This window comes from Phyllostomus hastatus, unplaced genomic scaffold (assembly GCF_019186645.2).
Source record: "Phyllostomus hastatus isolate PE091 unplaced genomic scaffold, TTU_PhHast_1.1 phas_contig_843, whole genome shotgun sequence".
Lineage (NCBI taxonomy): Eukaryota > Metazoa > Chordata > Mammalia > Chiroptera > Phyllostomidae > Phyllostomus > Phyllostomus hastatus.
In genome coordinates, this window is record NW_025333971.1 from 10,339 (window position 1) to 80,910 (window position 70,572).

At 47.7% G+C, this 70,572-nt stretch overlaps 3 protein-coding genes and 3 pseudogenes across 3 annotated transcripts; all 6 read right to left on the minus strand.

The window, feature by feature from the left end:
• Positions 1–4,653: 4,653 nt before the first annotated feature.
• On the minus strand, positions 4,654–11,711 carry LOC123826699 (leukocyte immunoglobulin-like receptor subfamily B member 3). The gene is made up of 8 exons (XM_045850707.1): positions 11,512–11,711; positions 11,060–11,365; positions 10,544–10,840; positions 9,991–10,293; positions 8,215–8,337; positions 7,632–7,674; positions 7,228–7,280; positions 4,654–6,198 (listed from the first exon to the last, which is right to left on the minus strand). Exons 1-8 carry the CDS (start codon positions 11,603–11,605, stop codon positions 6,086–6,088), a joined length of 1,332 nt encoding a protein of 443 aa, XP_045706663.1. The 5' UTR covers positions 11,606–11,711; the 3' UTR covers positions 4,654–6,085.
• Positions 11,712–17,933: 6,222 nt separating this feature from the next.
• On the minus strand, positions 17,934–24,789 carry LOC123826698 (annotated as a pseudogene).
• Positions 24,790–29,410: 4,621 nt separating this feature from the next.
• On the minus strand, positions 29,411–34,088 carry LOC123826700 (annotated as a pseudogene).
• Positions 34,089–39,592: 5,504 nt separating this feature from the next.
• LOC123826701 lies at positions 39,593–43,521 on the minus strand (annotated as a pseudogene).
• A 4,786-nt stretch (positions 43,522–48,307) lies between these two features.
• LOC123826702 (leukocyte immunoglobulin-like receptor subfamily A member 5) lies at positions 48,308–50,891 on the minus strand. Its single transcript, XM_045850709.1, is given in 5 exon segments — positions 48,308–48,444; positions 49,566–49,743; positions 49,745–49,872; positions 50,700–50,735; positions 50,858–50,891. Coding segments are annotated over 5 exon segments (513 nt in total).
• Positions 50,892–59,629: 8,738 nt separating this feature from the next.
• Positions 59,630–63,769, minus strand: LOC123826703 (leukocyte immunoglobulin-like receptor subfamily A member 5). The gene is made up of 3 exons (XM_045850710.1): positions 63,650–63,769; positions 60,575–60,625; positions 59,630–60,444 (listed from the first exon to the last, which is right to left on the minus strand). Exons 1-3 carry the CDS (start codon positions 63,729–63,731, stop codon positions 60,314–60,316), a joined length of 264 nt encoding a protein of 87 aa, XP_045706666.1. The 5' UTR covers positions 63,732–63,769; the 3' UTR covers positions 59,630–60,313.
• Between the last annotated feature and the right edge of the window lie 6,803 nt (positions 63,770–70,572).

Below are 70,572 nucleotides of genomic sequence, written 5' to 3' on the forward strand. Positions count from 1 at the left end.
CATAAATCAACCAAAGGTGCCATTTAATGAGCACCTACTGTGTGCGAGGCACATGCTAGGGTCTGTTGTTCATCTCATCTAACTTCACAACACACATGCACCAGGCATGGCTGACTCACCACCTAGACCTGTGTGGTTTAGAGAGGTTAGCCCCGTGCCCTAGGTCACCCAGCCAGGCCAGGGTGGGGCTGGGACTGGGCCCTAGGACGTGGGTTCACTGTGTTGTCCTCCTGTTGCCCTAGGTGATTATAAACTCCAACCTCTGGGCTCCTCATCTGCAGGGGGCCTCTGCTGTCTCACCTGGAGCTGAGGGTTCTTCTTACTACCTGCCCCCTAGCACAGCAGAGACACAGAATAGACAGGCGTGTGCTGTGAACTCTGATGCCCCCTTGGGTAGATCTGGTTGGTTGGGGACTCAGCCTTCCTGAGCTCTGTGAGACCCCTTCTGTCACCTAATGTCACTGCAGGCCTGTGGACAGGAGGGGACCAGGGATGGACAGACATGAACCCGACACTCAGAGAAGAGAAGGGATCCCAGGCTCTACAGCAGCAGAGCTGCAAAATGAATCAGGACCCAGAAGCTCCCTACAGAGGCCCTCACTTACCTGTGAGTGAGGTTTCTGGATCCTTAGAGCCTCCTGGAAGTTTAAAATGTGGGTAAGGGGTGAAGGCTGCTTTCTCCCTACTTGAGCCTAGCCCCTCCCTCAGCCTGGGGCCCAACATGTTCCTCTGCCATGCTCACCCCCCTGTCACCTGCCAGCCTCAGAGCCCTGTGGACACTGTGGTTTCTGGCATCTCTGCCTGATTCCTAGCCCCTGGGACACAAGCCCATCCCCAAGTATCTGAGGGAAACAAGACCCCCTAATGGACCATCAGAACTTCCTGGGGCTGCTCTGTGCTCCTTCTGAGCAGAGTTCCCAGGGACACACCAGCTGTGGGGATGGGCCCTGTGGGTGGGGGGCTGGGGCCTCCAGAGGGTCCTGGGAATGAGGACAGAAGGGGGTGGGGGTCTGGGACAAACCTTGGAGTGGGCAAATCAGTCACATTCTTCTGCTACAGATGCCTACATACCACATTTAAAACCCAGGGGAGGGGGACATGTGGGCAGAACTGGGAGGGTCTCTGTGGGCAGATCTATACTGAGTGACCATCTCCCAGAGACCCCTCACCCTTATCCAACTCCAGATGTCTGGACCTAGAGCTGACTGTGCTCAGAGACAAAGGGATCAGGGGCCCCTCATTCTGTGGTTCTATCCTCAGGTCTTCTGCTTTTGGGAACAACGAGTGGGTTAATGTTCTAATGTTGGTGACAAAGCTCATTCCTGTTTAAATGCTCCATCACCACCCACTTCCTATGTGTTATCAAGTGATAATATTCAATCTCTGAGCTTCAGTTTTACCAAAGGGAAACAAGTTGTTATGAACCTCACTCCTCAGAATGGCTGTGGCGTGATTGTGCCTGGGTCCTGGGAGGGATCAGTCCTCACTGGTTTCTAGATCCAATTGAGATGTGGGGGTTGAAATATGAGCACATCAAAGTGTGTGACTCCACAGTCAAGGTGGACAGTGGAGAAAGAGAGGAAGAGAAACATCAATGTGTCATTGTCTCTTGTGTGCCCCTCACTGGGGACCTGGCCTGCAACCCAGGCAATGTGCCCTGACTGGGAATTGAACTGACGACCCTTTGGTTCCCAGGCCAGTGCTCAATCCACAGAGCCAAACCAGCCAGGGTGACCTGTTAAATTTAGAAAACATGATGGAATGTGGTGGGTATGTAGGGCAGGGGAGAGTCTTGGAGCAGGGGTGAGGAGATGGGGACAACTGTAATTGAACAACAATAAAAAATTAAAAAGAGAATGTAAACAAATAAAAATAAAAGAGGTGATGGAATACTGACAATGCACCATGCAATCTTTCTAGGAGCCAGTATTACCCCACTAACTGTAAGCTCCAATTACTTGTTCAGTTGGTAGTCTAGATAGGAGTATGGACAAGAAACTGCAAAATAAATGAATATCCTGATGCTAAAGGGGTAACCACTATCCCACATGCACCCAGGTGTGGACTTTGAGGGGCCAGGTCCTCCTGGGGCCACACTCTGTTCCCTTTTGCTGTGAGGAGGAATCCGCAGTGGGGAGGGGGTCCTGGCTCCTTTCTCTGTGACCTGTCACCACCAGAGGTAGCGGCTCACTTTTCTTTGAGTAGCCCTTGGAGCTGTGGCACACACCCTCCTGCCATCCTGCAGTGTGAGACTTTGTGGATTCCATGGGGGAAATGGGTCTTGTTGCTGCAGTCCTGTGGGGGCTTCGCAGCACTGTGTCCAAAGCCCCTCTGTCTACACAAACTGTAGAGACATTAGCCTGCAGAGGCCCCCCGACTCCAGGAGCTCACAGGGCTCCCCTCAGTCACAGGGCTCTTCTGAGTGTCAGTCCAGATGGAGGGTTTGGGGGAGGACCCTTGGAAAGGAATCGGACCTGAAGTGTGTGGGGTGCCCTTCTCCTCTTCAGCTTCCTCAGTTGCCACCCCAAGGCCCCTCCCTGACCCATCTCCACCAGCCCAGACCTGCTGCCCCCTCCCCAGCTGCCAAGCAGGGTTATTGGGCTGAAGCAAAAGGTCCGGGGGAGGATCACCTGCCTGTGGAAGGTCCCCTGAGCTTGGACAGAGCCCTGGAAGTGTTTGTAGATATAATGCATACAACAATGACAAGGTAAGTAGGTGAGCTACATGTTTATATGGTTCCTACATGTCCCTGCAAGTGGAAACTTACTAAACCTCACTAGGCTGGGTTGAGTTGGTGATGTGTGAGAATATGGAGAACAGCCACTTAAGGAGCATTGAAAGATGTATAGATAACACACCTACAGAGAAATTAAAATGGAATACTGAAAACATTCTCTAAAGCCAAGGAAAGGGAAGAGAAAGAAAAAGATGAACAAATAATAAAGGGACAAATAGAAAACTAAAACAAATAAAATAAAAAACCTAAATAGTAATCTTATAAGTGATTACATTATCTCTAAAGGGTCTAAACACAATAATTAAAAGACACAGATTGTCAGACTGGTTGATTTGAAAATATCAAACAAGACCTTACTATATGCTGTCTATAAGAAATTCCCTTGAAATACAATGATGTAAAAAGGTTAAAAGTAAAAGAACAGACCTGACTGGTGTAGCTCAGTGGATTGAGTGCCAGCCTGGGAACCCAAGGGTTACCAGTTTGATTCCCAGTCAGGGCACCTGCCTGGGTTGTGGGCCAGATCCCCAGTAGGAGGCACTCAAGAGGCAACCACACATTGATGCTTTCCTCCCTCTCTTCCTCCCTCCCTTCCCCTCTCTCTAAAAATAAAGAAATAAAACCTTTAAAAAATATATTATAAAACAAGTAAAAGAATGAGCAACTTGGCTAAACCTTGAAAACGTTGTGCTAAGGGAAATAATCCAGACACAAAAGGCCACCTGTTGTAAGATTCCATTTATACGAACTGCACAGAATCAGCAGACTCCTAGAGGCAGCACACAGCATAGACACTACCCACAGGTGGTTATGAGGGGGCTCGAGAGTTAGTGTTGATTGGGTACCAGTTTCTGTTTGAGACGATGCAAAGGTTCTGAAAATAAACAGTGTGGACCGTTGCCTAACATGGCGTATTACTTAACATCACTGAGCTGTACACTTGAATAGTGGCCAAAAGGTACATTTTGTATTATGTGTATCTTTCTACATTGACAGAAGAGAAAAATGCTAAAGAAAGATGTTTGTACCATGCAAACACGTATCAAAAGAAAATGTAAGTGGCTGAATTTATTTGCTGTCACAAATCACCACAAACTTTGTGGCTTGAAACAATACAAATTTATTATCTTATAATTCTGGGGGGTGAAAAGTCAAAAGTCAGAGTCTCTGGTGTAAAGTCAAAGAATAAGGAGATATTTACCTAATTTATCTTGGTCCAGAACCAGAAATCAGAAGTGCAATTGATTGCTATGGACTGGACATGTATCCAGTGATACTGGAAAAGTCCTGTTTAATTTGAGTAATACATCTTCATATTACTTTGAATGTTATATGCAAACCACTGTTTAATCTCTGAGTGATGCATTATCAGACCTATCTACTCCATGTTTATAATTTCATTTTATTTAGTTGGTTGGTACCTCCAGGGCTCTGTTAAATAGAAGAGGTCATAAGGACAGTACTGGGATCATTCCCAGGTATAGAGAGCAGGAGTTCAAGGCTTTAACTTTAAGAAAGATGTCTAGTGTTGATTGTTAAACATGCCTTGATAAAATAAGAAATCCCCTTTTATTGCTGATGAATTTGTGTTTTCACTGTGAATTGTTGGTTCGTTTTATCAAAGGCTTTCTCCGCGTCTGTTGAGGTGAGAATTTTTTACTTGTTCCCATAATGGGTTGGATTATATTGATTTTTAAATTAAATTTATTGGGATGACATTGGTTGATAAGATTATACGGATTTCAGGTGTACAATTTTATGACCCATCATCTGTATATTACATTGTGATTATTTTCAAATTATTTCAAGCTTCTCTACCCTCCCCCCAAAACCCAAAAAACAGAAAACCCAAGTTAGTCATGATATATTGTTTTTTATTAAATTATTAAAATATGTATCTATTGCTGAATCTTATTTGTGATACTTTTAGTGGTCTTCATCTAAGTTCACGAGAATATTCTCCCCAGTGCTTTTCCATTTTGTAGTCTTCTCAGGTTTTGGAGTCAATATTTTCCAGGCTGACAGAATGTGTTGGGGTGTGCTTCTTTTTCTGCTCTCAGGAAATGTTTGTGTAACTTTGGGGTGTGTGAATGTGTTTGCATGTTATAAATGCAGAAGCACTGGGAAGAAATCCCCAACAAGCCTGGTGAATTGAAACATTTATATGTTGCAAAATGATGACCACAGTAGCATTAGCTAACACCTCCTTCCTGTTACAGAGTTGCCATTTCTTTTTGTGGTGACAACCGTTTGTGATCTACTGTCTTAGCAACACTCAAAAATATGATACAGTGTTAGTAGCTACAGTCACCATGCTGTACATTACAGCCCTGGAATTTGTCAGTCTTTTAGCTGGAAGTTTGTACCTTTTAACCAATACCTGCCCGTTTCTCCTTCCCTCACTGCTGGTAACTCACACTCTACTCTTTGTTTCTATCATTTTGAGTTTTTTCTATTCCACAGTGTTCAGTTATAAGACAGTTTCTCATTACAAAGCCAATGTATTTAATGTACACATAAGGTGATACAAAATTTCTATTAATCCTTATGTCTAATAAATTGTCCACTGGAAGGGGTCCATTTTAACTACATGTTCTAATACATTGGTATCAAATTGTTTATAGTGTTCTGTTATCTATTTAAAGTCTGTAAGACCTATAATGCTGTCCTGATAGAGGTGACAAGTGTCTTCTCTCTTTGTCCTGTGGCCGTTGTAGTAGACTTTGTAAGTGTGATTGATGTTTTCAGAACGAAGTCTTTTGGTTTTGTTGCCTTTTGTCTATTTCTGTTCATTTTCATTAGTATCCATTCATTATTATGTCTCTCCTTCTACTGCCATTTATAATAATTTGCTATTCTTTCTCTAAATTCTTCTTTATTGAATTTATTGGCATGACTTTGTTAATAAAAATTATGCAGGTTTCAGGTGTACAATTCTATAGTACTTGATAAAATAAATTAGGTCATTTATTTCAGGCTTTTATTTTCTAACATAATTGTTCATGCTTCTTAATTTTCTTCTTTTATATGTTTGGTGTATAATATTTATGTTATCATTATTTTAAACATTCTCTCACTTCCTCTCAATAATCAGTTAACACACTGATTATTGATAAGGCTATTGCTTTGACTACAAAATGTTTGGATGCCATTTATCTTCAACTGCAAAATCAGTTGAAACTGCTGGGGGTCCATGTCAGGTCTCCAGGCTGACTGGGGTCACTAGCTGAGTGTCCTTAGGGGGGCAGCTCCTGTGCCTTCTGGGGTCCCTGCAGGCTCTCTCCCTGGAGTGTGGGGTCTGGGTCCTTCCTTGGCTAGTGGGTGGCCAGAGAAGCATACACACTGGGCTCATCTGGGGGCTCCTCTGACGGGGAGGAAGGGGGTACACTTGTCTCCTCTCTGACGGCCAAGTGAGTCAGCTGGGCGTAGGTCACATCCTGGGGGGCAGCAGAGGCAGCAGCCTGGAGCAGGGGGACAGTGAGAGGGGTGAAAGGTGGTTAAGGTTGGGGAAGCCTGGGGTCTGGAAAGGACGGGACCCACTTGACTGTCAGTCATTTTTTGCTTCTCTGCTCTTCATGGCCAGCAATCCCCATGATAAAGAGGAAGGTGAGGAGGCCATTCCCTGCCTGAGCCTCGATGTTGAGTGAGTCACCTAGGAACATGTCACTCCCTCAGAGTCATCATGGGTCCTGTTCTGCTGCAGAGAGACAGTGAGACAGAACCAGTGTATCCTTCACCCCACAGTTGAAACCCTCCATTCACGTGTCCACATGGTGTCAGAGTGATGGCTTAAACTTCAGATCAGATGAGTTCACTCTCCTGATGGAGTCTGCAGGGACTCCCTCAGCCTTGAAACTCCTGGTGCTTCTACGGATCTGACTATTAACCTACTGCTCTGTCTCTTGCTCATTCAGGTCCAGCCACAGGGCCCATCTGGCTGAAGCAGCAGGTCCTGCCTCAGGACCTTTGCACCTGCTGTTTTCTCTGTTCTCTCCCCTTACCACACACCTCCCCCTGCTCTTGCCTCATTCTCCTTCACAGCACTTGGCTCTCCAGGAGGCCATCTGCCTGTCTGCAGGTGTCTCCCTCACCCACAGGTGAACTGGAGGAGGGTGGGGACAAGCTGCTCAGAGCTGCACCGTGGCGCCGACATAGAGACTATAACCAGTGAGCTCCTGCCACAGCTGCTGTGTGAGTGAGTGACAGGACCCTTGGACCTGCAGGTCATTCAGTCATTCATGCCTCCTCCTGAGACCTGGGGCTGCACAGGGACAGAGAATGAGAAGCCAGCACAGGGGACCACCCAGGAAGGGTCATCAGGACACAAGAAAGCTGGGGGAGTGAGTGACAGCAGGATGACCTGGTGCCCAGAAGGACAGGTCAGTGTAGGTGCTACTGTGATACAAGGGGGGTAGAGAGGGAAGTGACCATTGGAGTGAAATGGGCAACAGGAAGGTCCTTGGTGTGCTGGACAGGAGCAGGGGTCTCACCTGAGAGTCCAGCTCCATGCCCTCCCCAGGATGAGGGTCCTTCATGGCAGCATCTGCTGGGACAGAATGGGGTGTGTCTCCTGGCAGTGTCCCTGGGATCTCAGGGCTGCAAACCCACCTGCTCCCAGATGGGTCACTAACCCAGGGATGAGGTGAGGGTCCAGGTCAGGGTGTGTAGATTTCAGTCCCTCTTACCCCTAACCCCCACACCCTCCCATGGTTCCCCCTCCCCCATGGCCTCCTGAAATCCTTGTGCCCCCTCCCCATGGCAGCTGTCCCTTCCTCTCACAGAGGGGCTCTTCCTGGGCATCTGCAGCTGGGCTGGAGCTGGGGGAGGAGACAAGGGAATTTGAGGCAGTGCAGGGCCTTGGGCAGGGGTCAGGGGTCTTCAAGGCAGGAATTACCTGGTCCGCAGGCCTCTATCCTTGGGCTCTTGGTCTGTGGTTCCTGCAAGAGATTGGATGTCAGGCTCTCCCTGGGCTGGTCAAGAGGGACACTCTCAGCCCTGGTTGGGTACAGACCCCTCCCTGTGTGATTCCAGAGGAAAGAAGGAACCTTAACATATTTGTGCATACATTTCATGTTTAAGGAGACTGAAAATGATGAAAGATCACCTCACATTTGTACATCTGTGCTGATGTTCAGTGTTTCCTTTCTAGAATTTTTTATTCATTTATTTTTAGACAGAGGGGAAGGAAGGGAGAGAGGGAGAGAAACACCAATGAGTGGCTGCCTCCAACACAGCTCACTGATGGGGACCCAACTCACAACCCACGCATGTGCCCTGACCAGGAATGGAACCGGTGACTGGTTTACAGGCCAGTGCTCAATCCACTGAGACGCATCAGCCATGGCCCTTAACAATTTCTGATGTGAGATTCTGGAGAAATCTGTTTCTCAGATGACCTTCCCCATCTATTTGTTTTCCTGCGGCAGGTGGTCTGAGCCCTCTGTCCCGTGGCCCAGGTCACCCCATTTCCTACTCACCCAACATCCTGCCTTTGCTTTGATGCTGGTGTCGGAGGAAGAGGAAGAGGAGGAGGAAGAGCAGCAGGACGAGGGCCACTGAGACCCCAATCAGCACGTTCCAGTACCATTGGAGACCCTGAGCTGGAGTGACATCATGAATGAGCCAAAGGTGCCATTTCATGAGCACCTACTGTGTGCAAGGCATGTGATGTGGTCTGTCCTTCAACCCCTCTAACCTCACAGCCCTCCTGCACCAGGCATGGCTGACACGCCACCCAGTTCACTGTGGCTCAAGGGGTTAGCCACGTGCTCCAAGTCATTCAGCCTGGCTGGGGCAGGACTGGGACTGGACCCCAAGATGTGGGTTCCCTGTGCTGTCCTCCTGCTGTCCCCAGGTGGACACCAGCTCTGAGCTCTCGGCTCCTCATCTGCAGGGGTCTGTCCTGTTTCACCTGTACCTGAGGGTCCTTCCTTAATACCTGTCCTCAGCACAGCAGGGACACAGGAGGAATAGGGGTGTGTGGTGAACCCTGATTCCCACTTTGAATGGTTTGGCTGGGCTGGGGCCCTGTCTTCCTGAGCTCTGTGAGTCCCCTCGTGTCACCTAATGTCACTGCAGACCTGTGAGCAGGAGGGGACCAGGGATGAACAGACATGAACCTGACACTTAGAGAAGAGAATGGATTCTGGGCCCCACAGCAGGAGCGCAGAGCCGGGACCTGAACCAGGTCTCACTCCAGCTCTTGTTCCCTGCTCTGAGCTGAGCACCTGAGCTGAGGGAAAGGACTTATGTTCCTAGACCTTGTCTTGCCTGTCCCTCCCTGTACAGTGTCACCATCCCTGCTACAGAGGGGATGGTTCCCATAACACCCCATCCTGGGGGGCTTCCCTGGGAAACTCCCTCCAAGGAAGTGAGAGTCAGACTGAAAGGCAATCTAAGCTCTGGGCCATGTTTCTCTCCTTTGACACTTGGAGACACTGAGGCACAGAGAGGGGAAGGGTGTGTCTAAGTCAGAATCACCAGAGGAGCCTGAACTTGCACAGGACTCAGCCCCTGCCCCCCCCCCTGGACACACCTACCACCTCCCCACAGAGACCCTCACTTACTGCTCTGTGGGTCTGTCTCTGAGTCAGGGAGGGGCCGACCATCAGAGATTTGTAGAAATTCAGGATGGGGGGTGTGTGGTGGTGACCAACTTCTCTCCACTTGAACCTGGCTCCTCCCCCAGCCTGGGCCCATTGTGCTTGTCTACCATGCCCGCCATTTCGTTCACCTGCCAGCCTCAGAGCCCTGGCACTCCTGTGGTTCTGGCATCTCTGTGTGACTCCCAGGCCCCTGACAAAGTCTCCACCCTAAGTGTTTGGGGGTCACAAGACCCCCTGATGGACCCTTAGAACTTCCCTGGGAAGCTCTGTGCTCCCTCTGAGCAGAGTTCTCAGGGACTCACCAGCTTTGGGGATGGGCCCTGTGGCTGGGGACCTGGGGTCTCCAGAGGGTCCTGGGAATGAGGACGGACTGGTGTGAGGGTGTGGGACTGACTTTGGGTTCAGCAGAGCACCTGGAGTCTTCCTGTGAACCTGCTCTATAGCCTCTCAAGATATGCCTTTGGCCCACCTACCACCTTTGATCCCAGGTGAGAGGGCGGGGTGGACAGGTATAGCAGGGTCCCTAAGAGCCAGAGGTACTGTTGGTAAGAATCCCTAGAGCCATCTCCCTCCATTTTCAGCCCATATCTCTTCTGGACACAGGGCCCTGAGACAGTAGCTCAGAAAGCAGGGTTTGGGGTTCCTTACCTGAGACCAGGAGCTCCAGGGGGTCACTGGGCTGTGACAGCAGGTAGGGGGAGGTGCTGTGCGAGCTGTAGCACCTGTAGGTTCCCCCATGGGCTGAGGTCACAGGACCCAGGGAGAACTGTGCTTGGTGCTGCTGAGCTCGGGACTGTGATCTCAGACGCAGGGGGGGATCGGCTGCCCCCTCCTTGGCCAGAAGGAAAGTGTCTTTCCAGCTCTGTGACTGACACAGCAGGGTCACGTTCTCTCCTGAGGCCACTGTGGGGCCTGGCTGTACAGTGAGGAAGGGTCGATAATGGAGCCATCCTAGAGAGGGGTGTGGGTAAGGGGCTGTCACCACCTAATTCTGACCTGAGAGTCACAGGCTATTTTTCGAGGACCCTTTTCTCTGTCTGTCTCTGTTTTCTGTGAGTCTCCTGCTCGCTTCTCCAAACCCCTGGTCTGTCTCCTTCCCACTCTGGGGACCCCACACTCCTTGTCCTGCCCATCACCACCTGAAACCCCCAGCAGGGTCTAAGCAGACTCTGGGTCCATACTGAACCCACTGGCTCCTCACCTGCCACCAGGATGTCCAGGGGGTCACTGGGGGCCGACCACTCAGAGGAGAGGTTGTGTCCACCGTAGCACCTGTACTGGCCCCCGTGAATACTGCTCACAGTGCCCAGGGGGAAGCTGGCCTGAGAGAGCCCAGCCTGGGGCTGCAGGACAGAGCTTTGGGGGAGGTCCTGTCCCCCCTCCTTGGACAGAACAAATCTGTCATAGCTGATGTCAGAGCGACACTGGAGGGTCAGGTTCTGTCCAGAGGCCACAATGGGGCCCTGCTGGCTCAGGAGGGAGGGCTTCCCTGAGCCACCTGCAGGGACCAGACAGGAGTGACAGGGCTGCTCCTCTCAAGAACCCTCGTCCTGGACTGGCCCCCAGGTCCCACTGTCTCTCTGTGTGTCTCTGGCTCAGGAGCCCCTGTGCTCCCCCCATAGTACCTCCCACATGGGGTTCCCCTCCCTGCACATACCCCAGTAACCTGTCTGGAGACTCAATGCACACAAAAGGCAAAATAAAGCTTTTTTTTTACCTGGAATCACCAACTCCAGGGGGTCACTGGGCCATGACCACACCTGGGGTCTGTTCCTGTTATATCCATAGCATCTGAATGTCCACCTGTGGCTGCAGGTCACTGGGCCTACTGGGAGCAGGACCTGGACCTGCCCACCTAGGTCTACCTGTGAGTCCAGGGTCCAGGAGAGCCTGTCTTCTCCTCCCTTAGTCAGAATGAACCTGTCAAATGCCACCCGTGAGCCACACTGGAGGGTCACATTCCCTCCTGAGGTCACAACAGGGCTGGGCAGGGCTGAGACCCTGGGTTTGCTGTAGTAGGATCCTAGGAGAGATGGAGGCAGCATGTGAAATGTGGCTCACTCCTGCCTCATCTCCCCCAGGGCTGGGCAGTGAGGGGTAGATCCCCTGAGAGTATCCCTCTTCCCGAAGGGCACAGCCTGAGTTTGAGACCCCTGAGTGTCCTGTCACCTGTCACCACCAGCTCCAGGGGGTCACTGCGCTCTGACCAGGCACCTTGGCTGAGATAGTAACACTGATATGTCCCTGCAGTGTGTTCTGTCATGCGTGCAATGAGGAACTTGGTCTTGTTCCTGGGATCTGGTGGGATCTTTCTGTCGCAGAGTACAGGCCTGCCCTCTTTATCCAGACGGAACTCCTGGGCCTGCAGGGTCCCCCTGACAACAGATGGTCACGGGGCTGAATTGAGGTATCATAGGGCCTGGCTCAGCCCATAGGGTGGGTTTGGGGAGGGTCCCTGGAAGAAAATCAGAACCTGAGTCACAAGTCCTTTCCACCCCGTGTTGTGATCACAGCCCAGGACCTTCCTTGATGATCCCCCATCCAGTAAAATTAGAACTTCTGTTTTCCATCCCCAGCTGCCTGATGGGGAAACACCTTGTCCTTTATGTGGAGAGGGTACTGAGACCCCAGGACACACTCACCTGCCTGTACATGGGGTTTTCGAGCCCATGCTCAGCCCTGCAAGAGAGTCTCTGTGAGAAATTTGCCCTGAATCCTGAGCAGAACCCTCCTCCCTAGGAACCTCCTGAGTCCTGAGGTCCTGACAGAGCAGGGCTTCCCCTCCTTTCCCACATCTCACCAAGACACAGCAGGGCCATGAGGGTGGTGGGCATGGTGTCTCCTCTCTGCACCCAGTCCTGTAGAAGGGAGAAATTAGGGTGTCCTGAGGGTGATAGACACGCAGGGCATGGTCACTGGGAAGTTGGCCGTCTCTGTCCTGGAGTTGTCATGTCAGCAGCCCCTTAGGAAGGGGGACAGTGTCTCCCAAGGAGTCCACCTCTCATTCTTATGTTGGAGGAAGAAATAGACCCAGAGCCTCCTGACGGCCCTTGCAGGTGAGGTGATCCAGGGCACGTCCTTCCAGGTCAGAGCCTCCCCGCAAGGGACCCGTTTATCCTCTGCTGGCTTTCAGTGCCTCCTTGTGGGTCCTCCACATGGACAGTGGGCACCCAGGCCCTGGAGACACTTCAGAAAGGCAGGGGTCCCTGTACCTGCAGAGCTCAGATCAGCAGAGACACGGTCTCCTCCTCACTCTGCAGTTCAGGCGAATGTCACTGTGACAATGAGCTCAAAGAACAGAGATAGAGAAATAGGGGAAGGAAACACACCCTTCCCCTGGCCCCAGAGTGAGGCTTTCTTTCTATCCCAGTCACCCTCACTGAGTTCTCATTTTTTCTGAGCAACAGCACCCACTCACCTTCCTGGGGACAAACCTAAGTGATCCCTGCGCACTCAGTGCCCCCTTGTATCCTGGTTCAAGCCTCCTCCTTGTCCTGTGATCCTACCTTCAAACTTCAGGGGACATTGACTTGGCTTAGAGTCCCGACTTTTACTTAAACCAGATATTTACTTAAATACTCATCATCTAATGTCCATGTGTCCTTGAGAGGTAAAGTCCTGTCTCTGCCTCAGTCTCCTCATCTGGATCATGTCACAAAGCCCAGTCCCACAGTGGCTGTGGGTCAGTGGTGCTGGTTCATGGGAGGGAGACTTCTATTTCCAGACAAGAGGAGGGCATGAGTGGGCTGGGACATGAGAGGATCAAGGTGTCCATGGTCAAGAGCAAGATTGTAGCACCCACTTGAGACCTTGTCTGCTCTGATTCCAAGCACAACTACTCACAATAGCTCTACATTGTGTAGGCACAGACATGTCTATGAGAGAGATGAAAGATCCACAAATGGAGGGGGAACCACAGTGGTGAACAGAGACGTTTCAGTAGAGAACATCGGTTTCATGATGGCCCAAGTGACTGGGACCATCCATGAGTGATAGGGAGGAAATTCCCCTCCTGAGTGGACAGAGAAGGACCCCAACTCCTCACAAGAAGGGAGTCAGAAAGCAGTTGAAGGCTGCATGTGTGGTCCCTGCTCCTTGTTTCTGAGTGGGCTCTGGGGTGTCTCTGTCCATTCCCCCAAGTTCATGGTCAACAGTGACCCGTCTGTCTTCTGTGTCCTGAAACACATTGAATCCAGTATGTCAGCCATGGGTGTCTTTCCTGTGTGTGCGTGTGTGTGCGTGTGTGTGTGTGTGTGTGTGTGTGTGTGTGTGTGTGGCTCCCATTGGAGCAGCCCAGGTAGGCAAAATGGTGAGCAGGTGCTGAGCCTGAGAGAGTAAATGGCCTGGGGCAGGGGCAGCTGCCAAGGCCCCTGGTCAGCCTGACTCCCAAGACAGCTGGGAGAATCTTTGGGAAACCAAAGGTGGGAGGGGAGAGACTCCTACAAGACTGGACAGTGGAGAAATCCTAAGGATGACTGACAGTGCTATGGACGCTGTCTACTGACAGTAGTGACTGTGATACCCAACGAAAGAGAGTCAGTGGGAAAGATAAGAGCAATGGAAGAAGATCACGTGTAAATATATCAAAAATAAAGGGAGGATTCAATGATTTGAGCCAGGGATATGAATTGTTTTACAGAAGAATATACAGAGTTAGAAATCTGACAGATGAACAACCCAATAGATGGACACATTAAAACAACCATTCCCATCATGGAAGAGACAGAGCTGAAGGTGCAGTTATGAAAGTGGAGGACGATATTGAGGAAATTTCTAGAATGCAGCATAGGGACACCAGAAGTGTGGACAGAAGCTACCAGGGGCTAGAATGAGGAGGGCCAGTGTCACACTGATTGTGTCAAATGGAAAGAAGTGGGAATGACATTTAGTAACAGCTCCAGAGAAACTATATAAATATTCAAGCAATTTACTGAGACATGGAAAAGACCAGCTGGTGAGAGGGGGCATGTGTAAAAAAAATAAAACCTGTGTCTTTCTTCATTTGTGGTAAATGAAGAAGTTGGAGGTTAAATAACAACACAAAGACATAATCGACACTAAACTGTACACTTTAAAATGGCAAATTTTAGTCCCTATATGGTAGCTCAGTTGGTTAGAGCATCGTCCCAGTATACCAAGGTTGTGGGCTCAATTCCCAGCCAGGGCACACACAAGAAGCAACTGATGAATGCTCAATGAATAGAACAATGAGTCTATGTTTCTCTCTCTCTCTTTCTCTCTCCCTCTCTCTCTCTCTTTCCTATAACTGTTGGGGGGGGAATGGAGAAAACTCTACTTGAACAATAATTTGAAAAGTTAAAACAATCAAATCAAATAAATAAAAAGGAAAAATTTTTATTTTTATTTTTTAACTTTTTAAACATATTTTATTGATTATACTATTATAATTGTCCCATTTACCCCCTTGACTCTCCTCCACCCTGCACACCCCCTCCCACCCACATTCCCCCTCTTTAGTTCATGTCCATGTGTCATAAGTTCTTTAGCTTCTACATTTTCCATATTATTCTTGCCCTCCCCCTGTCTATTTTCTACCCACCATCTATGCTACTATTCTCTGTACCTTCCCCCCTCCTTCCAACTCCCTTGTTGCTAAGCCTCCATGTGGTCTCCATTTCTGTGGTTCTGTTCCTGTTCTAGTTATTTGCTCAGTTTGTTTTTGTTTTTGTTTTAGGTGTGGTTGTTAATAATTGTGAGTTTGCTGTCATTTTACTGTTCATAGTTTTTATCTTCTTTTTCTTAGATAAGTCCCTTGAACATTTCATAAAATAAGGGCTTGGTGATGATGCACTCCTTTAAGTTTACTTTATCTGAGAAGCACTTTATCTGCCCTTCCATTCTAAATGAAAGCTTGGCTGGATAGAGCAATCTTGGATGTAGGTCCTTGCCTTCCATGACTTGGAGTACTTCTTTCCAGCCCCTTCTGGCCTGCAAGGTCTCTTTTGAGAAATCAGCTGACAGTCTGATGGGAATTCCTTTGTAGGTTAGTGTCTCCTTATCTCTTGCTGCTTCTAGGATTCTGTCCTTCAGTTTTACTTTGGCTAATGTAATTATGATGTGCATTTGGTGTGTTCCTCCTTGGGTCCAACTTCTGTGGGACTCTTTGAGCTTCCTGAACTTCCTGAAGTCTATTTTTTTTTGCCACTTTGGGAGAGTTCTCCTTCATTATTTGTTCAAATAACCCTTCCTCTTGTTGCTCTCCCTCTTCTCCTCCTGGTACCCCTGTAATTCTGATGTTGGAATGTTTAAAGATGTCCCAAAGGTTCCTAAGCCTCTCCTTATTTTTTTCCTGATTTCTTATTTCTCCATTCTTTTCTGTTTGATTGCTTCTCTCTTCTTTCTGGTCTACTCCATCGATTTGGGTCCCAGTTTCCTTCCCATCACTATTGGTTCCCTGTGCATTTTCCTTCATTTCACTTAGCGTAGCCTCCATTTTTTCATCTAATTTGTGACCACATTGAACCAATTCTGTGAGCATCCTGATCACCAGTGCTTTGAACTGTGCATCTGATAGGTTGGCTGTCTCTTGGCCGCTTAGTTGTATTTGCTGTGGAGCTTTGATCTGTTGTTTTGTTGGGGCCATTTCTCTGGTCTTGTTGCACCTATTATGTATGAGGGGCAGAGCCTTAGATGTTCACCAGGGTGGGACAACCCAGTCACTGGGTTCTGAAGCTGTATGTGGGAGCCGGATTTGAGAGGGAACAATGGCACTTGCTTTCCTCTCCGTGGGATTTTAGTGCATTCCGCCATTTTCCCCCAAGCTAACTGGGCCTTTCTGGTGCTAATTTTCATGTGGGTGGGCTGGTGTACATTCTAGGGCCCTGTGGGTCTCTCCAATGCACTCTCCTGTGAGCCTGGGAGTCTCTCCCTGCACCTCAGCCCCCATAGGTGTTTTCAATCAGTGTCCCAAGGTTCAATATCCCTGCGCTTGGACCGTGGGTTGCGTGGTGTGTCTCACTGCCCAATTTTGCCCGGTTTATCTGTGTGCAAATGTGAGACTGCCCAGTCAGCCCCACATTTCCGCCGCCTTTCAGGTAGTTCCTCATTTCACAATTGCCACCTCATTGGTTCTGCCAGTTGCCCACACACCCAGGGTCGGCCTGTTGTGGTCTTGCGCCCGGGATGCCTTACTCACCTGGTGCCACTGCTTTTTTGTGCTTTGATCCCTCTCCACTTGGCTGCCAAACTCTGCCCTTCCTACTGGTCTGCATGAATGTGTATATTTTAACTCCTTGGTTGTCCAACTTCCATACAGTTCAATTTTCTGTCAGATCTGGTTGTTATCTTGTTTCTAAATTGTTGCTAACCTTATTTTGGTTGTGGGAGGAGGCACAGTGTGTCTACCTATGCCTCCATCTAGGCCAGGAAAATGAAAAATATTTTAATCAGTTAATTTTTCTATGTCAATTTCAGCTCAAATGGCTAAGTGTCCTGAATTACTTCCTAGAGGAAGTGCACATCACCATAGTGACAAGCTCGCTGGGGCTGAACTTCCTCATAGCAAAGAAGACACCAGAACTCAGTGGGGACATACCTTTCAGGAGCAGATTGTCAGTGAAGATTGTGCACTGAGCCCCGTTAGCTTTAAGGGACAAAGTGAATGTGTCAGCCAGGCCAGTCCCTAAGTGGGAGCCTGTGTCTCCTCCCAACCCCCACCCAGAGAGTTGGTGTCTCCAGAAGAAAGAATAGATTTTTGGGGAGAGAGCCTTAACCACAGGGGACGTTCTCTCTGAGGAGTTCAATCACACACTTTAACTGAAATAAGAAAGTGTTTCCTAGTTCCTTGATAAAGCCAATGAGACTGAAATAAGGCCTTTCCAGAGAAACAAGTTTTTTGATATTTTCATCTTTTCACAGTTGATAAAAGGAATAAAATTTAGTGATGTAATTCATTTAGAAGAATAAAGACACTGAACTGTAGAAAGTGAGATGCCACAGTGAAGGAAAACAACAAAAACAAAACTAAAAAACAAATGCTTAATATCTGTCATATGATTCACAAACTTCCATAACATTTGATGTCAACTGTATTGAGAAATAAAACTTATTTATAAAAGAAAGAAAGGAGGTCACGTGCTACATGGATGTATCTGGAGGACAAGGGAAATAAACAATCACAAACCTGCAAAACAAAACAAAAACCACACACACTTTTATCAACCACATGAGAATTACAGCTAAACTACAGAAAAACCATTATTCAGAACTTCCTGCATTCTAGCTGAACAGAAGTCCCAGCTAGGGCATCATTTTGGATTTATCTCCTGTGGGCTTAATCTCTGTGATGTCAGTTCATTGATTTATTAAAACAGATTGCAGGCTGTGCAGTGAGTGGATGGACACTCCATACAAACATCAAGGCAGGTGTAATTAGAAAAAAAGGAAAATGTACTCCCTGAAAGTACAGGGAGGTATGGACGTGACCATGCCATGTGGGATCAATGCTAATTTAGTTGAAATGGGGAAAGGTAGGAACCAGTCATATGACTCAGCAATGGTCGGGTGGAGAGCAGAAGTGTCCAGACCTTGTCCCCCCTGCATATGACCAACAAGTCCCTCCACCTGCAGTGCACTGCAGACAGGTCACGAGACATGGCCCAGATTATCTTCCAGAACCTTCTGGGCATATGAATTAATTTCCAAGGTTCCTTTATCTCTGTGTTCAGGTCCTGGTGGCAGCCTGGGCCATTCTCTCACTGTCTCGAGCCTGAAATAGCAGCACCCCGAGGACCACCAGGACCAAGCCAGCCACACCCATGCGGATGAGATTGCCCACTGTGAAGTCTTGGGGGTGGGAGTCTAGGAAATGTGAAGAAAGAGGTCACAGAGGTTACAGCAGACACATCCCCCTGGATCTGAGATGCCCACCCAGCACACCTGTCTCCCCCTGAGAGATGGGATCCTCTGCACCAGACCCACAACTGAGGATTCTCCTACTCACCACTCTTGTTATCTGGGCTGTTGTGTGATGGGCTGATGGTGTTGGCTCCTCCTTGAAAACCATAAAGAAGTGGGTAGATGAGGAGTTGATCCCACTCAAGCCAATTGTCCTCAAAGCTCTCAAGTGTCTCATGACTTGAGGCTTCCAGCACCTTCCCGAACTGTTTCTCTGCTATGAGGGTCCTTTCTGCTGCCATGGGCCCTACTGGTCCACTGGGGACTTCTGAGTGCAGACTTTGCTCCTGAGGCCCTTTGGGACATAGTTTGGCTTTGCCCCAAGAATTCAGGTTTGGTGAGAAATGTGGTCTCTCATTACAGAACAGAGACATTCTTCTAATCCCCCGAATCTCTGTGGGAGACTGAACCATCCAAGCTCATTCTTCTGGAGCTGAGAGTGTATATTTATTCAGCAGCTGAGCACTCAGGGTCCATGGGTTGGTCTCATCTATACACACAGACATATATGGGGTACTCAAACAATTCTTGAGGTCTAAGTATAGATAATTTTATGAATAAAACTTCAAAATACATCTGAAGTTAAAAGTAAATGTTTGAGAGCATACTTTAAAAAACCTCTTAATAAGGGGAGGTGGGAGGGGATAATGGGGGCGGGGGAAGGGTTTTCAGAACAACTGTAAACAACACTTGGAGAACTCCAAGGAGGGGTGGAAGCAGGGGATGGAAGTGGGGATGGCGGGTGGTGGGGGGTGAGTGGATGGGAGTAAGTGCAGACAACTGTAATTGAACAACAATACAAGTATTTCTAAAAGAACCTCTTAATAATAAATGGTTATTTTCATAATAAATGGGCAAATTTAACATAATCACGGTTAAATAAGAGCAGAATTTCCTTTCTGAAGGCAGAAGTGTTTATAACTCAAATTTATACATGCACGTATTGCCTGAAAGTTCACAGAAAGGAGCAGGAACAGAAAAGGGCGACCAGAACCATGGAGCAGACAGGGGACCCTCAGTGTGGGCGGGAGCCCAGCTCTTCCTGAACCTGGCACATCCCCTCCTCACTCTCAGGTGAGCACCTGAGTGCTGGAGGCTCCAGGTGAGCCCAGGAGCCAGGCCCCAGGGCTGTGGGAGAAGCTGCTGTCTCTGTAAGAGGGTCCAGTGGCAGCCAGCACACCAGGGGGCTCAGACTCTGAGATGAAGATGCAAGGGATGAGTGGGGGAGGGGATCTGTCCTCTCTGCTCAGTCTAATCACCTTTCTCCTCACTTCTCACACATCTCACTCCTCCCTCCTGCTGTTTCTCTGCTGAGATTCAGAAAAGGGGGCTCAGGGGTGGAAAGGCCTGTCTCTTTCCACCTTTCAGGGGTTGGACCCCCTCTGTGGAACCTCCTTCACTCTTCATTTATTTCTGTCCCCAAATCTCCTAGGGATAGGGCCCTGAGGTGGACTAGCACAGAAATAACAGGGTCAGAGGCTTCTCACCTGAGACTAGGAACTCCAGAGGGTCACTGGGCTCTGACAACCAGTAGGGGAAGGTGGTGACTGAGGTGTAGCATGTGTAGGTCCCCCCATGGGCTGAGGTCACAGGACCCATGGAGAACTCTGCCTGATGCTCTGAGCTTGGGACTGTGATCTGAGATGCAGCAGAGGACTGGCTGCCCCACCTTGGTCAGAAGGAAAGTGTCCCTCTGGCTCTGTGACTGACACAGCAGGGTCACCTTCTCTCCTGAGGCCACTGTGGGGCATGGCTGCACAGTGAGGGAGGGTCTGTCATGGTGCTGTCCTATAGAGAGGGGGGTGGGTGAGGTGCTATTACCACCTGGTTCTGACCTGAGAGTCACCAGGCCCCTTTCTGAGGACCCTCCTCTCTGTCTGCTTTCTCTGTGTCTCCCCCTTTGCCCTTTTCCCCTGCCCCTTTGTCTCTTACCCTCCCTGGGGACCCTACACCCCTTGTCCTGGCCATCAGCACCTGAGACCCCCAGAGGGCCTGAGCAGGCTCTGGGTCCCTGACTGAACCCACTGGCTCCTCTCCTGCCATCAGAATTTCCAGAGGGTCACTAGGGCCTGGCCACTCAGAGGCGAGCTTGTGTCCACCATAGCAACTGTACTAGCCACCATGGAAGCTGTTCACAGTGCTCAGGGGGAAGCTGGCCTGAGAAAGCCCAGTCTAGGGCTGCAGGAAAGTGATCTGGGGGAGGTCCTGTCCCCTTTCCTTGAAGAGAATGAATCTGTCATACAGGAGGTCCGAGACACACTCCAGAGTCAATCTTTGACATCATGAATGAGCCAAAGGTGCCATTTCATGAGCACCTACTGTGTGCAAGGCATGTGCTGTGGTCTGTCCTTCAGCTCCTCTAACCTCACAGCCCTCCTGCACCACCCAGTCCACTGTGGCTCAAGGGGTTAGCCACGTGCTCCAAGTCATTTAGCCTGGCTGAGGCAGGACTGGGACTGGACCCCAGGATGTGGGTTCCCTGTGCTGTCCTCCTGCTGTCCCCAGGTGGACACCAGCTCTGAGCTCTCGGCTCCTCATCTGCAGGGGTCTGTCCTATTTCACCTGTACCTGAGGGTCCTTCCTTAATACCTGTCCTCAGCACAGCAGGGACACAGGAGGGATAGGGGTGTGTGGTGAACCGTGATTCCCTCTTTGAATGGTTTGGCTGGGCTGGGGGCCCTGTCTTCCTGAGCTCTGTGAGTCCCCTCGTGTCACCTAATGTCACTGCAGACCTGTGAGCAGGAGGGGGCCAGGGATGAACAGACATGAACCTGACACTTAGAGAAGAGAATGGATTCTGGGCCCCACAGCAGGAGCAGCAGAGCCTAGACCTGAACCAGGTCTCACTCCAGCTCTTGTTACCTGCTCTGAGCTGAGCACCTGAGCTGAGGGAAAGGACTTATGTTCCTAGACCTTGTCTTGCCTGTCCCTCCCTGTACAGTGTCACCATCCCTGCTACAGAGGGGATGGTTCCCATAACACCCCATCCTGGGGGGGGCTTCCCTGGGAAACTCCCTCCAAGGAAGTGAGAGTCAGACTGAAAGGCAATCTAAGCTCTGGGCCATGTTTCTCTCCTTTGACACTTGGAGACACTGAGGCACAGAGAGGGGAAGGGTGTGTCTAAGTCAGAATCACCAGAGGAGCCTGAACTTGCACAGGACTCAGCCCCTGCCCCCCTGGACACACCTACCACCTCCCCACAGAGACCCTCACTTACTGCTCTGTGGGTCTGTCTCTGAGTCAGGGAGGGGCCGACCATCAGAGATTTGTAGAAATTCAGGATGGGGGTGTGTGGTGGTGACCAACTTCTCTCCACTTGAACCTGGCTCCTCCTCCAGCCTGGGCCCATTGTGCTTGTCTACCATGCCCGCCATTTCGTTCACCTGCCAGCCTCAGAGCCCTGGCACTCCTGTGGTTCTGGCATCTCTGTGTGACTCCCAGGCCCCTGACAAAGTCTCCACCCTAAGTGTTTGGGGGTCACAAGACCCCCTGATGGACCCTTAGAACTTCCCTGGGAAGCTCTGTGCTCCCTCTGAGCAGAGTTCTCAGGGACTCACCAGCTTTGGGGATGGGCCCTGTGGCTGGGGGCCTGGGGTCTCCAGAGGGTCCTGGGAATGAGGACGGACTGGTGTGAGGGTGTGGGACTGACTTTGGGTTCAGCAGAGCACCTGGAGTCTTCCTGTGAACCTGCTCTATAGCCTCTCAAGATATGCCTTTGGCCCACCTACCACCTTTGATCCCAGGTGAGAGGGCGGGGGTGGACAGGTATAGCAGGGTCCCTAAGAGCCAGAGGTACTGTTGGTAAGAATCCCCTAGAGCCATCTCCCTCCATTTTCAGCCCATATCTCTTCTGGACACAGGGCCCTGAGACAGTAGCTCAGAAAGCAGGGTTTGGGGTTCCTTACCTGAGACCAGGAGCTCCAGGGGGGTCACTGGGCTGTGACAGCAGGTAGGGGGAGGTGCTGTGCGAGCTGTAGCACCTGTAGGTTCCCCCATGGGCTGAGGTCACAGGACCCAGGGAGAACTGTGCTTGGTGCTGCTGAGCTCGGGACTGTGATCTCAGACGCAGGGGGGGATCGGCTGCCCCCTCCTTGGCCAGAAGGAAAGTGTCCCTCCAGCTCTGTGACTGACACAGCAGGGTCACGTTCTCTCCTGAGGCCACTGTGGGGCCTGGCTGTACAGTGAGGAAGGGTCGATAATGGAGCCATCCTAGAGAGGGGTGTGGGTAAGGGGGCTGTCACCACCTAATTCTGACCTGAGAGTCACAGGCTATTTTTCGAGGACCCTTTTCTCTGTCTGTCTCTGTTTTCTGTGAGTCTCCTGCTCGCTTCTCCAAACCCCTGGTCTGTCTCCTTCCCACTCTGGGGGACCCCCACACTCCTTGTCCTGCCCATCACCACCTGAAACCCCCAGCAGGGTCTAAGCAGACTCTGGGTCCATACTGAACCCACTGGCTCCTCACCTGCCACCAGGATGTCCAGGGGGTCACTGGGGGCCGACCACTCAGAGGAGAGGTTGTGTCCACCGTAGCACCTGTACTGGCCCCCGTGAATACTGCTCACAGTGCCCAGGGGAAGCTGGCCTGAGAGAGCCCAGCCTGGGGCTGCAGGACAGAGCTTTGGGGAGGTCCTGTCCCCCCTCCTTGGACAGAACAAATCTGTCATAGCTGATGTCAGAGCGACACTGGAGGGTCAGGTTCTGTCCAGAGGCCACAATGGGGCCCTGCTGGCTCAGGAGGGAGGGCTTCCCTGAGCCACCTGCAGGGACCAGACAGGAGTGACAGGGCTGCTCCTCTCAAGAACCCTCGTCCTGGACTGGCCCCCAGGTCCCACTGTCTCTCTGTGTGTCTCTGGCTCAGGAGCCCCTGTGCTCCCCCCATAGTACCTCCCACATGGGGTTCCCCTCCCTGCACATACCCCAGTAACCTGTCTGGAGACTCAATGCACACAAAAAGGCAAAATAAAGCTTTTTTTTTACCTGGAATCACCAACTCCAGGGGGTCACTGGGCCATGACCACACCTGGGGTCTGTTCCTGTTATATCCATAGCATCTGAATGTCCACCTGTGGCTGCAGGTCACTGGGCCTACTGGGAACATGGCCTGGACCTGCCCACCTGGGTCTCCCTGTGAGTTCATGGCCCAGGAGAGCCTGTCTTCTCCTTCCTTAGTCAGAACGAACCTGTCAAATCCCTTCCATGAGCCACACTGGAGGGTCACATTCCCTCCTGAGGTCACAACAGGGCTGGGCAGGGCTGAGACCCTGGGTTTGCTGTAGTAGAATCCTAGGAGAGATGGAGGCAGCATGTGAAATGTGGCTCACTCCTGCCTCATCTCCCCCAGGGCTGGGCAGTGAGGGGTAGATCCCCTGAGAGTATCCCTCTTCCCAAGGGCACAGCCTGAGTTTGAGACCCCTGAGTGTCCTGTCACCTGTCACCACCAGCTCCAGGGGGTCACTGCGCTCTGACCAGGCACCTTGGCTGAGATAGTAACACTGATATGTCCCTGCAGTGTGTTCTGTCATGCGTGCAATGAGGAACTTGGTCTTGTTCCTGGGATCTGGTGGGATCTTTCTGTCGCAGAGTACAGGCCTGCCCTCTTTATCCAGACGGAACTCCTGGGCCTGCAGGGTCCCCTGACACCAGATGGTCACGGGGCTGAATTGAGGTATCACAGGGCCTGGCTCAGCCCATAGGGTGGGTTTGGGGAGAGTCCCTGGAAGAAAATCAGAACCTGTGTCACAAGTCCTTTCCACCCCGTGTTGTGATCACAGCCCAGGACCTTCCTTGATGATCCCCCATCCAGTAAAATTAGAACTTCTGTTTTCCATCCCCAGCTGCCTGATGGGGAAACACCTTGTCCTTTATGTGGAGAGGGTACTGAGACCCCAGGACACACTCACCTGCCTGTACATGGGGTTTTCGAGCCCATGCTCAGCCCTGCAAGAGAGTCTCTGTGAGAAATTTGCCCTGAATCCTGAGCAGAACCCTCCTCCCTAGGAACCTCCTGAGTCCTGAGGTCCTGACAGAGCAGGGCTTCCCCTCCCCCCTCACATCTCACCAAGACACAGCAGGGCCATGAGGGTGGAGGGCATGGTGTCTCCTCTCTGCACCCAGTCCTGTAGAAGGGAGAGATTAGGGTGTCCTGAGGGTGATAGACACGCAGGGCATGGTCACTGGGAAGTTGGCCGTCTCTGTCCTGGAGTTGTCATGTCAGCAGCCCCTTAGGAAGGGGGACAGTGTCTCCCAAGGAGTCCACCTCTCATTCTTATGTTGGAGGAAGAAATAGACCCAGAGCCTCCTGAGACAACCCTTGCAGGTGCCGTGATCGAGGGCACGTCCTTCCAGCTCAGAGCCTCCCACCAAAGGACCCGTTTATCTTCTGCCGGCTTTCAGTACCTCCTTGTGGGTCCTCCACATGGACAATGGGCACCCAGGCCCTGGAGACACTTCAGGAAGACGGGGGTCCCTGTGCCTGCAGAGCTCAGATCAGCAGAGACACGGTCTCTTCCTCGCTGTGCAGTTCAGGCGAATGTCACTGTGACAATGAGCTCAAAGAACAGAGATAGAGAAATAGGGGAAGGAAACACACCCTTCCCCTGGCCCCAGAGTGAGGCTTTCTTTCTATCCCAGTCACCCTCACTGAGTTCTCATTTTTTCTGAGCAACAGCACCCACTCACCTTCCTGGGGACAAACCTGAGTGATCCCTGCGCACTCAGTGCCCCTTGTATCCTGGTTCAAGCCTCCTCCTTGTCCTGTGATCCTACCTTCAAACTTCAGGGGACATTGACTTGGCTTAGAGTCCCGACTTTTACTTAAACCAGATATTTACTTAAATACTCATCATCTAATGTCCATGTGCCCTTGAGAGGTAAAGTCCTGTCTCTGCCTCAGTCTCCTCATCTGGATCATGTCACAAAGCCCAGTCCCACAATGGCTGTGGGTCAGTGGTGCTGGTTCATGGGAGGGAGACTTCTATTTCCAGAGAAGAGGAGGACATGAGTGGGCTGGGACATGAGAGGATCAAGGTGTCCAGGGTCAAGAGCAAGATTGTAGCACCCACTCGAGACCTTGTCTGCTCTGAATTCCAAGCACAACTACTCACAATAGCTCTACATTATGTAGGCACAGACATGTCTATGAGAGAGATGAAAGATCCACAAATGGAGAGGGAACCACAGTGGAGAACAGAGACGTTTCAGTAGAGAACATCAGTTTCATGATAGCCCAAGTGACTGGGACCACCATCCATGAGTGATAGGGAGGAAATTCCCCTCCTGAGTGGACAGAGAAGGACCCCAACTCCTCACAAGAAGGGAGTCAGAAAGCAGTTGAAGGCTGCATGTGTGGTCCCTGCTCCTTGTTTCTGAGTGGGCTCTGGGGTGTCTCTGTCCATTCCCCCAAGTTCATGGTCAACAGTGACCCGTCTGTCTTCTGTGTCCTGAAACACATTGAATCCAGTATGTCAGCCATGGGTGTCTTTCCTGTGTGTGCGTGTGTGTGCGTGTGTGTGTGTGTGTGTGTGTGTGTGTGTGGCTCCCATTGGAGCAGCCCAGGTAGGCAAAATGGTGAGCAGGTGCTGAGCCTGAGAGAGTAAATGGCCTGGGGCAGGGGCAGCTGCCAAGGCCCCTGGTCAGCCTGACTCCCAAGACAGCTGGGAGAATCTTTGGGAAACCAAAGGTGGGAGGGAGAGACTCCTACAAGACTGGACAGTGGAGAAATCCTAAGGATGACTGACAGTGCTATGGACGCTGTCTACTGACAGTAGTGACTGTGATACCCAACGAAAGAGAGTCAGTGGGAAAGATAAGAGCAATGGAAGAAGATCACGTGTAAATATATCAAAAATAAAGGGAGGATTCAATGATTTGAGCCAGGGATATGAATTGTTTTACAGAAGAATATACAGAGTTAGAAATCTGACAGATGAACAACCCAATAGATGGACACATTAAAACAACCATTCCCATCATGGAAGAGACAGAGCTGAAGGTGCAGTTATGAAAGTGGAGGACGATATTGAGGAAATTTCTAGAATGCAGCATAGGGACACCAGAAGTGTGGACAGAAGCTACCAGGGGCTAGAATGAGGAGGGCCAGTGTCACACTGATTGTGTCAAATGGAAAGAAGTGGGAATGACATTTAGTAACAGCTCCAGAGAAACTATATAAATATTCAAGCAATTTACTGAGACATGGAAAAGACCAGCTGGTGAGAGGGGGCATGTGTAAAAAAAATAAAACCTGTGTCTTTCTTCATTTGTGGTAAATGAAGAAGTTGGAGGTTAAATAACAACACAAAGACATAATCGACACTAAACTGTACACTTTAAAATGGCAAATTTTAGTCCCTATATGGTAGCTCAGTTGGTTAGAGCATCGTCCCAGTATACCAAGGTTGTGGGCTCAATTCCCAGCCAGGGCACACACAAGAAGCAACTGATGAATGCTCAATGAATAGAACAATGAGTCTATGTTTCTCTCTCTCTCTTTCTCTCTCCCTCTCTCTCTCTCTTTCCTATAACTGTTGGGGGGGGGAATGGAGAAAACTCTACTTGAACAATAATTTGAAAAGTTAAAACAATCAAATCAAATAAATAAAAAGGAAAAATTTTTATTTTTATTTTTTAACTTTTTAATATATTTTATTGATTATACTATTATAGTTGTCCCATTTACCCCCTTGACTCTCCTCCACCCTGCACACCCCTCCCACCCACATTCCCCCTCTTTAGTTCATGTCCATGTGTCATAAGTTCTTTAGCTTCTACATTTTCCATATTATTCTTGCCCTCCCCCTGTCTATTTTCTACCCACCATCTATGCTACTATTCTCTGTACCTTCCCCCCTCCTTCCAACTCCCTTGTTGCTAAGCCTCCATGTGGTCTCCATTTCTGTGGTTCTGTTCCTGTTCTAGTTATTTGCTCAGTTTGTTTTTGTTTTTGTTTTAGGTGTGGTTGTTAATAATTGTGAGTTTGCTGTCATTTTACTGTTCATAGTTTTTATCTTCTTTTTCTTAGATAAGTCCCTTGAACATTTCATAAAATAAGGGCTTGGTGATGATGCACTCCTTTAAGTTTACTTTATCTGAGAAGCACTTTATCTGCCCTTCCATTCTAAATGAAAGCTTGGCTGGATAGAGCAATCTTGGATGTAGGTCCTTGCCTTCCATGACTTGGAGTACTTCTTTCCAGCCCCTTCTGGCCTGCAAGGTCTCTTTTGAGAAATCAGCTGACAGTCTGATGGGAATTCCTTTGTAGGTTAGTGTCTCCTTATCTCTTGCTGCTTCTAGGATTCTGTCCTTCAGTTTTACTTTGGCTAATGTAATTATGATGTGCATTGGTGTGTTCCTCCTTGGGTCCAACTTCTGTGGGACTCTTTGAGCTTCCTGAACTTCCTGAAGTCTATTTTTTTTTGCCACTTTGGGAGAGTTCTCCTTCATTATTTGTTCAAATAACCCTTCCTCTTGTTGCTCTCCCTCTTCTCCTCCTGGTACCCCTGTAATTCTGATGTTGGAATGTTTAAAGATGTCCCAAAGGTTCCTAAGCCTCTCCTTATTTTTTTCCTGATTTCTTATTTCTCCATTCTTTTCTGTTTGATTGCTTCTCTCTTCTTTCTGGTCTACTCCATCGATTTGGGTCCCAGTTTCCTTCCCATCACTATTGGTTCCCTGTGCATTTTCCTTCATTTCACTTAGCGTAGCCTCCATTTTTTCATCTAATTTGTGACCACATTGAACCAATTCTGTGAGCATCCTGATCACCAGTGCTTTGAACTGTGCATCTGATAGGTTGGCTGTCTCTTGGCCGCTTAGTTGTATTTGCTGTGGAGCTTTGATCTGTTGTTTTGTTGGGGCCATTTCTCTGGTCTTGTTGCACCTATTATGTATGAGGGGCAGAGCCTTAGATGTTCACCAGGGTGGGACAACCCAGTCACTGGGTTCTGAAGCTGTATGTGGGAGCCGGATTTGAGAGGGAACAATGGCACTTGCTTTCCTCTCCGTGGGATTTTAGTGCATTCCGCCATTTTCCCCCAAGCTAACTGGGCCTTTCTGGTGCTAATTTTCATGTGGGTGGGCTGGTGTACATTCTAGGGCCCTGTGGGTCTCTCCAATGCACTCTCCTGTGAGCCTGGGAGTCTCTCCCTGCACCTCAGCCCCCATAGGTGTTTTCAATCAGTGTCCCAAGGTTCAATATCCCTGCGCTTGGACCGTGGGTTGCGTGGTGTGTCTCACTGCCCAATTTTGCCCGGTTTATCTGTGTGCAAATGTGAGACTGCCCAGTCAGCCCCCACATTTCCGCCGCCTTTCAGGCAGTTCCTCATTTCACAATTGCCACCTCATTGGTTCTGCCAGTTGCCCACACACCCAGGGTCGGCCTGTTGTGGTCTTGCGCCCGGGATGCCTTACTCACCTGGTGCCACTGCTTTTTTGTGCTTTGATCCCTCTCCACTTGGCTGCCAAACTCTGCCCTTCCTACTGGTCTGCATGAATGTGTATATTTTAACTCCTTGGTTGTCCAACTTCCATACAGTTCAATTTTCTGTCAGATCTGGTTGTTATCTTGTTTCTAAATTGTTGCTAACCTTATTTTGGTTGTGGGAGGAGGCACAGTGTGTCTACCTATGCCTCCATCTAGGCCAGGAAAATGAAAAATATTTTAATCAGTTAATTTTTCTATGTCAATTTCAGCTCAAATGGCTAAGTGTCCTGAATTACTTCCTAGAGGAAGTGCACATCACCATAGTGACAAGCTCGCTGGGGCTGAACTTCCTCATAGCAAAGAAGACACCAGAACTCAGTGGGGACATACCTTTCAGGAGCAGATTGTCAGTGAAGATTGTGCACTGAGCCCCGTTAGCTTTAAGGGACAAAGTGAATGTGTCAGCCAGGCCAGTCCCTAAGTGGGAGCCTGTGTCTCCTCCCAACCCCACCCAGAGAGTTGGTGTCTCCAGAAGAAAGAATAGATTTTTGGGGAGAGAGCCTTAACCACAGGGGACGTTCTCTCTGAGGAGTTCAATCACACACTTTAACTGAAATAAGAAAGTGTTTCCTAGTTCCTTGATAAAGCCAATGAGACTGAAATAAGGCCTTTCCAGAGAAACAAGTTTTTTTGATATTTTCATCTTTTCACAGTTGATAAAAGGAATAAAATTTAGTGATGTAATTCATTTAGAAGAATAAAGACACTGAACTGTAGAAAGTGAGATGCCACAGTGAAGGAAAACAACAAAAACAAAACTAAAAAACAAATGCTTAATATCTGTCATATGATTCACAAACTTCCATAACATTTGATGTCAACTGTATTGAGAAATAAAACTTATTTATAAAAGAAAGAAAGGAGGTCATGTGCTACATGGATGTATCTGGAGGACAAGGGAAATAAACAATCACAAAACTGCAAAACAAAACAAAAACCACACACACTTTTATCAACCACATGAGAATTACAGCTAAACTACAGAAAAACCATTATTCAGAACTTCCTGCATTCTAGCTGAACAGAAGTCCCAGCTAGGGCATCATTTTGGATTTATCTCCTGTGGGCTTAATCTCTGTGATGTCAGTTCATTGATTTATTAAAACAGATTGCAGGCTGTGCAGTGAGTGGATGGACACTCCATACAAACATCAAGGCAGGTGTAATTAGAAAAAAAGGAAAATGTACTCCCTGAAAGTACAGGGAGGTATGGACGTGACCATGCCATGTGGGATCAATGCTAATTTAGTTGAAATGGGGAAAGGTAGGAACCAGTCATATGACTCAGCAATGGTCGGGTGGAGAGCAGAAGTGTCCAGACCTTGTCCCCCTGCATATGACCAACAAGCCCTCCACCTGCAGTGCACTGCAGACAGGTCACGAGACATGGCCCAGATTATCTTCCAGAACCTTCTGGGCATATGAATTAATTTCCAAGGTTCCTTTATCTCTGTGTTCAGGTCCTGGTGGCAGCCTGGGCCATTCTCTCACTGTCTCGAGCCTGAAATAGCAGCACCCCGAGGACCACCAGGACCAAGCCAGCCACACCCATGCGGATGAGATTGCCCACTGTGAAGTCTTGGGGGGTGGGAGTCTAGGAAATGTGAAGAAAGAGGTCACAGAGGTTACAGCAGACACATCCCCCTGGATCTGAGATGCCCACCCAGCACACCTGTCTCCCCCTGAGAGATGGGATCCTCTGTACCAGACCCACAACTGAGGATTCTCCTACTCACCACTCTTGTTATCTGGGCTGTTGTGTGATGGGCTGATGGTGTTGGTTCCTCCTTGAAAACCATAAAGAAGTGGGTAGATGAGGAGTTGATCCCACTCAAGCCAATTGTCCTCAAAGCTCTCGAGTGTCTCATGACTTGAGGCTTCCAGCACCTTCCCGAACTGTTTCTCTGCTATGAGGGTCCTTTCTGCTGCCATGGGCCCTACCAGTCTCCTGGGGACTTCTGAGTGCAGACTTTGCTCCTGAGGCCCTTTGGGACATAGTTTGGCTTTGCCCCAAGAATTCAGGTTTGGTGAGAAATGTGGTCTCTCATTACAGAACAGAGACATTCTTCTAATCCCCTGAATCTCTGTGGGAGACTAAACCATCCAAGCTCATTCTTCTGGAGCTGAGAGTGTATATTTATTCAGCAGCTGAGGACTCAGGGTCCATGGGTTGGTCTCATCTATACACACAGACATATGTGGGGTACTCAAACAATTCTTGAGGTCTAAGTATAGATAATTTTATGAATAAAACTTCAAAATACATCTGAAGTTAAAAGTAAATGTTTGAGAGCATACTTTAAAAAACCTCTTAATAAGGGGAGGTGGGAGGGGATAATGGGGGGCGGGGGAAGGGTTTTCAGAACAACTGTAAACAACACTTGGAGAACTCCCAAGGAGGGGTGGAAGCAGGGGATGGAAGTGGGGATGGCGGGGGGTGGGGGGTGAGTGGATGGGAGTAAGTGCAGACAACTGTAATTGAACAACAATAACAGTATTTCTAAAAGAACCTCTTAATAATAAATGGTTATTTTCATAATAAATGGGCAAATTTAACATAATCACGGTTAAATAAGAGCAGAATTTCCTTTCTGAAGGCAGAAGTGTTTATAACTCAAATTTATACATGCACATATTGCCTGAAAGTTCACAGAAAGGAGCAGGAACAGAAAAGGGCGACCAGAACCATGGAGCAGACAGGGGACCCTCAGTGTGGGCGGGAGCCCAGCTCTTCCTGAACCTGGCACATCCCCTCCTCACTCTCAGGTGAGCACTGAGTGCTGGAGGCTCCAGGTGAGCCCAGGAGCCAGGCCCCAGGGCTGTGGGGAAGCTGCTGTCTCTGTAAGAGGGTCCAGTGGCAGCCAGCACACCAGGGGCTCAGACTCTGAGATGAAGATGCAAGGGATGAGTGGGGGAGGGGATCTGTCCTCTCTGCTCAGTCTAATCACCTTTCTCCTCACTTCTCACACATCTCACTCCTCCCTCCTGCTGTTTCTCTGCTGAGATTCAGAAAAGGGGGCTCAGGGGTGGAAAGGCCTGTCTCTTTCCACCTTTCAGGGGGTTGGACCCCCTCTGTGGAACCTCCTTCACTCTTCATTTATTTCTGTCCCCAAATCTCCTAGGATAGGGCCCTGAGGTGGACTAGCACAGAAATAACAGGGTCAGAGGCTTCTCACCTGAGACTAGGAGCTCCAGAGGGTCACTGGGCTCTGACAACCAGTAGGGGAAGGTGGTGACTGAGATGTAGCACTTGTAGGCCCCCCCATGGGCTGAGGTCACAGGACCCATGGAGAACTCTGCCTGATGCTCTGAGCTTGGGACTGTGATCTGAGATGCAGCAGAGGACTGGCTGCCCCACCTTGGTCAGAAGGAAAGTGTCTATCTGGCTCTGTGACTGACACAGCAGGGTCACCTTCTCTCCTGAGGCCACTGTGGGGCATGGCTGCACAGTGAGGGAGGGTCTGTCACGGAGCTGTCCTATAGAGAGGGGGGTGGGTGAGGTGCTGTTACCACCTGGTTCTGACCTGAGAGTCACCAGGCCCCTTTCTGAGGACCCTCCTCTCTGTCTGCTTTCTCTGTGTCTCCCCCTTTGCTCTTTTCCCCTGCCTCTGTGTCTCTTACCCTCCCTGGGGACCCTATACCCCTTGTCCTGGCCATCACCACCTGAGACCCCCAGCAGGGCCTGAGCAGACTCTGGGTCCCTGACTGAACCCACTGGCTCCTCACCTGCCACCAGGATGTCCAGGGGGTCACAGGGGCCTGACTACTCAGAGGAGAGCTTGTGTCCACCATAGCAACTGTACTGGCCCCCATGGAAGCTGTTCACAGTGCTCAGGGGGAAGCTAGCCTGAGAGAGCCCAGTTTGGGGCTGCAGGACAGTGATCTGGGGGAGGTCCTGTCCCCTTTCCTTGAAGAGAATGAATCTGTCATAGAGGAGGTCAAAGACACACTGGAGTGTCAGCCTCTGTCCTGAGGCCACAATGGGGCCCTGCTGGATCAGGAGGGAAGGCTTCCCTGAGCCACCTGCAGAGACCAGACAGGAGTGACAGGGTTGCTCATCCCATGAACCCTCCTCCTGGTCTGTTCCCCAGGCCCCACTGTCTCTCTCTGTGTGTCTCTGACCCAGGAGCCCCTGTAGTCCCCTCACCCCACCTCTCACATGGGGCTCCCCTCCCTGTAGTGACCTCAGTAACCTTTCTACAGACTCAATCCACACAAGAGGCAAAATACAGAATTTTTTTTTACCTGAGACCAGGAGCTCCAGAATGAGACTGGGCTGTGACCACACCTGGTATCTGTTCCTGTTATATCCATAGCACCTGAATGTCCACCTGTGGCTGGGGATCATGGGGCCCACAGTGAACAGGGTTTGGAACTGCCCACTAGGGTCTCGCTGTGAGACCAGTGTCCAGAAGATCCTGTCTTCTCCTTCCTTACTCAGAATGAACCTGTCAAATCTTTGCTGTGAGCCTCACTGGAGTGTCATGGTCCCTTCTGAGGTCACAACAGGACTGGGCAGGACTGAGAGGCTGGGTTTGCTGTAGTAGAATCCTGGGAGAGATGGAGACAGCATGTGAAATGGGGCTCATACCTTCCTCATATACCCCAGGGCAGGGCTGTGAGGGGGAGATCCCCTGAGAGCATCCTCTTCCTATGGGTAGAGCCTGAGTCTGGGACTTCTGAGTGTCCTCTCACCTGCCACCACCAGATCCAGGGGGTCACTGGGCTCTGACCAGGTACCTTGGCTGAGATAATAACACTGATATCTCCCTGCACGTGGCTCTGTCATGAAGGTGGTGGAGAACTTGGCCTTGTTCCCGAGATCCAGTGGCTTCTATTTGTCCCAGGGTGCTGGACTTCCCTCTTTATCCAGAAGGAATTCCTGGGCCTGCAGGGTCCCCTGAAACCAGACAGTCACGGGGCTCAACTGAGGGATCATAGGGCCTGGCTCAGCCCAGAGGGTGGGTGTGGGAAGAGTCCCTAAAAGGAAATCAGAACCTGAGTCACAAGTCATTTCCACCCCTAGTGTCTTGATCTCAGTCCCAGGACCTTCCCTCACGTCCCACATCCATTAACCTTGAACTTCTGTTTTCCATCCCCAGTTGCCTTATAGGGAAACACCTTGTCCTTTATGTAGAGAGGGTTGTGGAACAGGCTCATCTGCCTCTACTGGGGTTTTCAGGCCCATGCTCAGCCCTGCAAGAGAGTCCCTGTGAGAAAATTGCCTTGTGTCCTGAGAAGAACCTTTCACCCCTGGAGCCTCCTGAGTCCTGAGGTCCTGACAGAGCAGAGCTTCTCCTCCCCCTCACATCTCACTGAGGCAGAGCAGGGCTGTGAGGGTGGAGGGCATGGTGTCTCCTCTCTGAACCCAGCTGTGCAGAAGGAAGAGACCACAGTATGTTCAGTGTAGACAGACTGACAGGGTGTGGCCAGTGGGAGGTTGTCCATCCCTATCACAGAGTTGTTACGTCAGCAGACCCTGAGGAAGGGGAAGTGTCTTCCCAGGAGTCCGGCTATCATTTTCTCAATGAGGAAAATTGTAGACCTGGAGCCTCCGGAGGCCCCCTTCACAGGTCATATGACCCAGGGCACAGCCTTCCTGGTCAGAGCCTCCACTACAGAGTCCTTTCACCTTCTGCCCACTTTCAGCACCTCCTTGTGGGTCCTCCCAATGGACAGTGGGCATCTGGGCCCCAGAAATGCTTCAGGAAGATAAAGGTTTCTGTGCCTGAAGAGCTCAGCTCAGCAGAGAAATGGTCTCCTCCTCACTGTGCAGTTGAGGTGAGTGTCACTGTGACAATGAGCATAAAAGACAGATACAGAGGAATAGGAGAAGGAAACACATCCTTTCCCTTGGACCCAGAGTGTGGTTTTCTTTCTATCCCAGTCACCTGCTGACTTCTCATTTTTTCTTAGCAACAGCATCCTCCCATCTGCCTGGAGACAAACTTCTGAGTGATCCCTGTCCCCTCAGTGCCCTTTGTTTCCTGGTTCAAGTCTCCTCCTCATGCTGTGGTCTTGCTTTCAAACATCACAGTATATTGATTTGGGTTACAGTCCTGATTTTTCCTTTAAGCAGATATTTACTTAAATACTGGTCATTCAATCTCTCTATATCCTTGAGGGGTAATGTTCAGTCTCTACCTCACTCTCCTCACCTGGATGATGTCATCACAAACCCCAGTCCCCACAGTGGCTGTGGGTCAGTGGTGCTGGTTCGTGGGAGGGAGACTTCCAATTCCAGATCAGATGAAGATGTGAGTGGGCTGGGACATGAGAGGATCAAGGTGTCCAGGGTCAAGGGCAGGATTGTAGCACCTACTCAAGACCTTGTCTGCTCTGAATACCAAGCCCAGCTACTCACAATAGCTCTACATTAAGTAGGCACAGGCACGTGCAGGAAAGAGAGATGAAAGTTCCACAAATGGAGAGGGAACCACAGTGGAGAACAGAGACTGAAACTGAGTGGACTCCCATGACCAGGACCATCCATGAGTCACAGGGAGGAAACTTCTCCCCTTAGTGGAAAGAGAGGAACCCCAGGTCCTCACAGGAAGGGGAGTTAGGGAGGAGGGGAAGGCTGCATGTGTGGTTCCTGCCCCGTGGTTATGTGTGGGCTCTAGGATGTCTCTGCCCACTCCCCCAAGTTCATGGTCAACAGTGACCAGTCTGTCCTATGTGTCCTGAAACAGACTGAGTCCAGTATGTCAGCCATGGGTGTCTGCCCCGTGTGTGAGTGAGTGTGAGGCTCCCTTTGGACCAGCCCTGGTGGGCACAATGCTGAGCAGATACTGAGTGTGAGAGAGTAAATGGCATGGGACAGGATCAGCTGTGCCACAGCCCCTGGTCAGCCTGATGCCCAGGACAGCCCCTGAGAAACTGAGGGAGAACAGGTGTGGGAGGGGAGAGACTTACTGCAAGAGTGGGCAATGGAGAAATCACAATGATGACAGACAGTGCTATGGATGCCCTCTACTGACACTAAGGACTGTCACACACAATGAGAGAGAGAGTCAGTGGGAAATATGAGAGCAATGGAAGATGATCACATGTAAACATCTGAAAAAGAAAGGGAGGATTCAATGATTTGAGCCAGGAATGTGAATTGTTTTACAGAAGGATATAAGGAGTTAGAAATCTGAGAGTTGAACGACCCAATAGATGGACACATTAAAACAACCATTCCCATCATGGAAGAGACAGAGCTGAAGGTCCAATTATGAAAGTGGAGTACAATACTGAGGAAATTTCTAGAATGCAGCATAGGGATGCCAGAAGTATGGACTGAAGGTCCCAGGGACTAGAGCAAGGAGGGCCAGTGTCACACTGTGTCAAATGGAAAGAAGTGGGCATGACATTTAGTAACAGCTCCAGAGAGAAATATATAAATATTCAAATAATTTACTGAGACATGGAAAGACCAGCTGGTGAGAAGGGGCATGTATGCAAAACTAAAATCTGTGTGTTGAGCTTTTGTGGTAAATGAAGAAATTGGATTAAATAACAACACAAAGACATATTCTACACTGAACTGTACACTTTAAAATGGCAAATTTTAGTCCCTAGCTGGTAGCTCAGTTGGTTAGAGCATCGTCCCAGTATGCCAAGGTTGTGGGCTCTATTTTGGGTCAGGGCACACACAAAATGCAACTGATGAATGCTCAATGAGTAGAACAAGTCTAGGTCTCTCTGTCTCTGTCTCAGTCTCTGTCTCTGTCTCTGTGTCTCTGTTTCTCTCTCTCTGTCTTTGTGTGTGTGTGTGCATATGTGTGTGTCTATTGCTCTCTCTTCCTCTCTCTGTCTCATCTATAAGAGTGGTAGCAGAGAAATGGAGAAAACTGTACTTAATCAACAATAATAAATGTAAAAAGAATAAAGAAAGAAAAAAATTAAATTTGGTTAATTTTATTTTATGTGCATTTCAACTCAAATGGCCTGGGGTAGTAAAATTACTTCCTAGAGGAAGTGCACATCACCATAGTGACAAGCTTGCTGGGGCTGGACTTCCTCATAGCAAGGAGGACACAAGGAGACAGTGGGGACACACCACTGTCTTAGATTATGCACCGAGCAGATTGTTAGTGAAGATTGTGCACTGAGCCCCATCAGCTTTAAGGGACAAGGTGAACATGTCAGCCAGGTCAGTCCCTAAGTGGGAGCCTGTGTCTTTTCCCTAACCTACCCAGTGAAGCTGAGTCTCCAAGAGAGAGAACACATTTCTGGGGAGAGAGCCTTAACCACAGGGGATGTTTTTCTCTCCAAGGAGCTGAATCACACACTTTAACTGAAATAAGAAAGTGTTTCCTAGATATCTTATAAAGCAAATGAGACTGAAATAAGACATTTCCAGAGCAGCAAGTTTTTAGATATTGTCCATCTGTTTCACACTCAGTTGAAAAGGAATAGAAATTTAGTGGTGTAACTTTCAGCTAGAAGAACAAAGACAGACAGACTGGAGAAAGTGAGATGCAATAGCGAAAGGGAAAATGGCAGAAAGGAAAAAACTGAAAAAAACAAATGCTATAATCTCTGTCATAGTGATCCACAAACTTCCATAACATTTGATGTCAACTGTATTGAGAAATAAAGCTTATTTATAAAAGAAGGAAAAGAGGTCATGTGCTACATGGCCTTGGCTGGCATAGCACAGTGGATTGAGAGCGGGCTGCGAACCAAAGTGTTGCTGTTCGATTCCCAGTCAGGATATATGCCTGGCTTGCAGGCCATGACCCCCAGCAACCGCACATTGATGTTTCTCTCTCTCTCTTTTCCCCTCCCTTCCCTCTCTAAAAATAAATAAATAAAATCTTAAAAAAAGGTCATGTGCTACATGGATGTATTTGGAGGACAAGTGAAAATAAACCAGTCATGAAAACAACAAAAGCAAAAGCAAAACCCACACACGCTTTTTTCAACTACATGAGAATTACAGCTAAACTACAGGAAAAACATCATTCAGAACTTCCTGTATTCTAGCTGAACAGAAGTCCCACAACTAAGGGTGTAAAGAAGAAGCCACATTGAGTCTGAGACAAGAAATGGTTTGGTCCCACACCCCTGTGAGACAGACAGAAATCAGGAAGGATATCTCAGCTGCAGAGGTCCCTCCTGAGGATGCCCTAGGGGATCCTGCCCCCACACCAGGGCTCCACAGCCCAGAGTTCCAGAACCAAGGAAAAGAAGTCTATAACTTTTCTGACTGTGAAAAACCAGAGGGGACTATGACTGAGTGAGTCAGAGGACTTTTAGAGTCCTAGGCAGTTCTTCCCCCACCCAACTTGCAAGCCCACCCAAGCTGTGTCTAGTGGCTTTTCCATGCCCATGGCCTCTCTTGCCTCACTCTTCAGACTTTCCTGAAATCTCTCAAACCACTAGCACAGAAACCCCTATTCACTGTCCTAGTGAATGGCACACATGTACACATTTTGTCTAAGGCAGGTACTTAAAGGTAGAGCTGTGTATCTCTAACTGGGTAAGTGTAATGTATCCATCCGCTCAACTGGTGACTATAATTTGCCCTCCTACAAGTGATGCATTAGAATTCCATTGGCCCACTGTTCTCTCTCCCAAGAGATAGTAGGATTTTCCCCTTGACATCTCATCTAGATGCATTGAGACTGTGGTCCTGTACTTTAGGGGGAAATCAGTTACAATATTTCTAGCTGAACAGAAGTCCCACAACTGTTTGTACATGGAAGTAGAAATGATCATTACACATAAAAGGGCTGGCAGCATAGGTGCACTCTGGGGCTATCAACTGGTGTGACTGGTGTCCCACTCTGGCTTGTACTGTCTGAGAAAGTCAGTTTGTGAGTCACTTTACGACTCTGCATCAGGACTTCACAGGGGCACCTCAATGCTGGCCATGAAGGAACCATAGATATCAGAACATGGGAAAATGTCAAGAACCATTGTTTTATTGAGAGGAATTCATTGGGTGACATCAGTAATAGAGTCATATAGGTTTCAAGTGTGCAATTCTCTAGTACATCATCTGTACACTGCACTGTGTTTTTAACACTGGGTTTTCCTGGGCAGTGTAACCCAAAGGATTCCTCCACACAAAAACATCTTGATTTCCCACAGGCTGGTGTGGCTGCATTGGTTGGAGCATCGGCCCATAACCAAAACTTTGCAGCTTTGGTCCCTGGTCAGAGCACATACCAAGACTGCAAGGTCAATCCCCTGTCCAGGCACCTATGGGAGGCAAACAATCAATGTACCTTTCTCCCATTAACGTTTCTGTCTCTCCCGTCCTCTCCTTAAATAAAGCAATGTAAATATCTTTGCTTCTGAGGATAGAAAAATAGCCTTGATTCCTAGTGAGGAGGTTCCTGATGATAGTTCACAGGTGCCATCTGAGAAAGGTGAAGGCATATGGGGTCCAGAGAGGGCACTAGGGCATCACTTGGGATTTATCTCTTGTGGGCTGAATGTGTGTGATGCCAGCTCATTGATTTATTAAAACAGATTGCAGGCTGGGCACTGAGTGGATGGGCACACCATATGAACATCAACATGTGTGTCATTAGAAAAAAAGGAAAGTGTATTCCCTGAAAGTGCAGGGAGGTGTGGACATGACCATGCCATGTGGGATCAAGCCTAATTTAACTGAAATGGGAAAGGGTAGGGAGGGGTCACATGATTCAACAGAGGTTGGGAGGAGATGGGTTGAATTTAATGGCAGAAGGGTCCAGACCTTGTCCCCCTGCATATGACCAATGAGTCCTCCACCTGCAGTAAGCTGCACACAGGTCACACGGCATGTCCCAGATTATCTTCCAAAACATTCTGGGCTCATGAGTTCACTTCCAAGCCTCTCCCACTCTGAAAGATGCTCCTTTACTTCTGTGTTCAGGTCCTGGCAGCAGCCTGGGCCATTCTCTCGCTGTCTTGAGCCTGACACAGCAGCACCCCGAGGACCACCAGCACCAAACCAGCCACACCCATGAGGATGAGATTCCCCACTGTGTAGTCTTGGGGATGGGAGTCTAGAAAATATGGACAAAGATGTCAGAGGTCTCAACAGACAAGGCCCCCTGGATCTGGGATGCCTACCCAGTTCACAGGTCTCCCCTTGACAGAGAAGACCCTCTGCACCTGGCCCCACAACTGAGGATTCTCCTACTCACTGCTCGTGTTATCTGAGCTGTTGTGTGGTGGGCTGATGGCGTCAGCTTCTCCTTCAAAACCATAAAGAAGTGGGTGGGTGAGGAGTTGATGCCACTCAAGCCAACTGTCCTTAGAACTGTCCCATTCCTCATGATGTGACTGCTCCCAGCCCCTTCATGAACCCTTTCTCTGCTACAAGGGTCCTGTTTGCTCTCATGGGCCTTGTCAGTTTCCTGGGGACTCCTGAGTGCAGACTTTGCTCTTGAGACTCATTTGGGACATTTGTTGGCTTTGTCCCTGCAGAATTCAGGTTTCAGTGAGAAATGTGGTCTCTCATTACAGAAGATAGCACATTCTTTCGTAATCCCACCCCCTCACTCCCTCTGTGAGAGACTGAACCATCCAAACTCCCTCTTGTGGAGCTGAGAGCTTATATTTATTCAGCAGCTGAGGACTCAGGGTCCATGGGTGGGTCTCATCTATACACACAGATGTACATGGGGTACTCAAACAATTCTTGGGCTCTGAGTATAGATAATTTTATGACTAAAACTTTAAACTGCATCTGAAGTCAAAAGTAAATCTTTTAGAGCATGCCTTAAAAAAAACCCTTAATAAGGGGAGATCGGAGAGGATAATGGAGGTTGGAAGAGTTTCCAGGACAAATGTAAAGGGCACATGGAGAACTCCAAGGAGAGGTGGACACTGGGTATGTAAGTGGGGATGGCTGGGGTGGGGGGGAGTGGAGGAGAGGAAATGCAGACAGCCATAATTGAACAGCAATAAAAAGAATTTCTGAAAAGAACCCTCTTAATAATAAATGGTTATTTTCATAATAAATGGGCAAATTTAACACAATTGCAGTTAAATAGAAGTAGAATTTTCCCTTTTGAAGGCAGAAATGTTTATACCTCAAATTTATACATGAAAGTATTGCCTGAAAGTTCTCAGAAAGGAGCAGGAACAGACAAGGGCCCCCAGAACCACGGAACAGACAGGGGAGACCTCAATGTGGGTGGGAGCCCCCAGCTCCTCCTGAGCCTGGCACAGCCTTTCCTCACTCTCAGGTTAGCACTGAGTGCTGAAGGCTCAGGGGAGTCCAGAGGCCTGTAGAGCTGGACACCCAGGGAGGAAGTTACTCTTTTAGGGAGAGGGCCCAGTTGTGGGGTGGGGCAGGGATTCAGACTCTGAAATGAAGATGCAGAGGGTTAGTGGGGGAGGGGATCTGTCCCCTCTGCTGAGTCTAATCACCTTTCTCCTCACTTCTCACACATCTCACTCCACCCTCCTGCTCTTTCTCTCTGTTGAGATTCAGAACGGTGGGCTCCGGGGTGGGTGGCCCTGTCTGTGTCCACCTCTCAAGGGCTGGACACCCTGTAGGAACCTCCTGCACTCCTCATTTATTTCTCTCCCCGAATATCCAAGGGACAGGGGCCTGAACTGAGTGAGCACAGAAATGACAGGGTCAAAGGCTCCTCATCTGAGACCAGGAGCTCCAGGGGATCACTGGGCTGTAACAACAGGTAGGGGGAGGTGCTGAGTGAGCTGTAGCACCTGTAGGTCCCCCTATGGGCTGAGGTCACAGGACCCATGGAGAACTCTGCCTGGTGCTGCTGAGCTCAGGACTGTGATCTGAGACGCAGGGGTGGATGGGCTGCCCCCTCCTTGGACAAAAGGAAAATGTCCCTCGGGCTCTGTGACTGGCACAGCAGGGTCACCTTCTCTCCTGAGACCACTGTGCGGCCTGGCTGTACACTGAGGAAGGGACGGTCATGGAGCCATCCTATAGAGAGGGGGGTGGGTGAGTGCCTACTACCACCTAGTTCTGACCTGAGTGTTACCAGGTCCCTTTCTGAGGACCCTCCTCTCTGTCTGTCTCTGTTTTCTCTGTATCTCCGCCCGCCTTCCCATCCCCTGTCTCTGTTTCCTTCCCTCCCTGGGGACAGACCCCACACCCCTTCTTCTGACCATCACCACCTGAGACCCCCAGCAGGGCCTGAGAAGACTCTGGGTCCCTGACTAAAACCACTGGCTCCTCACCTGCCACCAAGATGTCCAGGGGGTCACTGGGGGCTGACCACTGGGAGGAGAGGTTGTGTCTACCATAGCACCTATACTGGCCCCCATGGGTACTGTTCACAGTGCCCAGGGGGAAGCTGGCCTGAGAGAGCCCAGCCTGGGGCTGCAGGACAGAGCTCTGGGGGAGGTCCTGTCTCCCCTCCTTGGACAGAGCGAATTTGTCATAGACGAGGTCAGAGAGACACCAGAGGGTCAGGCTTTGTCCAGAGGCCACAACGGGGCCCTGCTGGGTCAGGAGGGAGGGCTTCCCTGAGCCACCTGCAGGGAACAGACAGGAGTGACAGGGCTGCTCCTCCCATGAACCCCACTCCTGGCCTGGCCCCCAGGTCCCCCTGTCTCTCTCTCTCTGTGTCTCTTACCCCAGAGCCCTTGCTGCCCTGACCCCACCTCTCACATGGGGCTTCCCTCCCTGCAGAGACCCGAGTAACATGTCTACAGACTCAATCCATGCAAGAGGCAAAATAATTTTTTTTTTACCTGTGACAAGGAGCTGCAGGGGATCACTGGGCTGTGACCACACCTGGGGTCTGTTCCTGTAATACCCATAGCATCTGAAAGTCTATCTGTCACTGAGGGTCACAGGACCTGCAGGGAACAGGGCCTGGACCTTCCCACCTGGGCCTTGCTGTGAGTCTAGGGTCCAGGAGAGCCCGTCTTCTTCCGTAGTCAGAATGAACCTGTGAAATCCCTCCAGTGAACCACAGTGGAGGGTCACATTCCCTCCGGAGGTCACAACAGGGCTGGGCAGGGCTGAGACCCTGGGTTTGCTATAGTAGAATCCTAGGAGAGATGGAGGCAGCATGTTAAATGTGGCTCACACCTCCCTCATCTCCCCCAGGGCTGGGCTGTGAGGGGGAGACTCCCTGAGAGTATCCCTCTTCCCAAGGGCATAGCCTGAGTTTGAGACCCCTGAGTGTCCTCTCACCTGTCACCACCAGCTCCAGGGGGTCACTGGGCTCTGACCAGACACCTTGCCTGAGATAGTAACACTGATGTCTCCCTGCAGTGTGCTCTGTCATGCGTGTGATGGGGAACTTGTTCTTGTTCTTGGGATCTGGTGGGATCTGTCTGCTCCAGGGTGCCGGCCTGCCCTCTTTACCCAGACGGAACACCTGGGCCTGCAGGGTCCCCTGACACCAGATGGTCACGGGGCTCAATCGAGGGTTCACAGCGCCTGGCTCAGCCCAGAGGGTGGGTTTGGGAAGAGTCCCTGGAAAGAAATCAGAACCTGAGTCACAAATCATTTTCACCCCCAGTGTCCAGATTGCAGCCCCAGGACCTTATCTGATATGTCTCATCTGTTACCCAGAACTTATGTTCTCCACCTGAAGCTACCTGATGGGGAAACACCTTGTCCTTTATGTGGAGAGGGTCCTGGGACCCCAGGGACAGACTCACCGGCCTGTACTGTGGTTTTCAGGCCTATGCTCAGCCCTGCAAGAGAGTCTCTGTGAGAAATTTGCCCTGAATCCTGAGCAGAACCCTCCTCCCCAGGAGTCACCTGAGTCCTGGGGTCCTCACAGAGCAGGGCTTCCCTTCCCTCCCCCTCACATCTCACCAAGGCAGAGCAGGGCCATGAGGCTGGGGGCCATGGTGTCTCCTCTCTGAACCCAGTCATGCAGAAAGAAGAGACCAGGGTGTCCTGAGGGTGATAGACACATAGGGCATAGTCACTGGGTGGTTGGCCACCCCTGTCCTGGAGTTGTCATGTCAGCAGCCCCTCAGGAAGGGGTCTTGTTTTCCTGGAAGTCCACCTCTCATTCTTATGTTGGAGGAAAAAATAAAAGTGGAGCCTCCTGAGATGCCCCTTGCAGGTGAGGTGATCCAGGACACATCCTTCCAGCTCAGAACCTCCCTCATGGGCCCCTTCATCCATTGCCAGCTTTCAGTACCTCCTTGTGGGTCCTCACCATGGACAGTGGGCACCCAGGCCCTGGAGACACTTCTGGAAGACAGGGGTCCCTGTGCCTGCAGAGGTCAGCTCAGCAGAGACAGAGTCTCCTCCTCACTGTGCAGTACAGGTGAGTGTCATTGTGACAATGACCACAAAGGACAGATACAGAGGAACAGGGAAAGGAAACACACCCTTTTCCAAGCCCCAGAGTGAGGCTTTCTTTCTACCACAGACACCCTCACTGAGTTCTCATTTTTCTTAGCAACAGCATCCACCCCACCTTCCTGGGGACAAGCCTCTGAGTGGTCCCTGCCCCCTCAGTGCCCCTTGTTTCCTGGTTCAACCCCCCCTCCTCATGCTGTGGTCCTGCTTTCAAACATCACAGGATATTGATTGGGTTACAGTCCTGATTTTTCCTTAAAGCAGATATTTACTTAAATACTCATCATCCAATGTCCATGTGTCCTTGAGAGGTAAAGTCCTGTCTCTGCCTCAGTCTCCTCATCTGGATCATGTTGTCACAAACCCCAGTCCCCACAGTGTCTGTGGGTCAGTGGTGCTGATTCATGGGAGGGAGACATCCATTTCCAGACCAGATGAAGATGTGAGTGGTCTGGGACATGGGAAGATCAAGGTGTCCAGGGTCAAGGGCAGGATTGTAGCACCCACTGGAGACCTTGTCTACTCTGGATTCCAAGCACAACTACTCACAATGGCTCTACATTGTGTAGGTACACACATGTCTAGGAGAGAGAGATGAAAGATCCACAAATGGAGAGGGAACCACAGTGGAGAACAGAGACTGAAACTGAGTGGACTCCCAGTGACTGGGACCATCCACAGGTCACAGGGAGGAAATTCCCCTCCTGAGTGGACAGAGAGCAACCCCAGGACTTCACAGGAAGGGGGTCAGGGAGCAGGTGAAGGCTGAAAGTGTGGTTCCTGCCCCGTGTTTGTGTGCAGGCTCTGGGATGTCTCTGACCAATCACACAAGTTCATGGTCAGCAGTGAGCAGTCTCCCCTGTGTGTCCTGAAACAGACTGAGTCCAGTATGTAAGTCATGGGTGTCTGCCCTGTGTATGTGTGAGAAGCCCCCGTTGGACCGCCCTGGTGGGCAGAATGCTGAGTAGGTGCTGAGTCTGAGAAAGTTCATGACATGGGGCAAGGGCAGCTGTCACAGTCCCTGGTCAGCCTGATGCCCAGGACAGCCCCTAAGAAACTAAGGGAGACCAGGTGTGTGAGGGGAGAGATTCCTACAAGAGTGGACAGTAGAGAAATCTCAGTGATGAAACACAAAGCTATGGACACCATCCACTGATACTGGGGGCTGTCACAGGCAATGAAAGAGAGTCAGTAAGAAATATGAGAGCAATGGAAGATGATCACATGTAAATATCTGAAAAAGAAAGGGAGGATTTAATTATTTGAGTCAGGAGTGTAAGTTGTTTTACAGAAGAATATAATGAGTTAGAAATCTGACAGATAAAAACCAGATAGATGGACACATTAAAACAATCATTCCCATCATGGATGAGGCAGAGCTGGAGGTCCAATTATGAAAGTGGAGTATGATAGTGAGGACAGGTCTAGAATACATCATAGGGAGACCAGAACTCAGGAATGTGGGTACCAGAGATTAGATGGGCCAATGTCATATTGATTATGTCAGAAGGGAAGAAGTCAACATGCTATTTAGTAACAGCTCCAGAGATGGATATTCAAACATTTTACAGAGATGTGGAAAGACCAGCTAGTGAGAGGGGCATGTATGCAAAACTGACATCTGTGACTTGACCTTCTGTGGTAAATGAAGAAATTGGAGGTTAAATAAAAACACAAAGACGTATTCTACACTGAATTGTACACGTTAAAATTGTTAATTTTAGTCCTAGATGGTAGCTCAGTTGGTTAGAGCATCGTTCCAGTATGCCAAGGTTGTGGGCTCTATTCCTGGTCAGGGCACACACAGGATGCAACTGATGAATGCTCAATGAGTAGAACAACAAGTCTAGGTCTCTCGCTCTCTCAAATCTATAACAGTCGTGGGGGATATGGAGAAAACTGTACTTGAACAACAATTTAAAAAGTTAAAATGAGAAAATCAAATAAATAAAAATGAAAAAAATTTTAATCAGTTAAAATTTTAATCAGTTAAAATTTTTTATGTCAGTTTCAACTCTAATGGCCTGGGATCCTGAATTACTTCCTAGAGAAAGTGCACATCACCATAGTGACAAGCTCGCTGGGACCAGACTCCTCTTAGCAAAGAGTGACACCAGGAGACAGTGGGGACACATCTTCCAGGAGCCAATTGTTAGTGAAGATTGTGCACAGAGCCCCATTAGCTTTAAGGGACAAGGTGACCATGTCAGCCAGGCCAGTCCTTAAGTGGGAGTCTGTGTCTCCTCCCAACCCCACACAGTGAGGCTGAGTCTCCAGGAGAGAGAACAGATTTCTGGGGAGAGAGACTTAACCACAGGGGACGTTTTTCTTTCTGAGGAGTTGAATCACATATTTTAACTGAAATTGTAAAGTGTTTCCTAGTTCCTTGATAAAGAAAGTGAGACTGAAATAAGGCCTTTCTAGAGCAGCAAGTTTTTAGATATTGTCCTATGTTCACACTTGTTGAAAGGAGTGGAAAGTGATGTAATTCAGTTAGAAGAACAAAGACATGAAACTGGAGAAAGTGAGATGCAGCAGCAAAGGAAAAGGGCAAAAACAAAATAGAAAGAAAAATGCTTAATCTCTATCATGTGATCCACAAATTTACATAATATTTGACATGTCAACTGCATGGAAAAATAAAACTCGTTTCTAAAGAAGGAAATGGTGTCACAAACTACATGGGTGTATCTGAAAGAAAAGAGAAATAAACAAGTCACAAAAGAACAAAACAAAACAAAAACCACAGACACTTTTATCAACCACATCACCCCACCCCACCCCATCCAACTTGCAATCTCGCCCAAGCTGGTTCCAGTGGTTTTTCCATTTGAATGGCCTCTCTTGCCTCACACTTCAGACTTTCCTGAAATCTCTCAAACCACTAGCACCGAAACCCCAATCAATGTCCTAGTGAATGGGGCACAGGTACACATTTTGTCTAAGGCAGGTACTTAAAGGTAGAGCTGTGTGTCTAACTGGGTAAGTGTAATATATTTTGCTCAATTGGTGACTATAATTTGCCCACCTACAAGTGAAGTATTAGAATGCTATCAGCTCACTGTTCTCCCCCCAAAGGGATGGTAGGATTTTCCCCTTGGCATCTCATCTACATGCCTTGAGACTGTGGTCCTGTACTTTCGTGAAAAATCAGTTACAACACTTCTAGCTGAACAGAAGCCCCACAACTGTTTGTACATTGATGTAGAAATGATCCTTATACATAAAAGGGCAGGAAGCTTAGGTGCACTCTGGGGCTATCGACTGGTGTTATTGGTGTCCCACACTGGCTTGTACTTTCTGTGAAAGTCAGTTTGTGAGTCACTTCCCTGACTCTGCATCAGAACTTCACAGGGGCACCTCCAAGTTGGCCACAAAGAAAACATAGATACCAGAAATGGGAAAATGCCAAGAACCAGGTTTTATTAAGAAGAATTCATTGGGTGACATCAGTAATAGAATCATATACGTCTCAAGTGTGCAGTACTCTAATACATCATCTGTACACTGCACTGTGTTTTTAACACTGGGTTTTCCTGGCTAGTGTAACCCAGGTGATCCCTTCAAACAAACACATCTTGATTTCCCCCTGGCTGGTGTTGTTCTGTTTGTTGGAGCATTGTCCCATAACCAAAACTTTGTGGTTTTGATTCCCAGTCAGGGTAGATGCTGAGATAGCAAGTTCAATCCTCTGTCCAGGCATGTAGGGGATGCAACCAATCACTGTTTCTTTCTCCCTTCCTCTCTCTCTAAATAAGCAATGAAGAAGTGTCCTCAGGTATTGCCTTGATTCCAAGTGAGGAGGTTCCTGAAGAAAGTCCACAGGTGCCACCTGAGAAAAGGTGAAGGCATGTGGGGTCCAGAGAGGGCACTTGGGATTTATCTCATATGGCCCTAAATGTGTGTGATGTCAGCTCATGGATTTATTAAAATAGATTGCATGCTGTGCACTGAGTTGATAGGTACTCCATATGAACCTCAACATGTGTGTAATTAGAAAAAAAGAAGAACAAATGTATTACCTGAAAGTTCAGAGAGGTGTGGACATGACCATGTCATGTGGGAACCAACACTAATTTAATTGAAATGGAAAAAGGTAGGAACCAGACACATGACTCAACAATGGTCAGGAAAGGATGGGCTGAATTTAATGGCTGATGTGTCCAGACCTTGTCCCCCTGCATATGACCAATGAGTCCTCCATGTGCAATGAGCTGCAGACAGGTCACTCGGGATGCCCCAGATTATCTTTCAGAAACTTCTGGGTTCATGACTTCATTTCCAAGGCTTTTACTCTGAATGGTGCTCCTTTACCTCTGTGTTCAGGTCCTGGAGCCAGCCTGGGCCATTCTCTCGCTGTCTTGAGCCTGAAACAGCAGCACCCCGAGGACCACCAAGACCAGCAGAGCCACACCCATGCGGATGAGATTCCCCACTGTGTAGTCTTGGGGGTGGGAGTCTAGAAAATGTGAACAAGAGGTCACAGAGGTCACAGCAGACAAAGTCACCCCCAGATCCTGGATGCCCACTCAGTTCACCTGTCTTCCCCTGAGATACAGGACCCTCTGCACCCAGTCCCAGAACTGAGGATTCTCCTACTCACCACCCGTGTTGTCTGAGCTGTTGTGTGATGGGCTGATGGTGTTGGCTGCTCCTTGAAAACCATGAAATGGGCGCATGAGGAGTTGATGCCACTCAAGCCAATTGTCCTCAAAACTCTCCTGTTCCTTATTATGTGACTGCTCCCAGTCCCTTTGTGAACGTTTTCTCTGCTGTGAGGGTCCTGTCTGCTGTCATGGGCCCTGTCAGTCTCCTGGGAACTTTTCAGTGAAGGCTATGCTTCTTAGGCCCTTTGAGACATAGGTTGTCTTTGCCCCAAGAATTCAGGTTTGGTGAGAAATGTGGTCTCTCATGACAGAACAGAGTATGTTCTACAGAGTAGAACTACAGAGTAACTACAATTGTAGTTAAATAGGAGCAGAATCACCTTTCATAAGGCAGAAATGTTTATAACTCAAATTAATACATGCAAGTACTGCCTAAGAGTTCTCAGAAAGAAGCAGGAACAGACAAGAGCACCCAGAACCACAAAGCAGACAGGGGAGTCCTCAGTGTGGGTGGGAGCCCTCAGCTCCTCCTGAGCCTGACACAGCCCCTCCTCACTGTCAGGTGAGCACTGAGTGCTGGAGGCTCAGGTGAGCCATGGGATCTGCAGATTGGGCTCCCAAGGAGGAAGCTGGTCTGTATGGAAGAGGGTCCAGTGGGGGCTGGGACCCCAGGGGCTCAGACTCTGAGATGAAGATGCAGGGGGTAAGTGGGGGAGGGGATCTGTCCTCTGCTCAGTCTAATCACCTTTTTGCTCACCTCACACATCTCATTCCACTCTCCTGCCCTTTCTCTCTGCTGAGATTCAGAAAAGAGGGCTCAGGGGTGGGAGACCCTGTCTCTTTCTACCTGTCAAGGGTGGATGCACCCCTGTGGAGCCTCCTGCACTCCTCATTTATTTCTGTCCCCAATTTTCCTAGGGTCAGGACCCTGAGCTAAGCAAACACAGAAAGTATAGGGTCCGGGGCACCTCACCTGACACCAGGAGCTCCAAGGGTTCACTGGGCTGTGACCACACCTGGGGGATTTGCCTGTAACAGCCATAACATCTGAATGTCCACCTGTGGCTGGGAGTCACAGGGCCCACAGGAAACTGGACCTGAAAGTTCAAATTCAGGTGTCGTCGTGAGTCCAGGGTCCAGGAGAGCCTGTTCTTCTCCTTCCCTAGTCAGAATGAACCTGTCAAATCCCTCCCATGAGCCACACTGGAGGGTCACATTCCCTCCTGAGGTCACGGCAGGGCTGGGCAAGGCGAAGAGGCTGGGTTTGTAGTAGGAGAATCCTGGGAGAGAAGGAGGTAGTGTGTTAAATGGGGCTCACACCTCCCTACAACCCCCAGGGCTGGGCTGTGAGGGGGAGACCCCCTGAGACTATCTCCCTTCCTGAGGGCAGAGCCTGAGGCTGGGACCCCTGAGTGTCCTGTCACCTGTCACCACCAGCTCCAGAGGGTCACTGTGCTCTGACCAGACACCTTGGCTGAGATAATGACACTGATATCTCCCTGCATGTTGCTCTGTCATCTGTGTGATGGAGAACTTGGCCTTGTTCCCGGGATCCAGTATCTTCTGTGTGTCCCAGGGTGCTGGCCTTCCTTCTTTATCCAAGTGGAACTCCTGGGCCTGAAGGGTCCCCTGACACCAGAGGGTCACAGGGCTATCCCCTGGGAATCACAGAACTTGGCTCAGCCCAGAGAGTGGGTTTGCAAGGGTCTCTAGAAGGAATCAGAGGCTGGGTCACAAGATATTCATCCCAAGTCCCCAGATCACAGCCTCAGGACCCTCCCAGATGTCCCCCAACTGTCATCCCAGATCTGATTTTCTGTTTTTTTTTGTTTGTTTTATAAACATCTTTTTCTTTGCTTTTAGAGAGAGAGGAACAGAGGGAGAGAGCAAGCTCAAGAGAGGGAAACATTAATATGAGAAATGTCAGGTTGCTCCTCTGCAGTAGATTTTGACCAGGAATTGAGCCCACAATCCTTCACTTTGCTGGACCACACTGAACCACTGAGGCACCCAGCAAAGTGTGTGATCTTCTCCTTTTTTAGATGGTCAGGCTGTGCCCACTTGTCAATGAGAAAGTAAAACCTTGTAGTTCTGGGAACAGACTCACCTGTCTGCACTGGGGTCCTCAGGCCCACGCTCAGCCCTGCCAGAGAGTCCCTGTGAGACATTTGCCCTTAATCCTGAGCAAACCTTCCTCTCCAGGAGCCCCCCTGAGTCCTGGGGTCCTGACAGAGCAGGGCTTCCCCTCCTCCATTCACATCTCACCGAGGCAGAGCAGGGCCATGAGGATAGGGGGCATGGTGTCTCCTCTCTGGTCTGGCTGTTCAGAAGGAAGAGACCACAAAGTCTGCAGAACAGAGAAACAGACTGGGTGTGGCCAGTGGGAGGCTGTCCCTACTTGTCTTGGTGATGTTACCTCAGCAGTACCTCGAGAAGAAGAACAGTGCCACACCAGAAGCCTGGTTGTTGTTTCCAGGATCAAGCAGCAAACTGATTTGGAGGGTCCTGAGATGCCCTTTTGCATCTGAGGTGACCTAGGGCATGTCCTTACAGGTTAGAAGCCTCCCTGAAGGGGTCCCCTTCACCCTCTGCCCAGCCATGAGCACCTCCCTGTGGGGACCTTGATCACCCAGGCCCTGGAGATGCTTCAGGAAGATGGGGGTCCCTGATGCAGAGATCAGATCAGCAGAGACAGGGTCTCTGTCTCACTGCAGTTCAGGCAAGAGTCACTGTGACAATGAGCACAAAGGACCAATACAGGGAAATAGGGAAGGACACATGCCCCTTCCCCGGCCCCGGGGTGTGGGTTTTCTATCACAGCCACCTCATGAATTTCTCATTTTTCTTAGCCAGAGTGTCCACCCACACCTTCCAAGGAACAAGGTTGACTCATTCCTGCCTCCTCAGAGCCCTTCTCTCTTGGCCAGAGCTGCCCCCTCATCTTGTGGTCCTACCCTCTGCTCTTCTGCTTTTGGGGACAATGAGTGAGTTAGTGTTCTAATTTTGGAGACAAAGCTCATTCTTGTTTATATGCTCCTCCATCATCCACTGCCCTTTTGATATCCCACAATAACATTGAATCTCTGAGCCTCAGTTTCCTCACAGGCAACATGTTGTCATGAACTCCACTCCTCAGAGTGGATGCATGGTGGTTGTGCCTGGGACATGGGAGGGATCAGTCCTCGTTGGATTCCAGATCTGATGGAGATGTGTGGGCTGAGATGTGAGAACATCAATGCTTGTGACTCCATAGTCAAGGTGGACAATGGATATGCCCCCTTGGGAGTCCCAATCTGCTCCTAATTTCTGAAATATGCACCACACACACTGCAGAAAAAGAGAAGCAAAAGTTCCCAATATCAGAGGCATCAACAACAAATAAAACAGACCAGAGCTGAGTAGTTTCCACTGCCTGGGAACAAGCAAGGGGTCATGGGAGTCCTCACATGCAGGGAGGGGATTTGGAATGAGAAGAGTGTTGGAAGCAGTGTTTCTCCCTCCCTACAATTAGGACCCTGGAATATCTTTGCCCACTGACAGGCCATGGTCAACACTGAGCCACGTGCCCTGCATGTGTGTGAAGCAGACTCCATCCAGTCTAGTCTGACATGGGCGTTTGTCCAGGTGTGATTGTGAGGCTCACCTTGGAGCCATCCCTGCCAGGCACCTCACAAGTAGATGTTAAGTTTAGTGAGTGCACACAGTGGGGCAGGCGCTTTAGCCCTTTCACATGTGAGTATCAGGAGAGCCTTGGGAAAAACTCTCCATGGACAACTGGGTATGAGGGAGGTGAGTGTTCCACAGGGAATGGACACCAAAGAGATACCCACAGAATGCCACATACTGGTGTGAAAGACTGTCTACAGAGTCACTGAAGGGACTAAGGTTTCTGAGAAAACACTAAGAATATACAAAACTCAATTTTAAAGACTTCATTTATTTATTTTTAGAGAGGAAGGAAGGGAGAAAGAGAGGGAAAGAAACATCAGGGTGTGGTTGCCTCTTACCCACCCCCTACTGGGGACCTGACCTGCAACCCAGGCATGTGCCCTGACTGGCAATCAAACTGGTGACTCTTTGGTTTGCAGGTCAGCATTCAGCCCATTGAGCCACCAGCAGGAGCTATACTAGTTTTTTAAAAACTTGTGTTTTGATTTTTCTTATTGTTCTGCCATGCACAGATATATTTTCTTTTATTTCAATTAAGTCCAATTTCTAATCTTTTTTTTTTGCTGCTGCTGCATCTGGATTTTTAATTACATACTATTTTTATTGTAAACTTTTATTTTCAGCTTTATTGAAATATAATGGAAATATAACTGAATTACGTTTTAAAACTCATGTTTCTTTTACAGGCTTCTGTTGCTCATTTATTTACCTATCTTACATTTAGAAGTATGGTTCTAATTTCATCCTCTTTCCCCCAAGTGCATCTTTGTCTAGTGATTTAATATTTCATCCAATAACACACAAAATTTCCATACTTGAATATACATCTGAACTTTATATTACATCGTCCTTACCTATTATGTCCACATCAAATTGTTTTAGTTACAGAGGAGTTATAGTGTGATAGGGACCACCAAAAAATAGGAGTTGTCTTCTGGAGGGTGGGCCTCTTGTAGTATAGGCTTCCCCTGCTAGGTGAGTGTTCTAGGAACCCATCTGTATCAGTGTACCAGCTGATGTTGTTATGAGAGGCTGTGCTCAGCTTCACTGAATTTGTTTTGAAGACTCAACACACTTGCCCATTTCACTATGGGTGATTTATGAGCGCTGAGTGTCCAGTAGTTTTTGAGCAAAAACAGCATGACCCCAGTGCCCCACCCTTTCTATTCACCTCATCTCACTTTGAGTGAGGTTTTTTTATTCCTAGATGAAAAAAGATTTCAAAGGGAATTGTTTTGCCAATATGGAAGAGCTAAAACAAAAAAGGGCAGAAGTACTAAAAGCATCAAAATCAACAAGTTCAAAAACTGTTTCCAGCAGTTAGAAAAACGTCTCAATAGGTGTTGCATCAAATGGAGAGTACTTTGAAGGTGGCTGAAGTTTAAACATGTAGGAATAAATACACAATATTTTATAAATAAAATCTGGATTTTTTAGCCCCCCTCCTATACTTTCAGTTTCTGGTTGAGCTAGTCCTCCCCTACCTTCACAGCTGTACTTTTTATGGTGTTTTCCTACATTTTCTTAGATTTTTCGTTTTTCCATGTTGGACTGTAGTAACAACTTCTTTAGTTCTTGGTATACTTTGTGGACTGAGGTACATTTATAAATTAAAATATTGGGAGATGATGTCTTTATATGCTCAGTCACCATTTCCCTTGATAAAGCATCTGTCCATCAGTATAAGTCTTTTCTTCTGCTGTTCAGAAGTGTTTTTGAAAGGTATACACATGTGTTTGTAAGTTTTATGCATTTTGTATTACATTTATTCCTTAGAATTTTAAGGTGAGGTTGTGATTTCTTTGTGCGTAGAAAAGCTGTTGGTTCAAATAAGTTAATATTATATAAATTACTTATTTTATTTCATTTTTTACTGTTGACAGACTTTTATCATTGAGTCTCTAGGGTTTTCCAGTATGCTTCCCTTGATATCCCTTCACATATCCCTCCCTGGTATTCAAGGTCTTCAGAAAACTAGCTCATCCTGCCTTTCCATCCCTATTTTCCACTCAATACCCCTACCAGTATAGAACAACTACCAGTCATATAAGGGCAGGTTCTTGCATTGCCAAAAATTCAGTTAAAAAAAAAGGCTATAATCCATTCTAAGTCTTATAATACACCCTGTGTTTTTTCTTGGCAACAAGCCTGGTTGCTGAATTCATAGAGAACCACAAAATTTTGTGAAAATACAGGAATTTTAAAGGTGTATTTAATTTGGAGAGCTTGTGCTACTGCAAAATAATATTTCAAAAGTACAAAACAATAAGAATAAGCTCTAATTCCAGGGCAGGGTTTCAAGAATTTTCTGTAAGAGTGGATGGAACTGGATGACATGTTAGGGCAGCTGGCCCTTTGGTTTTGACCTTTTCTTTCCCTTGGACTTCCGGAACATTCTCACATGCTTCTTTTCCACATCATAGCTAACTGTGTACTCTGTAGGTTCCTCTTATCTGAAGTCTCTGCTACCCCTTAATATATGCAGGAAGTTCCAGGCAAAAACCAATGTTCAATTCTTGTTCTGTCTCATTCAGACAGCTCCCTGCAGATGGTTCAGAAGTGATTTCTACCATTAGAGAGCTACTGTGTTAAGAATTGTGATTGTTTAACTTTCTAAAACAACGTTTTTTATTGAATTCATTGGATGCTGCCTGGAATGATCTGGAACTATGGTCTGCTCTGGGCAGGGATTAATCATGGTTCAGCTGTGTTCTTGAAAGGGTGAGAGGACCTTCTAATTTCAGACTGAAACAAAAGATGGGAGAGAAAAGAGGAAGCAGACATCGAACCAAATGGAGAAATATTTTGTATTAGGGTCCAGAAGACAAAGAAGTAGAGATGTGCCAGAGGGCTGGGAGTCAATTTAACAGAAGCTGAATTAAATCCATTGAATTTAGGGTTCTAGGCACATCTTTTTAGCATCCCATTTTGTATCTCTCTGGGTGAATGCTTGTTTGTAACTAAATCTGGTTGACAGTCTGTAGGCCTCAGGATCATGTGGACAGTGTCCCACTTCAGGGATGTCCATGTGTCTCTCTTCACATTAGTGCAAGGACCTAACCTGAAGCAATTTCATCCCCAAACTGTGAACAAGCTGACAATCCCTGGGGAAAACTAAAAAAAATGGAGGGCTCACAGCCCATGAATACCTTCCAAAGCATTTCTCCCATTGTCCTCAATTGTCAGGAAACAAAAATCAAGCAAGGGAAAAGAAAAGTGTTTGTTTGGGACTAAAAGAAATGGCAAATCCAGGCACACTGATTCACGTAGAAACCAAATTAGTGTCTTACTGGAGAAAAATTCACCATATACATAATATTCTCATCAATTTTCTTTGAACACTCAGATAAGTAGGTCTGAGAAGAGATTTGTCTCAGGACAGAGTGAATCCCTTGGCTGATCCCTCAACCATTGCTTAACTGCACAGAACTCAAAGGGAAAGGGGAACCCAAGGTCCATATTGATCATCTCATGTCCAGTCAGCAGGCATGGGAATAAACTCAGTCCTGGATTAGCTCTAACTCAGACTTCATTTCAAATTCATTCAGCTGAAGGCTATTGTTCTTTAAACAGGGGTATTCTCTGTCTTGAAACTAGTTTTTCTTATTTGCAAGGTGCTCATTGCATGCCCAGTGACCGGTTATGTTGACCTGATGACCAAGTACATGTTATACTAGACTTACTTAAAGAAAATATATGTGGGAGCATATCTGAGGGGGTTTCCCCTTGCCTTTTGGGTATGAGTGAGCTATGGGGTTCAGATTTCCATAAGAATATTGTCTATCAATTGGTCTGTTCTCCAAAGCACTTAATTCCTTCAGGCTTCTAAAGGTCAGAAAGGCCTCAATTTCCATTTTACTCTTTGCATATTTTATGATGTGGCTATTTAATCAGGTTTACACAACCACACCTGCTCTGCATTCAGTTACTCTAGATATATAATTGCCAAATGACCAGATATTGACAGAAGTATTAGGCAAGCCAGATATCAGATACGTGTATGCAAAGAGTCTAAATCCCTCCACCTCTAAACAAATGACAGGAAGGTTTATTGTTGTTTGTCTCCCTAAGGTAGGTTCCAGAATTCCTCCAGATGTGGCTGTTATTCTAAGAGAGGAGAGGGAGGATCAAGATCAATTATATAGATGATATGGAAGGTTGACTGGATGTTGGAAGCCAAGAGCATTTCTCTTCTCTTCTCTTCTCTTCTCTTCTCTTCTCTTCTCTTCTCTTCTCTTCTCTTCTCTTCTCTTCTCTTCTCCTCTCCTCTCCTCTCCTCTCCTCCCTCTCCTCCCTTCCCTTCCCTTCCCTTCCCTTCCCTTCCCTTCTGTTCTGTTCTCTTCTCTTCTCTTCTCTCTCTTGTCCTCCTCCAAATCCTCCTTCTCCCACTCCTCCCTTTCCTCATTCCCTTCCTTTCTCTTCATATATCCTCTCTCTTACTTCCACTCCTTCCAGACACACACATAGACAATGTATCTTTATTGTGGATATGCTTCTTTCTCTTCTTCTCAACAGTCGTTGAGTCAGCAATGCTTCCACTTCCTCATTTTCATTTTCTTATCTTAATGTAATAACAGAATCCACTGAAAAGCCTCAAGGACTCCCTGGGATCTTTTTGTCAGGTGGAGAGTTCTCTTGAATTGAGACACTTTGTTTGCATTTTAAGGATTTAAGGTGCTGATTTTCTCTCTTTTTAACTTTTATTTTATTGTTGTTCAAGTACAGTTGTCTCCATTCCCCCCCCCCACACTCCCTCTGACCCCAGCCATGCCCACCTCCCTCTCTGATTCCACCCTCCTTGGTTTTGTCCAGGTGTCCTTTAGAGTTGTTCCTGAAACCCTCTTTTTCCCCTTTTCCCCCATTATCCCCTCCTATCTCCCCTCTGGTTACTGTGAGTTTGTTCTTTATTTCAATGTCTCTGGTTATATTTTGCTTGCTTGTTTGTTTTGTTGGGTAGATTCCACTTACAGGTGAGATCATATGGTATTTGTCTTTCACCACCTGGCTTATTTTGCTTCACATAATGAATGGATCAAAAGACTATGGTACATTTACATGATGGAATACTATGCAGAAAAGAGAAAGAAGGAGCTCCTACCCTTTGTGACAACATGGAAGGTGCCAATTTTCTAATACCCAGCATGGATTCAGAGGACATGAGAGCATCTATAACTGGCATTGCTCCACACAGGCACACACGCCAGTCTCTCCATCTCTTTCTGTGATCATTTTTACCCCCATGCCTTTGGATTTTGGACAAGATTCTGGAACTTATCAGCATATCAAGTCACAACTTGTTAGCTGAGAGGAACCCATCATGTTAGATGCATCTAAGTATTCTTTTTGCTCAGTACTGATTTTGAGGTAGTGAACAGTGCCCTTGATTTTTGAATGTGGGAGACTTCTTTTTTGTTTATTCATTTGTTGAGTATTTATTTTATTATTTTATTTTATTGTTGTTCAAGTACAGTTTTCTGCATTTACCCCCTACCCCACCCCTCCCACCACAGCCATCCCCAATTCCCTCCCTTGATTCCACCCTCCCTTGGTTTTGTCCATGTGTACTTTACAGTTATTCCTGAAAACCCTCCTCCCTTGGCCCCCATTATCCCCTCCCACTTGAGCCTAGCCCATCACCTGTGTATGGAACCAAGCTTCTCACTGCACCAAGACTTTTTTTTGCCTCCCATTGCTAACTCCCATCTCAACTCTCAACACCTTCTTCTTTATCCCACACACTGCCATCAAACTTAAATGTTAAATTTCTGTACCCTTAATATTATTCCATCAATTTGAATCTTTGCACATACTGCTTCCTACAAGACCTCTATTCTCCATGTATTAGAAAAGTCCTACTTATTTTCTTATATTTTATTATAGGTTTTTCAAAATTTACAAAACCTTGGGATATCCTGTTTTACTTTACCTTTTTAAAGAGTTTCCAAGACAGCTCTGGTTGGTGTGGCTCAGTGGATTGGGTGCCAGCGGTGAACTTCAGGGTTGCTGGTTTGATTTCTAGTCAGGGCACATGCCTGGGTTGCAAGCTGTGTCCCCAGTAAGGGGAGTATGAGAGGCAACCACACACTGATGTTTGTCTCCCTCTCTTTCTCCTTTCCTTCCCCTCTCTCTAAAAATAAATGAATAAAATTTTTTTTAAAAAGAAAATAATAGATCAGCTGGTTGAAGGTGTCATCTAGTCTGTTCCCAGCATCAACATCTGAGCTTCAACTTACTGTCCACGGGTAATGTTGATTGTGATGGTGTTGATGGTGGTGATGATGGTGATGATAGTGATGATGACGGTGATAATGGTAATAGTGATGATGATAATAGGTACAATTAATATATCTTGAGTAAAACTCATATGCCAGGCTCTACTCTTTCTAAGCCAGGGGTTTCAAAACTAAGGCCAATGGGCCAAGTCTACTCCCTCATTCTATTTTTATAAATAAAGTTTCATTGAAACACATTGTTCATTTACATATTTCCCATAACTGCTTTCACACTGCAATGGTAGAATTGAGTCATTGAAACAGAGATCTGAAGACCCACAAAGCCAAAAATATTGAGTATTTGACTCTTTGCCTATAAAGGTGGTGACCCTCGTTCTAAGTGGTTTAGACACATTACCCATTCAAAGTTCCCAGCAAGCTAATGGGATTGGCACTCCTACTCTCCCAATTTTATGCATGTTGAATTTGAGATACAGAATTTAAGGACCTTTCTCAGAGTTCCCAACAGCATTATCAGTGCACCTGGGCTTTAATACACAGCATCAGACTACAGCGTTGAAGTGCTTGGTCACTCTGTAGTGACCCTTCGTATGTGGCCTAAAAGGTCAGAAGCCCATCACATCCACACCCCTCTCACCTGGTTTTAAAAGTCCAATCAGATTCCTGGATTCCTCTCCAGATCTGAGCCTGGGTTGACATTTCAGACAGTCTGATGTTTCCCCCTATGGTTTCAGGTATAAAGCCTATTGGGACACTATCCTGCTGTTGTGTCCTGATGTTGTGCTGGGACCTCTCTATGATATTTTCATGTTGTACTGAGAATGTTGTTTACAGTTTTGGGCTAAGGGGAACTATGCTCTTCTCCTGTTTTCCATGACTGTATCTTTGGGCAGATGTGCAAGTGATTCTCTAGGGCATATCTTCTCCAGGTGTGAGACTGCTTATCGTAGCTGCCCATCACTTGCCCTGACCCAGAAAAGTCCCCAAGTTGGCTGAACCCATTTGTACACTTACCAAGTAGTGTGTGACATGGTACTTGCTCCACCCTCTCTCCAAAATTAACATCAAAATGAAAACAAACAAACACGTGTTTATCATCCCAGAACTCACAATCTTGTTTAATTGGCACCACAGCCCTGAAGGAGCCATCAACCCTACCAGTCACACAGGAGACACGAGAGGCTCACAGATAAGCTGCCACTTGCATGGGGCCATGCAGGAGAGTGTGGACTCCAAGTACAGATGTTGCAGGAGAAGCCACATAGGAAGCACCTGGTGAAGAGAAAGGAGCTTGCAGAATCCAGACACGGTGCTGGGATAACATTCTGAGCTTGCACCTTCCAAGCTGGACGTACATTTTAGTCCATTGGCTTAATTACTCAACCATGTTACCTGAGTCTCTGCACTTAGAAGGGGAGGCAAAGAGCAACTCACACCAGGGAATGTGGGTATCATAAACAAGATATTCACAACACAGTGTAGGAATAGAGCATGAGACAGAGTGAAATAGTGGGCACAATCTCCTCATGTGGATGTAGCATTGCGTTATTGAGATGGTGGAATGAGAGAAGCCAAAAACTGAGGAGATAGCAAGGCATGGGCAATGTTCATGATGGAGGAGCCTTCCCCAAGGAGCAACTGCAGCCCCTGTCATTACCTCCAGCAGTAATCACACTGTATCAATTGTTTAGGTCCTCAGCACCGAGTTCACACTGTTTGTGGCTCCAACTTTCTGAACCTTCATTGTCATCATACCTTGCATGTGTGATTTTGATCTAAGTCTCTGTTGCAAATCCTGAGGCATGTGTGTGCTTCATCTTCAGTTCACCTGTGAGAACCCTCTTCGACTGTGCCACTCTTGATACACCAACACCCCTAGCACCACCAGGACCAAGGCAGACAGACCTATGCGGATGAGATTCTCCACTGTGTAATCTGGGCATTGAGTGCCTGGGGACAGGGAGGAAAAGGTCATGGTGGGTAAGGCAGGTCACACTCAAAATGGCAGCCGGGGCAGATGCTTAGACCCCCACCCCCTTGAACATCCCAGTCCACAAGCCGAACAGGTTCAGTTACTTACCACTTGTGGCATTTGGGGTCTGCACTGATGGGGTGACAGTAGAGGGAGCCCCTGAGAATCAGGAAATCAGAGAGGGTGAGGAGCCAGAAGCCTGCCAACCCAGCATTCACTCAAGGATCTGGCTAATGTCTCCCTGCTCACACACATTTTCATCTACTTCCACCATGATGCCTTCCACCACTCTAGGTGAGGAGGCAACCCTCCTGTCTCTGATTTCCTCACATTTAGACCTAGCTTTCAGGTCTTAAAAACAAAAAGGGTTTATCCACACACACCTCATGCCACAAGCTAAGAGTGAACATGTTAAAAAAAACCCCTTGAAATTTAGCATTTATGTGGTCTCTGATCATTCTGGTGCATTAGTCCAATCTAAACATAATCTCCTGAAAATTAGAGTCTTGAGGTAATTCTCAGATGACAGTCCTGGGTCCATGAATGAGAGGTTGTTGCCCAGGGGTTACTGAGTGTCAGGGAGAAAAGGTGTGAACACTTGGGGTGAAACTCTTTGCCCAAACTCAAGCAGCTGTCTCCACTCCTGAGTCTGCAGTGAATACCTGCAACTGATTTTCTTCTGTTATTTCATTTACACATTACTTACTGATTCACTTTCTAAAGTGTTATAGGCTATCTAGAAATAGATTTATGTACATATGTATCTATATACATGTATATATAACATATATTATATATGTATATTCACATATGGTGTATATTTATACATAAATATGTGAATAATAGGTATAGTTGTATACATATGTATATAATATATATGCATTGTATAATATATTTTATATGTATAAATATGAGGAGACATGTATATTAACATATACATGAGTGTGTGGGCACATGCATACCTACATGTATGTATTGGTAATGATGATAAAGAAAAATTAATATTATTAAGTAAAATGTGTAACAGATAAGTCAGATCTATGATTATGAAAATATACAATGTAGTAAGAATTGGTTAAACACTTTAAAAATGATGAAAGGTATTAAGAGTATATAGGGTCCCCAGCCAATTTAGGAAAAGATTTTAAAATCAGAACCTTGAGAGTAAATAATGAGTAAAATAATGAACCACATGAAAAGACTGCTGACATTTGTCACATAACAAGTTCCCATGTCCTCTGCCTAAGCTGTTTTACTCTAAAAACTTAACCACGATGTAAAGAATTGTTGTTTTTACATACACCTGTTTTTTACATATGTACCAAACATTCATTGCAGGGTGGGTTGCAATATAAAATGGTTGGCAACAAACAAAATGCCAAATTTTAGAGCATTGGTTAAATGCAACTTGCTCCTTCCAAGCAAGGGAATACTAGACAGCCATTAAAATGTCTAAAGTGGCTCTGGCTGGTGTAGCTCAGTGGATTGAGTGCTGGCCTGTGAACCAAAGAGTTGCTGGTTCAAATTCCAGTCAGGGCACATGCCTGGGTTTCAGGCCAGGTCCCCAGTAGAGGGTGTGGGAGAAGTAACCACACATTGATGTTTGTCTCCCTCTCTTTCTCCTTCCCTTCCCCTATGTCTAAAAATAAATACATAAACTATTGTTTAAAAAAACTCTCAAGTGGACTGATATGTATGGATACCAGACCGTTCTTTAAAATGTATTAACTTCATTTTTTAAACATAGAGCAGTTCAGAACAGTGTCTATTAGATGCTGGTCTTTGTCTATGCACAGAGCAGTGGTTATAGGATCTCCTTGAATATTTGGGAGAAAGGTAGAAGAGTGTGGTCAGTGGCTGACATTGTTGGGGAAACTGAGGAATGAAACCAATGCTAACAGAGAGTGAAAGGTGCTATACTCCCTGTTCACCACTTGGGAACAATTTCAGCTATCTGTCATGTCCATGCATTGCCATTGAAGGAGAAAGAAGGAGGAGGAGTAGGACAAGGAGAAGGAGAAAAACCACAGGACCTGGAGAAAGAAAGGCCTCCTTGTTTTTTTTCCATGATGATGCATTCCCCACATGAGAATGAGTGCCTAGTGGCAGACGGCAGTGCCTGGATTCAGAAGAGGGTGGAGGAGGGACAGACAGACATGGGGCATGGAGGAAGGTAGTTGGCTGCAAGCTCATCCAGACACCGCAGTAGTTGGAAAGGAAGGAAAACACCCCAGACAGCTCCTCACCTTCCACCTTGAGCTCCAGGGGGGTTGCTGGCATTTGACAACAGGAAGGGCGCACTGTTGAGTGACCCATAGCACCTGTAAGTGCCCCCGTGGTCCAGGGTGGCGGGGCTCATGGGGAAGTTTGCCTGAAACACCCCATCCTGGGACCAAGCCCTGATGTGCAGAAGGGGGCCGACTACCCCTGCCTTGAGCAGAAGAAACCCATCAAACAAGCTCCCAGTCTGACACCTCAGGGTCACATTCTCTCCTAGGGCCACGGTGGGGCTTGGCTGGGCTGACAGAGTGGGTGACATGTTCTGGGGGAGCAAGGTTGAGAGAGAGAAGACCTCGGTGTTAGGGGCCGCTTCGTCCTTGTCCACCCATCCCTGGACCTCAACTGAGATGACACTCTGAGTGTGAACTGGTGAGGGAGCTCCTCACCTGCCACCAGGATGTCCAGGGGGTCACTGGGGGCCGACCACTCAGAGGAGAGACTGTGTCCACTGTAGCACCTGTACCCGCCCCCGTGGGAACCGTTCACCCGGCCCAGGGAGAAGTCGGTCTGAGAGAGCCCAACCTGGGGCTGCCAGCCAAGTTGCTGGGGGAGCTCCTGTTCCCCATCTTTGGACAGAGTGAAATCTGTCACAGCTGACATCAGAGAGACACTGGAGGGTCACTGTGTCTCCAGGGGCCACCACGGGACCTGGCAGCACGGAGAGGGATGGTTTCCTAGACACACCTGGAGGAGAGGGAGCTCATGTTTGTAAGAGAGTCAGGCTTCCTACTCTCCCCTCCCTCCTGGGTCTCCCCACTGCAGATTCTGGTGTGTCACAGGCTGCTGGAGCCCTGAGCTCTCTCACTATAACCTCATCCTACCCAGTGCCCTCACCTGAGATGAGGCTCTGCTCCCCTGCCTGGAGAGCCAGGGAGTTCTGGGGGAATGCTGCGAGTTTCTCACCTGAGATCAGGAGCTCCAGGACGTTGCTAGAGGAAGACCACACACAAGGAGAACCTGAGAATGCACCATAGCACCTGTACATCCACCTGTGACTTGGGTTCACAGGCCCCACAGTGAAAAGGGCCCAGGACCACCCATCAGCTCGATGCTTTGAGGCCAGGCTTTTGAATTCGCTGTTTCTGCCTTCATTAGACAAAAAAAAACCAGTCGAATCCCTGCCAGGAGCCACAATGCAGGGTCACACTGTCTCCTGAGGCCACGATGGGGCCTGACCAGGCTGAAAGGCTGGGTGGGTCAGACATTCCTGGAAGAGAACAAGCCAGAAGTGTCAAAAGAGGAGACAATACTTGAGGACATTGTGCTAAGTGAAGCGGGCCAGTCACAGGAGGGCAAACACTGCACGATTCCACTCATCTGATTGATGAAGCAGAGAGCACAATCAATGGTGGTCAGGAGGGGCTGGGGAGAGGGGCAAGTGGGGGAGTTTCACAGAGATAGAGTTTCAGTTTTGTAAAATGGTTAAGGTCTAGACATCTGCTGGACAACATCGTGACTATACCTAACAACACTGCACTGTGCACTTTAAAATTTAACAGTTTGGGCCCAGGCTGGTGTGCCTCAGTGAATTGAGTGCTGGCCTGTGAACCAGAGTCAACAGTTCGATTTCCAAGTCAGGGCACATGCCTGGGTTGCAGGCCAGGTCCCCAGTAGGGGGGTGCACAAGAGGCAACTACACAGTAATGATTCTCTCCCTCTCTTCCTCCTTCCATTCCCCTTTGTCTAAAAATAAATAAATAAAATCTTTTTTTTTAAAAAAATGGTGAATGGATTAAGAAGTACAGATTGGCAGTTACAGAATAGTCACTGGGATATAAAGTACAGCATGGGAAATACAGTCAATAATATTGTAATATCTATGGATGGTGCCAGGTCAGCACTGGATTTAATGGGGGATCACTTTGTAAGTCATATGTCTAATCACTATGCTGTACACATCTCATGTTAAATAAGTTCTTACCATAATAAAAGTGGAGAGCAAAAGAGAGGGCCATCACCCCCACATTGTCAACAGGACTTCGCTGTGGAAAGAGTGGTCCCTCCCAGGGCACAGCCACCTCACCTGTGCCCAAGAAAGTGTCTGCTCACCTGTGCCCACCAGGTCCAGAGGCTTGCTGGGAACAGACCAGCTTGCTTGGCTTTGATACCTGCAGTGGTATCTCCCGGCAAGGTCTTGGGTCATGAGCAGGATGTGGAACTTGACTTTGCCTCTGGGTCTCTGTGGAAACTTTTTTCTCCAGGGCTGCAGGACCCGCTCCCGGTGAAGGTAGTACCCTTTAGCTTCCTTAGACCCCCTGACACCAGATGCTCACAGGTCTCCCCCGAGCAACAACAGGGCTCGGTTTCGCCCAGATGGTGGGTTTGGGCAGTGTCCCTAGAATAGAAGCAGAGGTGGCAGTCCCCATCTTCTCTGTGCCTCAGTTTCCCCTAGCTCTCAGCCTCAGGGCTCCTCACACAAGTTCTCTATTCATCAGTTTAGAATTCCTCTCCTCCCTCTATCCTCCAGATACCCTGGAAAGGGGAACGGGTGTTTCACTTTGTCCCCAAGGAGGATGCAGGACCTGGGAGACCTGGGGATACACTCACCTGTCTGCAGGTAGGTCTCCTGGTCCAGACACAGTCCTGGAAGAGAGACCTCAGTAAGAGGACACCAATTCCTGAGCAGACTCCACCTTCCCTGAGACGTCAAGTTCATGAGGTCTTACGAGAGATCACCTCCCTGCATAGGCACTCATCCCTTTCTGCCCACAGCTCACCGAGGCAGAAGAAAGCAGCAGACACGATGGTCATGATGCTGCCTCCCGCTGGAGAAGGCTGTGCAGATGGGAAATACCATGGGACTTGGCAGAGAATACAGACCCACATGGTGTGGGCAGATGGAGGCTTCCCCATCACCAGGCTCGGAGGAATGCAAGAGAGGCTCCTTCCTGGTGCTCTCGAGGGTTCCTGTTTCCCTGCTGACAACTGAGACCAGATGTGAGATGTTACTCTGCTTTGAGCTTGTGCCTACTGGGCATGACCTCCGTCGTGGAGAGACAGGGTGGGGACCCAGGTTCCACCCCTTAGTCAGCCTCCTAGGGTCACGTAAGCTGGGTGCACCAGAAAGGGGGAACACCACTTCCCCTCTCAGGATCTCCATATAGGAGAACCTCTTTCTGTCTTTCAGCCAATCATCTGGCAAATGTCTATTTTTTAAAAAGATTTTATTTATTTTATTTTTAGAGAAAGGGGAAGGGAGGGAGAATCAGAGGGTGAATAATCTCAGTGTGTTTGCCTTTTGTTTACCCCCCTTCCTGGGGCCCTGCCCACAACCCAGGCATGTGCCCTGACTGGGGATCGAACCAGAGACCCTTTGCTTCTCAGGCTGGCGCTCAATCCACTCAGATACACCAGCCAGGGCCAAATGTCTGTTTGAACCCCTAGATTTTTCCAGGCCCTGGATGTCCATCTGTGAACCAGAGAGAGGGGGTCAGAGTGCTGCCCAAGATCGGATTATTGGAAGAGAGATAGACAGTAACTAATTTCATGGTGAATTACTTGTTCAAAGAAGAGAAATACATCAAAATATGAGAAAGTGTGTGACAGGAGGGAAATCTGAGCTGTATATTGTGAAAAGTAGGAAGCTGGTACCCATCCTCACAGTGGTGTCCTTCAGAATAGATTGTGTCCTACCATCGCTGGTCATCAGGAAAACACAGCCAGTAACTAAAAGGGATAAATGGATAAACTGAAATCATGTGAGAACTAGAGCAAAATGGTGGTTAGCTTCTTTATACCTTGAGAGTGGGGAATGACTTTCAAACATGATACAGAATTCTCAATAAATTTGAGTTTGTTGAAACCTGTATGGTTTTGTGAACCAATGCCACCCCAGTAAAAAAAATTTAAAAAAAATAGCCTTTTCAAGGAAAAAATAAGTGCCTAACCCAATTTGGGAAAACATAGAGAGAATATACATATTACATATATTGTAATACAGGGATTGGCAAAAGTAGGTTTACAGTTGTTTGGAATAAATATTACAATATTGATTAATAAGTAATAATACAAGAATAAACTCTGTGTTTTGCATACTTACAACTGCAAACCTACTTTTGCCCACTCCTGTATAATATAATATAATAGTATAGTATAATAAGAGTTAATCTCTATATATTTATGTGTCTACATATATACATACATAACACAAAAGGGTTAATTGTGTAAAAGGGTTAATTTGCTCAATCTACTAAGTTAGAAAAAAGACTGGGTTTCATTTTCATGCCATGATTTTTAATACTGAAATAAATTTATGTAAATAAATTTCATAATTTCTTTTCCTGCATGATATGAGAAATGGACATAACTTACCATCCTATGATTTTTTCTAATGTTACCAACATAACTTGAAGATAGCACATACAGACTTCTGGTTCAAGATGGAGGCATAGGTAGATACACTTCCTCTCCTCCCACCACCAAAAGAAGGACAACAACAAGTTTAAAAAACAAAAAATAACCAGAACTGCTAGAAAATTGAACTGTATGGAAGTCCAACAACCAAGGAGTTAAAGAAGAAGTATTCATCCAGACCAGTGGAGGCGTGGAGATGGAAAGCTGGGGTGGAGAGGACTCATGGCATGGTGGTGGCTGGCAGGGTGAGCAGTCCCACATTTGCATGTGGATAAACTAGGAGGAACAACTGGGGAGCGAGACAGACCTCTCAGCCCAGAGTTCCAGCGTGGGGAAATAAAGCCTCAAAATTTCTGACTGAAAAAACCTGTGAGGGTTGAGGCAGCAGGATAAACTCCCAGCCTCACAGGAGAGTTCATTGGAGAGACCCACAGGGTCCTAGAACATATACAAGCCCACCCACCTGGGAATCAGTACTGGAAGGGCCCAATTTGCTTGTGGGAAGCTGAGGAAGTGACTGTGAGTCAGCAGAGAGCTGAGCAACCAGCATTGTTCCCTTTCAGACCTGTCCTCACATACAGCACCATATCGCAATGTGGGTTGCCCTACACTGGTGAATACCTAAGGCTCCATCCCTTACTGCATAACAGGGGCACCCAGACAAAAAAATATGGCCCAAACGAAAGAACAGATCAAAGTTCCAGAAAAAAATACAATTAAGTGATGAAGAGATAGTCAATCTATCAGATGTAGAGTTCAAAACACTGGTAATTGGGCTCTCCCAGAAATGGTTGAGTATGATCACAAAATAGAGGAAAAGGTGCAGGTTATGAAAAGTGAAATAAAGGAAAATGTACAAGGAACTAAGAGTGATGGGAAGGAAACTGGGACTCAAATCAATGGTTTGGACCAGAAGGAGGAAATAAACATTCAACCAGAACAGAATGAAGAAACAAGAATGCAAAAAAATGAGGAGAGGCTTAGCAACCTCCAACACAACTTTAAACATTCCAACATCTGAATTATAGGGGTACCAGAAGGAGAAGAGGAAGAGCAACAAGTGGAAAACTTATTTGGACAAATAATAAAGGAGAGCTTCCCCATTCTGGCAAATGAAATAGACTCCTAGGAAGTCCAGAAAGCTCAGAGAGTCCCAAAGAAGTTGGACTCAACAAAGCACACACCAAGGCACATCATAATTACATTATCCAAGATCAAAGATAAGGAGAGAATCTTAAAAGCAGCAAGAGAAAAGGAGACAGTTACTTACAAAGGAGTTCCCATCAGACTGTCAGCTGATTTCTCAAAAGAAACCTTGCAGGCAAGAAGGAGCTATAAAGAAGTATTCAAAGTCATGAAAGGCAAAGGACCTACATCCTAGGTTACTCTATCCAGCAAAGCTATCATTTAGAATGGAAGGGCAGATAAAGTGCTTCCCAGAGAAGGTCAAATTAAAGGAGTCCACCATCACCAAGCCCTTATTATATGTTAAAGGGACTTAGCTAAGAAAAAAAAAGAAGATAAATAATATGAACAGTAAAATGACAATAAATTCACAAATATCAACAACTGAATCTAAAAAAAACAAAAACCAAAAACCAAAAATGAACTAAGCAAACAACTAGAACAGGAACAGAATCACATAAATGGAGATTACATGGAGGGTTATCAGAAGGGAAGGGGAAGGAAGTGAATGGGGGAAAAGGTACAGGGAAGCAAAATGGTAGGTACAAAATAGATAGGGGGAGGTTAAGAACAGTATGTGAAATGTACAAGCCAAAGAACTTATATGTATGACCCATGGACATGAACTAAGGTGGGGGAATGATGGTGGGAGGGGGGTTACAGGGCAGAGGGGAATAAAAGGGGGAGAAAAATGGGACAACTGTAATAGTATAATCAATAAAATATATTTAAAAATAAAAATAAAGATAGCACATATAAAAACTTTATATTTATAATAATATAAACTTTAGGAACTCAGTTTCTATATTCAAAATATTTTTTATTTATGAGCATATCAATCCAGTTCTAATAAAATAGTATTTAGTTATTTTTTAGTAGGTCTTGGTTCATAAGAAGCATTTTCTCCTATGTTACCCAAAAAAAGCTTTCTCAATTATCCATATGTAAATATACCAAAAACAAACCAATGACTTCCCACAGTTGCATTTTACGTGTTGGCTATGTTAGTGAAATAATTTGTTTAATATGTATGCATATTTGTAGATTTATTAATACCCAAATAAGTATGTATATATAAATAGATCCTATTTAATCAGAATTGAAATATTTGTTTCCCCTCTAATTATCACCCAAGTCACTAAAAGCATTTCAGCTCCAGCAGAAAATAAATATTTTTATGATTAAAAACTTCCGGGTTATTTTTGGGGGTTATTTCTTCATTCTTCCCTGCCTACATATAAATAAATATACAGATACACACTTAAAAATGGGGAAAACCCATTATCTCTTAAAATAATGGGCAAAACTAATGAATGGATAAATAAAATGTGTTGCATTTATACCATGAAATATTACTCAGCATGAAAGAAAAATACAGTACTGACACATTCTACAACATGAATGACATCGGGAAACTTTATTCTAAGCGATGGAAGCCAGTAACAAAGACCACACATTGTATGGTTTCAGTTGTGTGAAATGTCAAGAATAGACAAATCTGTAGAGATAGAAAGATTAATGGTTGCCCATAAATAGGAAAAAAAAATAACAGGATAAACAGCTAATGGATATGGCGTTTCCTTTGGGGGTAATAAAACTATTGTAAAATTGATTGATTGTAGATTGTATTCACTCAACTCTGTGACTACAATACGATAAAACATTGAATTATATGCCTCAAAATGGGTGAATCGTACAGCATGTGAACTATGCCTCGATAAAGCTGTTACCAAGAACAAAATCTGAAGCCGACTAAAAGATTTTAACTGCAACGTTATGCCAAGTATTTATATGTGCAGAGAATGTGTGATCACGGAAACAGATGTTCAATTCATTCACAACGAGAAAAACTGTAACGAAAGCTACACTGAGGGACTGTAGATTACTTGTGATAGTGCAGCATTTCCTTGTGGGGGGAGGATGTGGGGAGACGGTTGTTCACCTCACATGTGGCAGGCAGGCCTAGAAACACAAGGGCACCCGTTTCATCAAATCCACTAAATTACATCATCAGTCGGCTTTCTCTCTAGGACCTTTTTGAAGGCAAATGATGACAAAGACAAATTGACACCTATGCAGAGCATGTGACCAAAGCTATGTTAAAAAAAGAAAGGAAGAAAGAAAGGAAGGAAATGACTGAAGTGCACTGTGGGAACAAAAGAGGCAGAAACATGACAAAGAGAACTTAATGAACCTCATGCCCTCACTTCCAGGACGTGGTGTGTGGGAGGCTGGATGACTGCATGGAAAGATGCCACATCCTCATCTCCAGAGCCCATCAGTGATTG

Bases quoted from the DNA above. Each gene is read 5' to 3' on its own strand.
- LOC123826699 (XM_045850707.1), bottom strand. From the start codon at position 11,605: ATGACAGAACACACTGCAGGGACATATCAGTGTTACTATCTCAGCCAA. The intron at 10,841-11,059 runs GTAAAAAAAAAG...TGGTCCCTGCAG, and splicing joins CCTGGAGTTGGTGATTCCAG to GTGGCTCAGGGAAGCCCTCC. The intron at 7,675-8,214 runs GTGAGTAGGAAA...AATCTCTTGCAG, and splicing joins AAGCAAAGGCAGGATGTTGG to GAACCACAGACCAAGAGCCC.
- LOC123826703 (XM_045850710.1), bottom strand. From the start codon at position 63,731: ATGTACAGGTGCTATGGTGCATTCTCAGGTTCTCCTTGTGTGTGGTCT. The intron at 60,626-63,649 runs GTGAGAAACTCG...CCTGATTCTCAG, and splicing joins CCTGGAGCTCCTGATCTCAG to GGGCTCCCTCTACTGTCACC. The intron at 60,445-60,574 runs GTAAGTAACTGA...CCCTGTCCCCAG, and splicing joins GACCCCAAATGCCACAAGTG to GCACTCAATGCCCAGATTAC.